Source organism: Babylonia areolata, chromosome 5 (genome assembly GCF_041734735.1).
Source record: "Babylonia areolata isolate BAREFJ2019XMU chromosome 5, ASM4173473v1, whole genome shotgun sequence".
NCBI classification, from domain to species: Eukaryota; Metazoa; Mollusca; class Gastropoda; order Neogastropoda; family Buccinidae; genus Babylonia; species Babylonia areolata.
The window spans coordinates 39813368-39885456 of NC_134880.1; the positions used below are offsets into that span (position 1 = coordinate 39813368).

General features: G+C 40.9%; 1 protein-coding gene across 2 annotated transcripts; it reads left to right on the plus strand.

Annotated features, from left to right (window-relative positions):
• The first annotated feature begins 11865 nt into the window (after positions 1-11865).
• Positions 11866-41881, plus strand: LOC143282465 (peptidyl-glycine alpha-amidating monooxygenase A-like). 2 transcript variants are annotated; one of them, XM_076588112.1, is made up of 24 exons: positions 11866-11992; positions 13913-14123; positions 14806-14860; positions 15494-15584; positions 19306-19388; positions 20062-20139; positions 21709-21760; positions 22381-22448; positions 23647-23730; positions 24673-24749; positions 25355-25405; positions 25945-25997; positions 26735-27003; positions 27615-28130; positions 32399-32546; positions 33684-33794; positions 34748-34820; positions 36327-36466; positions 37478-37557; positions 38034-38231; positions 38974-39095; positions 39654-39831; positions 40472-40723; positions 41643-41881. In XM_076588112.1, exons 2-24 carry the CDS (start codon positions 13986-13988, stop codon positions 41825-41827), a joined length of 3102 nt encoding a protein of 1033 aa, XP_076444227.1. In that variant the 5' UTR covers positions 11866-11992; positions 13913-13985; the 3' UTR covers positions 41828-41881. The 2 variants fall into 2 exon arrangements, with proteins under 2 accessions (XP_076444227.1, XP_076444228.1); XM_076588113.1 differs by lacking the exon at positions 27615-28130.
• Positions 41882-72089: the final 30208 nt, after the last annotated feature.

The following is a 72089-nucleotide window of genomic DNA, read 5'->3' on the forward strand; positions in this document are numbered from 1 at the left end:
CTGTCTGTCTGTCTCTCTCTCTCTCTCTCTCTCTCTCTCTCTCTCTCTCTCTCTCTCTCTCAGTGCCCCTACCATGTGTAGACTACAAAAACAAGGGTACGTTATGCTTATGAATTCGGGTGAAAGAGGTAACACATGCTGGGCTACTTTTGTTGGAAGTAATATGTTTAGATTTTAGTTCAGATGTGCTTTTAAATTCAGGAAGTGGGGTGCGAAACTACTTTTAATTCAGTATTGGCGTAACGATTGAAAAATAGTCATTTGCAAGAATAGGAAAGTTAGAATATCTACAAAGGCAAGTATACTTAGAATATCCACAAAGGCAAGTATACCATGAATATACGTTGGAAAGTGATTCATACTTTAGATTCCTAGACATAGTGTATCTCAGTGACTGGAGGTAGAACTTGGAACCCGGACATAGCCTAATGGTTCATCCGTCAGAACAACGTTTGTAAATATACCTAAACCAAGTTTTCATATTCTGTCTACATGATCATTGAAGACACACTCCATTTGTTTATATCTGTCCATTTTGAAATTGCAAACGTTTTACGATTTTACACGCGCCGTCTGTGTGTGTAGTTCTTCTTCGTTCGTGGGCTGCAACCTCCACGTTCACTCGTATGTACATGAGTGGGCTTTTACGTGTATGAACGTTTTTACCCCGCCATTTAGGCAGCCATACTCCGTATTCGGGGGTGTGCATGCTGGGTATGTTCCCGTTTCCATAACCCGCCGAACGCTGACATGGATTACAGGATCTTTAACGTGTGTATTAATTTTGATCTGCTTGAGTTTTCACACGAAGGGGGTTCAGGGACAAGCAGGTCTGCACATAAGTTTACTTAGGAGATCGGAAAAGTCTCACCCTTTGCCCACCGGGCCCCGTTACTGATATTCGATCCCGGGACCCACAGATTGAAAGTCCAACGCTCTAACCACTCGGGAGTTGCGCCCGTCATGTGTGTGAAGTTCGAGAGGGAACGGGGATGTGTGTCTGTGTGCGTACGTGCATGTGTGGCATTGCTTTTGAAATGTATCAGGGAGAGACATTACGGACTTTTCAGCATGTTTTATTGTATCTTTATAGGTGAATTCTTAGAATGCTGTGGAAGAACACTTCCAACACACACACACACACACACACACACACACACACACACACACACACACACACACACACATACAACAACAATAAATCTGATACCAAACCGAAGTAAAACTATTATCGGAGAAAACTGTTTCTTAGTTTAGTGTGTTAATCACATAATTAATATAAAACGGAACGAAACAGTCTCGTGACAATACGGTTATACTTTGGATAAGGTCAAAAGAAAACCTTACTAGGTGTCTGAAAGTTATAATTTATATTTGCTTATAGAGCAGTGCTATGAAAACGATGTGCTCTCTCTCAGTTACATATTCCTCCTTGTTGAATTAAACCCAAACCGCTACATAAATGAAGAAGGGTTTTATCTAAATTTCTTGGTGTTTGTTTAGAACTTGTTTAAGAGTCGGTGTTGACATGTTACCAAAAAGAAAATCTGAATTCCTTTTTCTTTCTCCGCCACGGTTCCTCCGCTCCCTGGCTCCCTCTCCCTCCCTCCCTCCCCCTCTCTCGCTTGCTCGCTCGCTCACAAAGGGTGCACGTGCATCTCATGTTTGACTGCAGTCTGTTTGTTAACACGCTGCAGCTGGAGTCGATAAAAAGCTGCGAAAACGTAAATAGAACAACGTTTGTTATTATTGTATACAATCAGACTTACCCGCGTGGCTCATCACTTTGTAGCAGACTACTTCTGGATCGAGATCGAGTCCGATACCGCCGCAGGTTTCGTCTTGACTGAGCACTGACATCGTCCAACACTGCCAGCAGCAGAACCAGCACCACCACTCCCCACCGCCACCACGACAACGACACAATCTGACCTTCCCTCATTGTCAATTGTCTGGATGTTTGTGACTGTCTTCAGTCACGATCCTTCTGTGCCTGGAGTTTGCTAACAACGCCAACCACCGAACCTCTGATGGCGTCAGTCTGAGCTTGTATTTAAGAGATTATTTCCTTCTTGGACGGACACTAACAAAAAATTTTGGTGGTTTTTTAATTTTTTTTATAAACATGGAATAAAGTTTTTGAATTGTGAGATCAAGTCGTCTTTCGACTGATGCGAAACCAGCCTTATGTAAGTTGTTCCATGAGTTCAGTGCTGCGTGTCTTACACAAGCCGCTCTTTTTTGGGTGTCATTGTATATCAGGGCATGTCTGATAAGAGTCCAACCTTGAGGAACAGAGGCAGCCACGCAGAAACTGTTTAAGAAAGCCAAACCATTGTGGTCACTTCTCACTGCATGCTTTCAACAGAGCGCAGAAGAACGAAAAAAGAAAAAAAAAAAATCTGGTAACAAATTTCAGCTGCAGTGAAACTTGCCCACCAAAATATGTTGTTGTTTTTTTTTTTAATCCACTGACAGACTCGCTCCAACAACTACCACAGGGTAGTATGGCGAGACACAGTCCAGTCGTTGGGTCGGCCACTTGATCCGGCCAACACCCGAGTCCGATACCCTGTCCACCCGTATTGTCTGCTGGGGACGGGCTCCTCGGGTTTTTATCGGCTACCAAGCCCTCCCTCCTCCGCCACCAACTGAGCTGAGCCAGGCCTGCATGCCCTCACACTGAGTCGTTAGCTACCTGGCGCTCTCCGCTTTCTGGGGTCTTCGGCGGGCGTTTTCCTCCCTCCTCCTTCCCCCCTCCCCCTTCCACTACCCTCTCTCCCTCTTTCTCTCTATCCCATTCTCTCCCCACCTCTCTCTCTCTCTCTCTCTCTCTCTCTCTCATAACGCTTATTCTTCATTCTGCTGTCCGTCACCTGTGTTGTGAACAAAAGAGGAAGCAGACTCCGAGTTACAAGGACAGGAAGAACCCAAGTATCTATTTCAGGGAAGGGGTCAGAAGTGCAAAAGACATCTTGTCTTAGTATTTAACTTATTTATTCAACACAGAAGACAACATTGAAGTTCGAGAATCGGCCAAACTCCTAAACAGCATGTTTTTTCTTCTCGCAAAATATAACATGTATAATGGTGATAACACATCTGACGTACTCCGGCCACAGAACAGGATTTGTGGTGCCTTGACAAGACGTGGGGATGTCGGCTGGTCTCCTATTAACCCGTTATGTGATGAATGACACAGAGTGTTTTTAGAATATGGATACGAAGATTACTGACATGTCCACCCACTCGGCTTTATACTGGATGGTCTTCATAATTATTATGCGAAGGAACGGACATGATGTGCCCTGGCATCTCCTTCCCCGTTAGTAAGTGAGTGAAATGTATTGGGTTGAAATTCAAGTAGCTGAAAGTATAGTCGGTGTCCTCGAAAATCTTATTTGTTTGGAATTTAATACCATTATCACCATGCACATGATGAAAGTGGTGAAAACAATTTATCGATAAAAGAAAGACGGCGAAAAGTCATAACTGTGTGTACAAACTACTGTACATTGAAGAAATAACATTCGTGCATGCATAACACAAACCATCGCTAGGGTCATTTAGCGCACGCACACAGGCCGCACGCGCGCTCGCGCATACACACACATACACAGACACTCGATAACACACATACACACGCACGCGCGCGCGCGCAACCACGCGTATTCACGTATGCACACACAGGCGCGTGCGCACGCTCAGGAAATTCATTTTTTTCAAAAGTGTTGTTAAAAGCCAGTGCAACGGCAAATGCCATTTCGGGACTAAACCCATGTCAGACACACAGCCACACACACACACACACACACACACACACACACACACACACACACACACACACACACACACACACTGCGGGGAACTTTGAAAATGAAAAGATTTAACATAATCAAAAATGATATCACTGAAGTTAACATGGCCGATTTGAAATCCATATTTAGCTCAATACACGTGACGCTGTGATCAACCACGTGACCTTTTGCCATTCGATCTGTCATACTGCCCGTGTGTGTTGTGGGGGGCGGGGGTCAGGGGGGCACTATTCAAACAGAAAACAGGAGGTAAAGTCTCATTGGACATGGCTGCAGACATGCCAGAATGTTTTATAATCTATCTGACAGGTCTGGTCACAAGAAGTATATGACCCTAGCAGTGCGAACTAAGTGCGATAAATGACATTCTTGTGGATAGGACTATGGATTCTTTAAACCTTCTGTATGATAAGACTGCAGTTCGACCTTCTTGGCACGATTTTGCACAGAGAGAAGGACTGTATGGAAGACGTTCACAATTGTCTGAAATGAAAACTGGAATACCGGTCTGAAAATATGTTGTTGTTTTTTCTTCTTTTTTTCCGATATTCATGACATTGATAAATAAAAAAATAACATATGCCGAACCCTGCCACCTACACACACACGCGCGCCCGCGCGCGCGCACACACACACGCACACACACACATACACACACACGCGCGCTCGCGCGCTTTTACATTTTACAGCTCCATGTAGGAACGCAATTTCACAAGTAAAGGGATCTGCCGTGGATCAATGGTCTCTTCTGTACCACAGTCCAAGAAGACAATTATGTTTTAAACATAAGGTAAACGTCAACAATTGGAACTAATTAACTTCACAGTGACTCTTAGCAATACATTTATGATCTACTGACCCTCAGTGACTTTCTGAAGTATAGTGACTTGGGACGGAGTGACCCCTAATGACCTGCTTAATGACCCCCCACCCCCACCCCCCACCATGACCCACTGGCCCTTAGTGACCTGACCCTCGATCTTCTTGTGACCTACTGACTTTTGCGTCGTTAACACGGCTTCGTTGTATACAAAAGTAACCCCATGCATGCGCGCTACGAAACCGGAAGCATTTAGTCAGATGAAATCATGACACCCACAGAGTGATCCGGCCCGGAAAGGGATGTGGGTGAAATCGTTCAGGTACTTCGAAAGTCGATACCAAGTTTCATGAACGACTAAACTCGTCTCCTTACTTTGTTGTATTTACTTGTTAATTTTTTGTCCTAGATAAAAGATGTGCCGACATCCAAATTAATCAAACTGTTATATCTGCTTGTTTAAGACTACGTATGAGGCCATCATGATTTCTACTTGCCCTTGTGATTTACTTTTTCCAGGAATGCTGTGCATTTTTTCAATCTTATCACTAGGATTATACTTTTATTTTTCTTTCTTTTTTTTTCTTCTTTTGGGTAGCAATTGAACAAATGTACACACCTAGAAAGCATCTTATGATAATTTTCAAAAGCAACCCCCGTCCATTCGTATCAGTTCGGAATCACGTCAGTTTGATTAATGGGTTCGCCATTTTCTTTGTTTTGATGTGAAACTGATTGAAAAACCATCGGTGAAAAATGCTTTTAGTTAGTTGGGGTTTGTTTTTGTTTGTTTGTTAGGATTTGTTTGTTTGTTTGTTTTTTGTTGTTGTCTTTTTTGTTGTTGTTGTTTTGTTGTTGTTTTGTTTTGTTGTTGTTGTTTTTGTTTTTATTTGGTTGTTCCAGTTTTTGTTTAGTTTATTGTTGTTGCTGTTGTTGTTTTTTTCGGGGGGGGGGGGGGTCTTAATCTGTCTTGTCCTTTAAAACGAAAGAAAATATTGCGTTTGCTTGCGTTTAAACAGTTATGTATTCCTTACTAACTGACGATTATACCGTGGCGCTCAACTGCCCATGGTTGAAAAGGGGCTGGGAATTGTTCAACAGCGAGTGCCTGTGGCACATTGCAAATGACTTTTGATTATATGGCTACAGACCAATTAGTCTGCACAAGACGTGATAATGTAAAGGCCTCCAAAACGACGCCAAGGTTAGTCCTGGGAGTTGATTCATTGCTATGGAGTGGCTTGTGCGTGGTGTCTGTACTAGCTCGTTCAGTCAACCCCGGTTACAACATTTGAGCTGTTACAGGGGCATATCCCCAACATCTCTTTCTGTGGTGGCGGTAGTAGTAGTAGTAATAGTAATAGTAGTAGTAGTTCTAAATTAATGTGACGAAGATGACGACGATGGTATCTGAATGTAGTGGAGGTCCACACATGCGAAGATGATGATGATGGTGGTAATGACAGTGATCAGGCGGGAAGATGATTGGCTGTGTTGTCTATCATGCTCCTGAGAATATGATATGCATAGAGAAAGGCTGAAATACAGCTTCCTTTAAGAGACATCAGATTTTATTTCTTTTAATGATTCTTTATTTATTTTGCTTATTTTTCGCTAGAATCAAGATGGCAGCACATATACAAAATGTACTGGCTATTCATTACCTTCAGAAATAATGCCACTTCAAGTTCGGTCAGTAAAATCAAAAGTGCAAGTAAAATTTTAAAAGCACTTGACAAGTCGAGCAACGTAAGAAGAGAGATTTCTCCTGAATATATATATATATATATATATATATATATATATATATATATATATATATATATATATATATAATGTGTGAGTGTGTGTGTGTGTGTGTGTGTACGAGTCAGAGGATAGAATTCAGGATACGGAGGAGAGTGGGTTTGGTGATGTGGTCAGCACGACAGGCAGAGTGTAGAAGTTGGAAGAGATTTTTGAAAGACTTGGGTACGTGATTATTGAGCTTCCTCAGGACAGGGTTAAAGGTTTTATTTGAATGAGCACATTTGATCCTTATGAAAAGTCATCATTTTAGATTTGGACTTGAACATGCATAATCTGCCCGTCTATCAAACAAGACAGCTGCTTAATTATGTCATCATTCCCTTGCTCTTTTGACCACCCTGCTTTCTTTTTTTCTTTTTTTCTTCTTCTTCTTTTTTTTTTCCATTGTTCAGGTGATGCTGGGGTATTGTGCGACTCAGGAACACACACACACACACACTCTCTCTCTCCCTCTCTCCCGCTTCAGTTTCCTCTGAAACGTAAGCATTTTGCAACACACACACACACACACACACACACACACACACACACACACACAAAAGACGTGCACTTCCCCCCGGCACCTTCCTGCGCTCTCATTCCCTTCATTCTTTGCTCATGAATCTCCCCCACCTACAAGTCCTGACGTGTGACATCGTCTGCTACACGCAAGGCTGTGGTGGCTGGAAGCCGAAGAATGTACCGTGACATGTGTTTCAGTTGGGGTGGCAGTGCGGACGTCGTTTTAAGTATCGCTTCCATCATGGAGCTGTGGCCCCGCTCGGCTCTTCAACTCAACAGGTGCGGCGGTGCGTGCTGCAATTAGGAACGGTTAAACCTGAGGAAGGGGTATGGGGGTATGGTTGTTGTTGTGATGGAAGAGACAGCTTCACCAGAAAGATATGAACCCGATCGTTTCAGTTTGACCGCAAAGTATAAATGGTCTGGACGTTCGATTTTGCCGGGTTTTATGTCAGAGATTTACTTACCATCTTTACATTATGTAACATTGGGTGGCATGAACAGGGAGGTATGCAATAACCGCAGGGCAAAACTTAAGCAATTGATCATCTCCAGATTTGCCTCGTCTGGCTTGATTAAGCAATTAATCCTCCTCAAATTTGCCCAATTCAGCTGTTATTATTTCATTTTAAGCAACCCTGAAGCCATTCCAAATTGGCCAAAAAACTGACGTGATCGGCTGTTCAAGTTACCCAAAACAGTTCAGTTGAACTTGACCCGGGGGCACCTCTTTGTGTTTTAGTGTGTGTGTTTTTGTGTGTGTGTGTGTGTGTGTGCGGGCGCGCGCGCGCGTGCGTGTGTGTGTTTAGTGTGTGTGTGTGTGTGTGTCAGTATATCTACTCTAACTATATCTGTATATCTGTATCTATCTATATATATATAAATTATATATTTATACACACTACATATGTGTGTGTGCCAGTATGTATCTATCTATATCTATCTCTCTCTCTCTCTCTCTCTCTCTATATATATATATATGTGTGTATATATATATATATATATATATATATATATATATACTGCATATGTGTGTGTGTGTGTTTGTGTGTGTGTGTCTTTCTGTGGACGGTAAATTCTAACAAATTTATTAGCTATATTTGGCTGAAAAATGAAATGGTCTTATTTCAAAATATTTTAACATTAATGACTTTGCACTTCTGGGAGGGGTAGAAACATTTCTAAACTTGACGAAGTCAGTAAAAAATGTTTCTAAATTCATTGGACTGTTTAGTTTTCAGTTATGCTTTAGCTCTGTTATATTACCTGTTGACATGTCGATCAAGAGCAGTCATTTAATAATGACTGGAATTGTTTACGATGTGTAAACTGCGGCTGTTTCATTGCATGATAATGTTACCCCTGACTGCCTGTCTGTTTCTCAGGCTCGGCGCGCGCCAATCACTGACCCCCACCAGTCCCTACCGGCCGTCCACACACACACACACACACACACACACACACACACACACACACATATATATATATATATATATATATATATATATATATATATATATATATATATATATATTCACACACATTGTTACAAACGTGCTGCACAGAAACGACCATGGCCAGAAACAAATCAAATTCAGCAGCTTAGATATGAGGCATTTGGACATCGCGCCGTCATTTCATTTGCACCATATTAACTGCCTTTCGTATGTGTTTCACTTAATTACCCCCACCCTCTCATCCTTTCCCTCAAACGCACACGTGTTGAAAGTGTAACAGACAAAATAAGAGTTCCTTCAGGTGGGAAGGAAGAAGGTGAGGTGGACTTACGGGAGGTAAATGTAGATTTGTTGCTCAACTATTAATCAGGGTTAGTTCCCATTTCTCTCTCTCTCTCTTTCTCTCTCACGGCACACACACACACACACACACACACACACACACGCACGCACGCACGCACACACACACGCACACACACACACACACACAGAGATAGAGAGACGGTAATATAATTGAGGTTAGGGTAATCACAGGTCAACAGGTTTTCCACAATGTGTTGCCGAGTGTGCACCGGCGAATTCATAATAATCAGTTTAGAAGTCCGTGTTGTTTTTTGTGATAGTCATGTGGTGCTTGTGTTGGTCATCCTATAAGGGAATTCATTGTGAACACCTGCATTCCATTCATTTTCCTCAGTCTCCATCCATCTCTCCTCCCACCTACCGCCCCACCCCCACAGCACCTCTCTCAGTCTCCCCGGGGCTCCTCGCAAATGGTGGTGGTTCGTCCGTCGGGATCGACGAGGACCATCTAGTCATCCTGGGGGTGGGTAGGTTGGGCTCTGTGGGTACGCAGATGACTGGTCAGGCCAATCCGCGCCCGAAAGGTTCTGACGCAGTGTGGACAGGGGATGGTGGCGTCTGTCGGGGACTCTCTGGCACTGCTTTTCCTCAGTGGCCTGTCTGCGTTGCTCTGCTGCAGCGATTCTGTTGGCCTCACAGGATTTGGCGCCTTTGTGGACAGCTGAACGCCACTTTGGTCTGTCCATTGCATTCAATCAGCTCCCACGTGTCGTGGCTGATGTTGAAGGCGTTCAGAGAAGCTTTCAGAGTGTCTTTGAAACTGGCGCTTCTTTTGGCCTCCATGGGAGCGCTTGCCATGTTGGAGTTCGCCGTACAGCAGTTTCTTGGGGAGCCGGTGGTCTAGCATGCGAACTACATGGCCTGCCCAGCGCAGCTGGGACTGAATCAAGATGGTGTAGATGCTGGGCAAGTTCGCACGAGTGAGCACCTCTGTGTCAGGGATCTTCTCTTGCCACTTTATGCCGAGAAGTTTTCTGAGGCTGGTGGTGTGGAAGTGGTTCAGCTTTTTGACGTGGCGTTTGTAGACCGTCCATGATTCACATCCATAGAGCAGTGTGGTGAGAACTGTGGCCTTGTATACTTTGAGCTTCCGGTTCCCAGGGTGATGCCTCTCCTGTTCCAAACGTTCTTATGGAGTCTGCCGAAGGCAGCGCTGGCTTTGGCGAGTCTGGCATTCACCTCGTCGTCGACTGATGACTGACAACTGTGCGAGAGAGTGTACTCAGTGCCCAGGTATGTGAACTTGTCCACCGCGTTCAGTCGTTGCCCGTTGAGTGAAGATGTTTGGTTCAACGTAAGGCTTTCCTGGAGCTGGCTGGTGCATCACCTCAGTCTTCTTTGTGCTGATTGTGAGGCCAAAGTTGTCGCAGGCAGCAGAGAACTTGTCGACGCTGTGTTGCATGTCAGCTTCGGAGGCAGCGTTGAGAGCGCAGTCATCAGCAAACAGGAAGTCGTTGACGGTGTCTGTCCTCACCTTGGTTTTTGCTTGAAGCTTCCTGAGGTTGAGGAGTGAGCCATCTGTGCGGTACCTTATGCCAATGCCACCTCAGTCTCTCAGTCTCCCCGGGGCTCCTCAGTCGCAAATACGGTACTGACGACTCTTGGTGCGGCCACTGAGGCGCGCGCTCCCGCGCCGGCACACACAGACTGGCATGCAGGCAAAACTGAATCAAGTGAGATGTGCCAGCATAACTCGACGGTAATACTCAATAGATTATACGTTTGGAAGACAGTGTTTGGCCCGGGTTGTCGAGACTCAGTGATTGCGGTTATGATAATATATGAATACATGTTTGAATGAAACAGCCCATTGCAGTAGAGTATGCTATTTTATTTGATACATATTTTCCTCTTCGGGCAGTTAATATTGGCTCGATATGTGTATAGTAGCCCTGAATTGGGTCTAAGTTTCCAGCCGGTCAACACACACACACACTGCACTCATACAGTACACACACACACACACACACACACACACACACACAACCGTGCACACACACACACACACACACACACACACACACACACACACACACGGTGCGCGCGCGGCACACACACACTTACACACACACACACACACACCGGCACGGGCACACACACACACATTGACACACCGGCAGAGGGAGGGACCGTCGGAGAGAGAGAGAGAGAGAGAGAGAGAGAGAGAGAAACAGCCCTCACTGAAAAGCACTTAGTTCTCGCTTAATGAGAATGGTCAAGATGTGTACCAAACAATGCCATGTAGAAAAATTAATTATAAACCCTGCTTTAATTTGATTTCCTCCGCTTTGACAAAGAAAAAAACCTGTATGTATGTTTGTTTGCCAGTGATTTTTTGTTTGTTTTTTGTTGTTGGTTTTTTTTTTCTTGTTCTTGATGTTGTTTCAGTGTTGTTGTTGTTGTTTTTCCTCAAAGAGCGAATAAATTAAGGCCGCTGCACTGAGCCGGTAATGAAATGGTACCTGACAAGACACTGAAATCAGTTCAGATGCTTCATCATTATAATCCGTAGCGCTGTCATCACCACTACATATATTACACAGTCGTTCTATCACACAAACGAGCATCACGAATGTTGCAGTCCAAGTGGCGCGGTAGCTTTAATTTTGTTATGCTATTCAGTTCTCAGTGGTAAAAAATGCCGGGGAAACCGAAGTCAATATCACAATTCCTGTCAGTACGCACAAACTTTTTCATACCACATATTCAATTAAATGTCACAAATTGAAACCTGTGTCAACGTGCTCGAATCGCATTACACGCATGTTTAGCCAGTGCAATTAAATTATATTTCGTGATTCATGTGGCGGGCCGGAATTCGTGGTCTGCCATGTAGCTGGTGTTGGTGATGCTCAAAATGACCTCAGGCATATCAAGTTTGGAGACATGATGGGAAGCAGACATCCTCAAAAACTTAAACTGACACAGCGATCGGTCTTCTCGTACCCCCTTCCCCACACCCCAAACCCTTTACTCTCTCTCTCTCTCTCTCCACTCCCAGGCTCTACCCCACGATCTCTCTCTCTCTCTCTCTCTGGATGAAAGCAACCGCAGAGTAGTTGCCCTTGCCTCCCGCAGCGCTGTGGTCGTGAAATGAGCGAAACTAGAGCAGAAGGAAAATCTCAACGCCTGTCAGCTAAAGTCGTTAGCACACATAGTGATCAGTGTCCACATAGTGCGCTCCTGGGGATAAAAACTTCACACCGGGGCATGCGGCTTGTCAGGTATTTCAGTTTTTCGATGAGAATGTGGTATGTGGCACGTTCTTACATTCCATCTGTTTTTGTTTGTGATCCTCTCTCCTTCCTGAAGTCCAAGAGTTGTCTGCTCTGGCAGTTCGTGGCATCGCTCTGGCATCGGGGTTTCTCTGCGTATCTTTTAATTTTCCTTTGATTCGTATGTGTTTGCTTGTAACTGCACTGTTATGATAGTAAGTGTGAACCAACCGCCCGTTTATAAACTTTGGGGAATGTGTTGGAAGGAGCCCAATACTATGGGCTGATATCGCACGTGATATATTATACAGAAACAGCTCAGTCTCTCCTGACATTATTGATTGATTTCACAGGAGCAAGAATAAGATTAGACCAGGATTGCTTGAAGAAACATTAATCTAGAGAATGAATCTGAACCAGCTGATTAGATGCAAATTGATGCAGCTGCTATCATTATCTGACAAGATTGTAGGTACCTGTGCATGGTTATATGTAAGTGAAACTATAGTTGCCATGGTCACTGTAATTTTCATCCTCATTCACTCCTCAGAATCTGTAGATGCAGGTTTGTTGTTGTTTTTTGGTGTTTTTTGTTGTTGTTGTTTCAGATAACATAACACGTAATTTAAAGATGCCTCCAGTTTTATCTGTAAGAATAACCTAAAAAGTAAAATATAGTGCTTTTCAGCAACACATGAAACTTATGTGCAGTTGTTATTTTTTTAATCTGTAGACATTGCAAAGTTGCAGTGTAAATGTAAAGAAGACCCCAAATGCAGTTCATCTTTTTTTTGTCATAATTCCAACATAGAGTTCTATAAAATAGATAAATAAATAAATAAAATTTAAAAGACACCAGTCTTCATTACTGTTTGGCCCTGATGGTTTTTCTGACAAGATTCTAATGGCCTCTGATAGAACAGACAGTGAGAAGAGAATGTCAGTTTTATGTTGTGAGATTATCCCCCACAGCATACACCTGCTTTAATTTATATGTTTAGACTGGCTCTAGAGATGTTTTGTTTGTAATACAAACAGGCTCGCTCTCGCTCTCTCTCTCTCTCTCTCTCTTCTCTCTCTCTCTCTCTCTCTCTCTCTCTCTCTCTCTCTCTCTCTCTCTCTCTCTCTTCTGAGGATTTGTAGGCCATGGTTCTGCTATACAAATTTATTTATTTCCTTTCTTTATCTCAAACACACACACACACACACACACACACACACACACACACACACACACACACACACACACAATGAATAATGAAAAATGTGCAAAGTCATTTATACGTCCACTTTCCCCACTTCTTTAGCTGACATTGAGAAAACGGTACATGTGTTAAAGTTGTATCGGAAAAAAGGGGGTGGGGGGAGGGGAATTTGCATGCTTCATTCACAATATCCTTGTAATGGAATAATTAATTCCATCATCAGATTATATGATAGAGAGAAAGTAATTAGCCTGTGAGGGGAATGGATGATGAAGTTGGATGTCACTGCCTCTAATGTACTGTGTGTAATCTGGTCATCAAGGTAACAAAGTGAGAAAGGCAGAATGTAGTGTGGAGCTTGGAGGGCATGTTTTTCATATAGTTTTTTACTTTCTTTCTTTGCTTCTTTCTTTTATTATCAGCCATGACTATTTAGTATTTGATTGTTATTCTAAAGTCTTTTTTTTTTGTCTTTTTTTTTTTAGATCATCTCAGTATCTCCAGGTGTTAAAAAACTGTTTAACTTTAGCATTCATTCAATCAGTGTCTCCAGATATTTGATACAATTCTTTGTTTGCACCATATCACATTCATATGACACCATACTGACAACACACACACACACACACACACACACACACACACACGTGGTATAGTTACTGCATTAATTTGTCAAGTCCTGTAGACCAGTAAAATTTGACTGCTGCAGTGTTACTGGTTGCAGACTGACATAATCGAAGCCAATTCAGCAGCTTTGTGTGCACACCCAAAGAAGACTGGCACAGGGCATAATCACAATGAGAGCAGACTGCATTCTCCTGGCTGTGCTGATCTGTTGTGTCTCCTGTGTGCTGACTGCCTCTGTCAAAAACAATGTGGACGGTGTCACTTTACACAATTTAGACATCCTTATGAGAGGGGCAAAGCCTTCAGAGGTGAGTAACATTTGTAATTTATCATTGTAAATTATAATTTGCTCGGTGAAACGAGCATGAATTGTGTTTTGGTCTTGAACTTTCAGTGTTAAAACTCGTGTTGATTTTGTAGAATTACCTGGTTTGAAATAATTTCAATTCGTAGGTCAGTCTCGAAAGAGAAATAGTAAGCTTGTCTTTTTCTGTTGTTTGAAGGTACTTAATATTTGCATCATTAAATGGCATGATGAATTCCCAATGCTTCTTGAGAAAACAGAAGCTTTATAAATTATAGTCAGCATCAGAAGTAACATTGTTATTGGTGGTTGCAGTTGGTCTCAGTATCTGTTACTTTACATTGAAAGTATATTTTTATTTTGCAAATATATTCTGTTTCTATAGCTCTTTATCTGGTATCAATTTCCAGCATTTATTGTGTCAGACAGTTTTAAAGATAAACATAGCTTTCTAGTTTCATCCGCGGAATCACGTCCATAAAATGTGTGTGCATATGTTTGCTTTGTCATGCCGTATATGTGGACTATAGAATATAATACAATATTCATTTGAGACCATCATTATCAGATTATGTTGACAGAGAACACTCCCTGTTAGAGTGCAACATCTGGTGACGGCTATATCTGTCCATGTAAATTGTCTGAACAGCTGTCAGTTACTGGTGTGTAATTTGTTTCTCTTTCAGCCTGACGCCTACCTATGTTCCAGTTATAAAGTCAATGAAGATGAAGCATACATTGGTAAGTCATAATTTATAATCTGTGATTTTTAAAAAAAATTTAAGAAAAACAAAAAGTGTTCTTTTCTTCAACATTTATCCACAGACACACATTTTCCAGCACTTTATTTGGTATGTGCTTATCCCTCTTATTCTTACCAATTTTTGTCTGGGATCATTATTATAGAAAATAGAAATGAGAAGAATATATTAAGTAGCTTAGTCTTAGAAAAGTTTACAGATTGTATAAATAACATATATATATATATGTGTGTGTGTGTGTGTGTGTGTCAGACAGTGTTTGAATCAAACTTATTTCTTTGTTTTTTGTAAGCAGCATCTTGTCTGTCAGAAAATCATCTAGAGAATACAAAACGAAGTAGACAAGTCTTTTAAATTGGTGTGTTCTTGTTGACAGATTCTGTGTTGTTGTTGTTGTTGTTTTTTATTTGTTTGGTTTTTGTTGTTGTTGTTTTTGTGTGTGTTTGTAGAAAGAGAAATAGAGTGCAGTTCCTGTATTATCGATAACACATAATGCAGTAATATGTGCGTGGGTGCATACTTACATGTGAGTGGTACATGTTAACAGAAGATACTATACATGTGCAGATATGTGTTAGTTACAAAAAGTAAGATTCTGTTGGAATGTTTGCAGTGAAATTTGAAGCCCTGGCTGATGCTGATACTGCACATCACATCCTGCTGTATGGATGTGAGGATGAGGGATTCGGTGTTGGTGATGTATGGTCAGTATTTCTGAGTAGTGCACTCTGTCTTGTTATGTTTTATGTATTTCCTGGTTCATTTGTGCTTATTAGTTGTTGTTGTTGTCATGTTTTATGTATTTCTGGACATATTTTATTGATGTCTTGACATGTATATGTTTTATATATTTCTTGACGGGCGCAATAACCAAGTGGTTTAAGCAGTGGACTTTCAATTTGAGGGTCCCAGGTTTGAATCTCGGTAATCTTGGTTACTCTGGTGAGTAAAGGATGGAGATTTTTCCGATCTCCTAAGTCAACATATGTGCAGACCTGCTAGTGTCTGAACCCCCTTTGTGTGCATACGCATGCAGAAGATCACATTTAAGACACTGAAATCCATGTCAATGTTTGGTGGGTAATGGAAACAAGAACATACCCAGCATGCACACCCCTGAAAACAGAGTATTGTTGACTACATGGCGGAATAGATAAGCAAAATCGGCATGCACATAAAAGGTTAATGACTGTATGAGTGAGTATGTGTGCACTGGCAATCAACCTGTTGTGCAGATGTACTACGTGTTTGTAAAGGGCTCAGAGCTTGGTCTCCAATCAAGGGTTAGCGCTATCTAAGTATCTGTATCATCAACATCATTTTCTGGTTCTTGTGTGGTAATAAGTGTGTTACAATTCCGTTTTTCTTCTTTGTTTGTTCTTTGGTTTATTGCTTGTCTGGTTCTGTGTTGATTTAGTTTTGTATTGTTTCAATATCATATAATTAGGTTTGTATTTTTGTTTCAAATTTTACATGCATTATTTGCGTAAGTGGTGGTGGTGGTGTGTCCATCGAGATCGATGATGACCATCGTTGTCATCCAGATGGGGGATGGGGGATGGGGGGAGGGTGGTGGTGGGGTGGGGGGAAGGATGCTCATGAATCTATCTCAACCAGTATGAAATCATTTAACAGGCAAACAGAGAAAACATATAGAGCACCAAGAGAGATGTCTAAATTAGTACATATACTGGAGAAAAGAACAGCCAAAAGCCATGCGTAAGTAACGACAACAACAAGAACTTCCTTCTTTGTTTCATGTTGGTGATGTGGAAATCATTCAGACTACAATTTATGTTGTCACTGGAAAGTATAAAAGGATGTTTTGTCACATCTTTTTGTTTTTGTATTCCATTTTCCAGTGCATTTGGTTAAAGTTTGCCACATTGTTTGATTGTTGATTTTTTGTTTTTGATAGATTGTTATGATATGGCTTTTGGCTATTCTTTTCTCCAGTATATATACTAATTTAGACATCTCTCTTGGTGCTCTATATGTTTTCTCTGTTTGCCTGTTAAATGATTTCATACTTGTTACATGGTATTCACCGCTTGTATTGATTAATCCTTGACTGCTGCTGAAGAGGATACTAATCAGTGAAGGACTGTTATATCATTGTGATGAGATAACACACCATTCAGGTTGTCAGGTGCCATTCTTTGTCACAACTTCTTCCATGTAATATGTAAGATTGCATAACTGTTCAGTTACATCAGTTACTACACTCTTAAAGAACAAAATTTATTACTTACAGTATTTCAGACCCATGTCACCCTGATTGTACAACTCCAAGGCTTAGCAATGAAGGGGCTAAAATGATTAAAATAGTTTTTAGTGTGCTGGAGAGCTCTTCTTCCTTTTATGTGAATGGTTTTACATAGCTTATTATTATGGGAAACCACCAGTCACTGAGTTGTGTTTTGGATATGCTTGAATCTGACTGTTTTAAAGGCCAGGTGACAAACAGGAAAGCGACTGTTAAGAGACATCAGGGTGTGGAGAGTCAACAATGTGGGTCAAGTTGACAGGTTGACTCAAACCTCCACCTCTGTTCACTTTAGAGAGACAGGAAAGCAGGATCATTCAATTTCAAACCTCCACTTAGATAAGTGGTAACTGTCGATCACTGACAGAGCAACATGACTTAGTATTGTCTATTTCCTCTAGACCTCATGTTCTTTCCTTTTTCCTGTGTCCTGTTGGTCTTTCTTGAAGACTTTCATGTGATATTGACAGTAAAAGGAAGCACAACAGATACTGGAAAGAACATGCACACACCTCCACGCCCCTTCTGCCAATACAAAAAGAAAGATTTAAAGCTAGTTATCTGATAGAGACTGAGAGAAAGTTGTAGCTGTAGCTTCTGTTTCAAAAGTATGGAAATAATTAAAAGGACTGATATGAAATCAATATGCAGAACTGCCAAAAGGATTTTCAGAATTAATCTTGTTCAAAACTAGCTATTTATTGGGAGAATGGCTTGATCGAAACTGTTTTTTTTTTTCTTATATGTAAGAAAGAATATAGTTCTAGGATATATTAGAATAAGAAGATATAGAAAAAGTATCAGGAATGTGGCATCAGGAATGTGGCATCTAAACCTGCTTCTTCATGTAGTGGTACTATGTATATATGTATGTGTTCATGCATGAAGACACTATGTATGATAGACTCACTGTACTATCAAAATTCGACAACTTTGATACATAGTTTTTTTGACAAGAGGGATGGAGCATCTGGCTTAAATCACCCTGATTGACTTTTTTTTTCTTTCTTTTTTTAACCTGACTCATGAATGTGGAATCTTTTTATTCACTGATAGCAGTTGCGAATGAATCACTCATGTACACAGATGTGAGTGTTGTGTAGAATCAGTTTACCACTGCAGGATCAAAACAATGACTGAAGCAAGCATTTAGTATATTTTGTGTGTGAAACAGTTAATTCATCAAGGAAGAAAAGAACAATGCTTGGAGCTGTGAGCAAAGTACAGTTTTGTCATACACTTGTTTCATTACTTCCCTGCAAAAATACAACAATGGGGTGACAAGTAATGGATTTATCTGAGAACGTAATGTCTAATTTCCTTCATTCCTAATCATTCTCCTGAATAAAGAAGAAAAGGTGGCTTTTAGTTCTAGGTGGGATGATACAGATGGAATAGAATAAAGTCTATTATATATGCATGTGCTTGTAAAAATAAAATAAAAGACATGTTTTCTTAAGGTTTGATTGCTGGATCAAAACCAGTGTAGTTTGCAGTGTGTGGCCTTTTTGTATGGTTTAAAGGTCCCATTACAATGTTAAAAAAGATGTAAATGAATATTTTGTTCAGTATTGTAGTGTACATCAATAAATGAAGAATCTGATCAGTCTGTCAGCATGTCTTGCTGCAGTGGCATCAGAACACCAAAGGTGTTTTTAAAGATAAAATGAAAAGTGATTGGAATGTTTGAAGTTGCTGAAGGAAGTACCAATAAATAGCTTGGCTTTTGTGTAATGCACTTTCCTTTTTAAGACGGTGGATTACTTTGGGTTTGTTTGTTTGTCTGTTTTTGTTTTGTTTGTTCATTGTTGTTTTTTGGGGGAGGTGGGAGAGAAATGGGATGATGTGAGGGAGGGGAAGGGAAGTTTACAGACAGGTAGGTTGAGAGTAATTCTTGGATCTCCATGTTATAAAACATATGGTAGATTGCTGACCGTAACTTTTAACACTGGTAGAGATTTAGCGGAGTTATGCAGTAATGAAGTTATGGAAAGTGTTCTTATTAAAGCAGTGATTATAAAGGTCTTGAGGTTAGTTGTATTTGGGAATGGTACGTGTGTTTTAAGTGGATGGATGTGGTATAGTTGTCACTATTGCAGCTGATTTTTACTCTGTGATGCTGATGTGTCTGTGTGTGTGTGTGTGTGTGTGTTTATCAGGGGATGCCCGCCAGTCTGTCGTGGCCGACCACAGATAATGTTTGCCTGGGCCAAGAATGCACCGCCCACACAACTTCCTGATGGTATGTCATTCGGGCATCAGTGTTTCTTTATCTCACTTGTGTCCTGACAAGAATTTTGACATTGACCACACATACATGTTCAGTTTATAGTTTTTTTGTGTTTTTTTAATGTGCATTTTAATGCCTTGAAGCTCATATCCAAAGCGAGCATGTCCATGTTCGGTAGCCTGTATATGTTCTCGCTCCCCTCACTGTCTCCTCACCGATTCATGTTTATCTAAGTGTGGATTTAATGGGCTTGAGTCTTACAGAGAGTAAATACATATATATTAAACAACAACAGCAATGGACAGCACCAACAAAATTCAGGTGTGGAATTTTGTCAGACGAAAAAGAAAAAGTGTGGATGTGCTTGATATGGAAATACGCAGATTCTTTGTAAAAGTTATAAAACAAACATAAAAACATTATCAAATAAATATACGGATATAGCACCCTGTAGGCTCTTATGGCCTGACCAATGTGTAGGTCAGTCATCTGTCTAATCTCATGACCTGGCAGATGCGGTGTATATGGACCCATGCAGGTGCATATTGACCCATCTCTGTGTGCTTTGGTGTGTATGTTTGTGCATGTGTGTGTTTGTGCAATTTTGTGTGCGTTAAAAAAAAAAAGAACGTAATGAAAAGATAACGACAAGAAATGGTTGGTATGGGTGTTTGTGTGTTTCAAGGTGTTGGAGTGAGGATTGGGAGGAAAACATCGATACGGACAATTGTTCTGCAAATTCACTATGCAAAGTCATTTCAAGGTAAGTGAAAGCCTGCATTTTGTTTGTTTGTCCTCCAAACCCCCACTTTTTTCTTAATTTTTAAACTCAGTTTACTGATTATGTGCTCTCATGTGTTTGCATGTGTGAGAGATGATACTGCGTTGATTGTGTTACTGTTTGTTTTTGTCCTCACCTACATCTACCTTAAGACACATTATACATGATACATGCGCATTAATAGTTTATAATAATAATAATAATGGTATTTATATAGCGCTGAATCTTGTGCAGAGACAAATCAAAGCGCGTTCGCACCAGTCATCCACATGCATGCATAACTCTAAAACTGTAGAAACTAAAGACAAGGAAGAGGCAGGCAAAGGAGGCTATTTTGGGAAGAGGTGGGTTTTAAAGCCAGACACAGTTTTAATGGTGTATGAAAAGAGTATGTGAAGACAAAGAGTGCACGGTTCTGAATCCAGACTGGTTAGATTGCATATGAAGTTGAACTTATTTAGAGCAGAAAGAAGGTATTTACAAATGTGCTGCCATATTACTTTTAAAAACACTCACAATATAGATATAGATTGGTAGGAAGGATCGAGAGAGTGAGCACACAAAAATGAAAGAAAGAAAAGTTAGGACATCGTTACACTATTCCCAAGATTAAACTAAGCAGAGGTTCAACAGTGAACTGTTTCACTTGACAACCTTCAGATTTATCTTGAGGGCATTTTTTCTCAGTGTGTAGTGTGGAGTGCTGTCATGATACCAACCACAAGCAATAGCGATTGGAGGGGAAAATATTTTTCACCTTCCACTTCCAGCACTTTGGGCTATGATAGGGCTTCCCTTCCTAGCTTGCACACTTGGCAGGTGATGATGGATGACAGTTTGATGTTGGAAGTTTTGATTACTGCTTTGGGGTAAACTTAGCTATGAGGCTTGGTCATTAATTCTAACGATAACACCTTTTGAAATTAGATTCTCCATGACTCAAGAGTTCACATTCATGTTAGCTGCAGGGCAGAACTAATACTGAAACCCGGGACCCTCAGATTGAAAGTCCAACACTTTAACTATTTGGCTGTTGAAATAATGATTAAAGAATTGTTAATGGTTTAAAATAAACTTTGTTATGAAAGTGCAAGCATGCATGAACACCGCACATGCACACACATGCACGCACTCACAGATGAATTCATTTGGCAATGATAAATGTTGCATTACTCTTTCATTGCAAGTTTATGATGGCAACACTAAGAAACTGCAATGTAAAAACTGGTAAGTTTTTCTTCTTGAGCTCACAGACACTGTGCACACAAGTACACACACACATACACGCACACACATGAAAAGCATACAGAAGTGAACCAGTAGTAAGCTCTCCCTGTAACTTAGTCATCTTCAAAATTGCACTGAGACCTTGGCTGTTTTTTTTTTTGGATAGGACTTTATTTTGCACAGCGTTCTGATTTCAAAGTTAGTTTCACGCACACACACATGCACACACACATGCACACATGCACATACATGTGTGTGCTTAGATACACATAATGATACTTTATACTAATTCTTTTTTTTTTTCCTTCTCTTTTTTTTTGGCAGCCATCGAAGAGCCAGACAAATCAGGGATTCGTCTTCACATATCGAAGGAAAAGTATGTATTTGTAACAGACATAAAACTTTTTGCTTTGTGGATGATTATATTCAATTACGCACTTTCCAGAAGTGTTACTCAGTATTTCAACCTTCAAGAGAAGCAGATCTGTTTTCTGTTCAGGAATTTTGTTTGCCTTTTTTTTTTTTTAATGCATATTATACTTTTCTCATTATGGAAGGAGAAAATAGAAACAAAAGAAGATCGGGAGCTCCTGTTTTGTTTTGATGAATTATATTCATTCACTTTGGCATCAAAGGATGAATCAATAAAAAAAAATTAAAAAATAAAAAAGGTTCATAATAAGCACACAAGTTGTTTTGATTAACTAGTCATCATAAACTCAGAGGTACACCTCTGAATATCCACTATCCATCATTACCGGTATATGTTTTTCATCTTTCTTTTTTTTTTTTATCTATCTGTTTATATATATATATCTATCTGTCTTTTTTTCTGTTTATCTATCTGTCTATCTTTCTGTGTGTGTGTTGTGATTTTTTTTTTTGATTTTTTTTTTTAGTCCTTTTCAATACATTCAATCCTTGTGTGTCAAATGTTTATGGGCAATTGTTTACATATCGTTCCTCATTAATCAGCTAGTTCCATGTTTGTTGCAGGCAGCCATACGTTGCAGGCATATTTCTGATGCTGTCAACCAACTTCAGAATTCCAGAAAATCAGCCAAGTATGTGTCAGCTTTGTCTTGTATGCCATGTACCATATGTGAATTTGATAAAGTGTGGGCAGTGTCATAGCCTTTGTTGACGGAAATGTGCTGTGAAAATTCAGAAATGTGTGCATGCTCAGCAACATATAGCCAGTTGTTTGGAGCTGAATGCAGTAAGATTATACACATCATGCTGACTTTGAAATGGAAATTAGGTTTGGATAATGTTTAAAGAACATGTAAAATTACACCCTCCCATCACCTTCCACCCCCAGCCCCAACCTCCAAACACCCCCCCCCCCACCCCCAGTCACTCCCCCCCCCCCCCAAAAAAAAAAATCAAAGAAATGTTATCTGTCTACTTTTTTAGCCAACCCATGTAGACTGAATAAATGAATTTTGTGAATGTCCTGCAACTTTTAAGTATACACAGCGCAGTAAAAATTGAAATTGATATTTCTTGTTTCCACATTATGAGCAGAAAAGGGAGCACTTTTGTCACATGGTTTTTTTTGTGGTCCTCCAATGAACTGCAGGTGTTAAACAAAGAATTTGAGGCCAACTGCTGCAAATATATAGTAGCTGTACAAACAAGAATGATGCATGACATGACAATCACACACACCAGTCTTCTTCCTCTTTTTTTTTTTTTTTTTTTTTTTCTAAATTAACACATAAATTGTAAAGGTTCCGTAACTGAATGTTACATGGATGCTGTTTTCAGTGCTAAGAATTAAGCAGATATTGTGAAAAAATTGCTCTTAACGTAAATTTGGTTTGTTTCATGTGGAATTCTTTGCAGGAAGATAGACAGTAAGATAAATCAGCTGCTTGTGTCTGCCTCAGTGATATAATAAATGATCCATGTGTAATAGAAGCTGTTACAACACACATACATACACGCACATGCACACGCACGTACATGCACAAATGACAACACACAAACAAGGAAAAATGTGTCTTTTATGAGAAACACCACAGTATCTGTGTTTACTTATGTTTGATACAAATTCAGGTGATGACAAGACTGTTTGGTGAATAACAAACAAAAAAAAAAGAAAAGATAATTGAGAGAAAAAGGGACAAGATGTGCAGTGTCACATTTGTTTGCGTGTATGTACGTGAATGATCTGCATGTATTGTGGTTAAGTTTGTTTTCGTTAAAACAAAATTAAGCTTTTGTTAGATAACTTGATAGAATATGATGTGTGTGCAGAATACCATGTGGATGTTAGCTGCCAGTACAGAAGGCCCAGCAGCATGTTTCCCATTGCCTACAGAACCCATGCTCATGGCTTAGGTAAAGGGCTCTGTTGGCTGTCAGCAGCCTTGCAGTGTGTGTGTGTGTGTGTGTGTGTGTGTGTGTGTGTGTGTGTGTGCATGAACTGTTTGCAGTGAGATCTCTGGACACATGTATAGACATTTGTTGACTGGTTCTTGGAACTGGAATTGGATGCTGTTATGTGTTTGTTATGTATGTCAGTGTGATTTGTTTTTATTTTTAGTTGATTCTTTTTTCTTTTCTTTTTTTTCCCCCTTAACTTAAGTTTACATATTGACTGGGTAGATGCATGGAGATTTATGGTAAATGGACAGTTTGCAGATGTTGGTTGTAATCAAAAGTTATATATTGATTTGTTTAAGTGTGTATTTGATGAATGCTAAGTTGCAGTTTAGAGAGATGTTAAGGCTGCTGACATGGCTTATGAATCGCCAGATTGCACCACATAGACTTTGTGCTTTATTCATTCCCATAGATAGAATGAACTGTTTAACCATGGAATTAGACTGGACATTTGCTTTGTCCAGCCAGTCTGTGCTAAGATAATTATAACAGGACTTTTCAAAGTGCTTAAACCTTTGGATTACAAAGAATGAATAGTTTACAATATTACAGACTGCACGTACAGATGAGAAAAATTGTAAATTGTAGTTCAAGTCCATTGCAAGTATGGGTTTCCCAAGGCCTGATCACTGCATTGGGTTATGCAGAAGTCAGACCTCTGCACTTTTTTTTCAGCAGATGTGGTGTGTGGTTTGGTGTATATGGAACTGTCCATATCCTCTGACACCTCCTTGAAACTTAAACTAATTTCATCATTGTTCTTTTGATATAATTTGTTGATATGGTTTTAAGGGACACAGAATTACGAAAATAATCTTAAAAATCATTTTTGTTCATGTTCATCTCAGGACTTTCATATGGGATAATGGTAACTTTGTTTTCTTGATCTGCTTACAGGAAGAGTCATTACTGGCTATCAGCACAACATGTCTGGCTATCATCTGATTGGCAAGGGAAATCCACAATGGCCTCAGGTGTGTGTGTGTAGTTTGTATCTGAATTTATCTGAGTTTGTGTGTGTGTTTAAATTTGAGATTTGTTTCAATGTGTGTACATGTAAGTACATAAGCATTTTAATCTCCATGTGTGCTTGTATTTTGGGGATTCTTGGAGGAAAAGACATGCTCATAATGTTGCCATGATCTCAGGCATGAACGAAAGCATCTAACATGCTATGTAACATGCATACCCATGCAAGCTGATAAACGTGTGTTGCAAATAATTATGTAGAGACTCAAAGGAGGGCAGTAGATACACACATCCCTTTCCAGATGATGTACATACATATATGCACACATACACGCCTGTACAGATGCAAGCACTTGCACAGTTACCAAAACCAAACTGATACTCAAAATTCACATCAGGGAACAGTAGAAAGGTACAGCTGCTGACAAAGAAAAGCTGTTAAGAGCATGTGTGATGAATGTGTGCATGTTTGTGCCAGTCATGGAGAGTGTGCAATGAATGTGTGTTGGAGGGGAGGGGGCAGGATGCAAGTGTGTGTGTGTTTGTGCATTCGTTATTTGTGTGCTTGTTTGTTCATGCATACATATAGAAATTGCCTGATCTGTTTCAGGCTTTTTACCCTTCTAATGCCAGCATAGAAATCAAACCAGGAGACCAGTTGGTAAGTGTCAGTTGTGGAGGGGAGATAGCAGGGGCAACAGGGTAGTCAGGAGGCAAAGAAAACTGTATGGAGAAGATCAGGGATAAAAGAAATAAAGAGAGAAAAGAAAAACCTTGATGCATTACTATAACTGAGTTTTCAGTGTGTTCACTGTTTGTCAACATTTAAATGATGGATTGGAATGAACTAAAATAAACATGTTCAGTGTTCAAATAAGCAGCGCAGTTTGTTTTTCTTCATCAGTTGTATTGCCTCCAAGTTGATTAAGTGTGATCTTTTGTTACAAAGTGTTCAAGCCAGCCAGGAAAGTATGGTAAACATTACATCATGTATCAGGACAGGTGGCAATAGGTTGAAACTTCAATTAATCTGACCAAAAAAAAAGTTTGAATATTAAACAGTGAAAAGTTGATTGATTTGAGATGTTTGTTATAATTCCATGCATGGCATCTCAAACTGATTTTTTTTAATGTGTCAGGCGTGAAAGAGACTTGTATAAAATGATAATTGTAACTGACTGTAGCTTTGTTTCTTGACAGGTGGCGCGCTGTACCTATGACTCTACAGGAACGGATCATACAGTATTTGTGGGGTAAGGAGTCCATTCTTTATTCAGAATATACCCTCATGTTTTTGTCATACATTGACCATTTATCTGTTGGACCTGATGAAGGTAACTGTAAAAGGTCAATGTGTAGAATGTATTTCTGTAGAATAGTCAAGGTGTGACAAAAGCACACTTTTGTCAGCATGTATACCTTGTCACAACTTCCCTGTCCGAGACAGTCCTACAGTACTTGGGAGAGTGCTAATGTCTACATCCACTCAGGGGTTCATGGTGGTGATGATAGAGCACCACCTTCACCATCACTCTCTCATTACTCTGCTCATTTCTTCAGGGATCTGCATCTCCTGATCTAGGAAAAAAGGAAATCAGGTCGGCTGGTCTGTTTGGCAAATCCCTCCCCTGATATAATGATAAATTTTGCTTGCCAATGTGCAGCTATACTGTATCTTCTGTAGTAAGTGTTCAGTATTAACACCTTTGATTGCAATGTTGTTGTTTTTTTATCACTCATTTATTTTGTTGGCTCACATATGTGTTTGTTAGCCATGAAGGTTGTGCTTCTTGTTTGAATTGTATCGGGGGCAGGAACATCAATGAGATGTGTAACTTCTACATCAATGTCTACATGTGCAGCAGGAGTCACACATGAGCCTTGAAGGCTTTGCTTGTTGTTTGTATTTTAAATCAGGGGCATGAAAAACATGAGATGTGCAACTTCTGCATCATGTTCATGGCTTTGCTTCTTGTTTGTATTATGTCAGGGGCACGAACAACGATGAGATGTGCAACTTCTACATCATGTTCTACACGGACGCATCGGTGCAGAACCCTTACGGGGAGTGCTCCGGGGTGGAGCTGAGCCAGCTGGTGGATAACCTGCCTGAAGATTCAGACGTCACCCTGCCCCCCAACCCCCTGCTGGATGCAGCTGCCCATGGCCACCACCATCACCACCATCATCCCCCTCCTCCTGTCGATGCTGATCAGCCATTCCCCTCCTCTGCCGTTGTCTCCCACCATGATCACACAGGTAGATAACGCCTGCCTCTGATTGTCTGCTTGCTCTACTTCATGATCACACTGGTAGATAATATCTGTCTCTGATTGTCTGCTTGCTCTACTTCATGATCACACAGGTAGATAATACCTGTCTTTGATTGTCTGCCTGCTCTACTTTATGATCGCACAGGTAGATAATACCTGCCTTTGTCTGTTTGCTCTACTGCATGATCACACAGGTAGATAATACCTGCCTTTGTTTGCTCTACTTCATGATCACACAGGTAGTTAATACCTGTCTCTTATTGTCCACTTCCTCTACTATAAATCTGATGTGAGACACTAGTTTTCAATGAGGAAATCATTGTGAAGGCCTACTGTTGGTGGGTGTTCGTTGACAGAGCACATGTGTATGTATTCATTTCCCCTTTTCTTTCAAACAGTTATTTAGATCTTCAGGACTGGATGTATGGAAGTTAGTTGTACTGAAATGTTTGTTGGTTAATTTAAGTGTATAAAATCAAACATGCTAGTAAATCATTCTAAATTACCCACAATGCATATGTGTAAATTTTGTTGAAATGATTAAAAAACAAAAAAAAAGAATTGTGAAATCTAAATGATCAAAAAAATTATCCACAGGAAATTTGCAAAGTCAAGACAGATATCAGGATATCAGTCATCAACAGAAGTGGTCTCACTTGCCACACACTGGCAGCTCCCCACAGAGAGATGCTCTACTGCATTACCTGACTCATATACTTCATAACAATGAAATACCACCAGAAGATGACATGAACCGGTTGTCAGTGTCAGAGGAAGAACTGCCAGCATTCCTGGACAAACAGCAAGAGGAATTGGACTCTTTGAATGTACAGAAGCGAATGGGAGGAGAGTACTACGATGATTATGCCGCCAACGATGAGCGAGAGCAAGGCACTTTCCAAGACGCCAACCCTGGCTTGAGCCGGAACCGCAACAAAGCGTTTGAAGCCATGAACCAGGAGCTGAAGGGGTTCCAGCACATCAAGCCGCATGGAGAGGGGGTTGCAGGGGATGCTGGGTACTGGTCACAGCAGCGCTACCCCCAGACCATGTCCAGGAAGAAAGTAGGCAACATACCCCGGGTACCCAGTGACCAGGGATTGGGCGGCCGCCGTGAGTTGTCTGTTGTGGCATCTTGCGTAGTAGAGCTTTGTTAGTGGCTCCGTGACCCACCACTACTGTGTGGATGCTGTTTGTGTTGTGGCCATGCGCTTTGCCCGGTCTCCTTGTGCTGTAGTACCAGCTCTTTCTTTTTTTTTCTTCTTTTTTTTTCTTACCTTGCATAATGTTTGTGTGTATTATTGATAAGCCCATTTGTATTAGATGACTTCTTGTTTTGATTGCAGCCCAACTTGTGATGGATACTCTTTTTTTCTTTTTCTTTTTATTATCTTAGTTATTCCTTTCTTGTTGTGGTGAAGTTTGTGTTTATCAGTGTTTTCTGAGTGCATTTTGAGTTTCATTATCACATGAATAGGCTAGACTAGGAAAGTCTTTGTTTATCAAAGATATTTACCTAAGTAATGAAAATTATGCACCTACATATTCATTTTTGTTTAACCTCTAGAAGTGCTTTCTGATCAGACTTGTATTGACACTAATGTGAAAGACTGCAGTGGCTTCAATGTGCAATGTTTTGATACCGCCCTCATGCCCTTTCTCTCTCTCTCTCTCGAACATCTGCCACAGGCTCTTTTCTTTCTCTCTCTCTCCTTCCTAATAAAACAGTATTGCTTCATGGAAAATGGGTTTGAAATTGAGGGCCCAGAGTGTCCGCAAATCGATTGCGATCACACCTTAATTTTAGCCCGATCTCCCAATCGAACCATATAATTATGTGACTGGTTGAAGACCTGGTTGACAAAAAACAAGAACGCCAGAGAATCGACAGACAGACAGAAAATATGAAAAAACTTAGCTGTAGGAAGAGCACAGGAACAGGAGTCATAATGGCTGCCGGAAAAAGAGGGCGCTAGCCAGCGGGACAAAGGGGAGGTTACCTACTTCCGGGAGGTTATCGGCCGTAGTTTCGTTTTCTCCGCATAGGACAGGAATGTCAGACCCCTGCCGGAGTCTGCACTAGTTGGGTCACGGTAAGTATGTTATTTAAACGTAATTTTAGATAGAAAATTTCCTTTGATAATGTTTGGTTGTTGCAATTCTTTGTTTTTCACATGCACATAGTGAAAAAAATTGTTTTGAAGAATAAATCCTTTGAACACAAGAAACATAACCTAACCTTTTGTCTGTCTCCTTTTATCTTCAGTTTTAACTGTGATGTTTTAAAGTAAGATAATGTTAGATTACTTTAAATCATCTGAATTTCTTCAGGATAGAACTGTTGTAGCAAAAGGAATGACCCTGCATCAAATATGCCTTACACAGGTTAAATGAAAAATAATTAGATAAATAAAAAGAATACTGTTTGAATAAATAAATGGGACTGTCTCATCCCTCACATATACATGTTTAACTGCACACACTTAACTATGACCCACTAGTGCAGACTCCGGCAGGGGTCTGATTCCTGTCCTGTGCAAACTACTACCTGTCTATACATGGAAAACTACATATGATATGTACGGGATATTGGGATTTAAGCCTGATTGACGACTTAAGAACAAACTGGAGGGGAAGATCCAGGATGTAAAATTCCCATGGAGGAGGTTCAAAGTAGACTTTTACCAATGATGGAGTAAAAAGAATAGAGACATTTCTCATTTTGCAGTGTAAAAAAAATTAAACAACATTAAAACTAAACACACAGTTAGTTGCTTTGACCCAGCAATGGTTATGAGCAAATTCCACACATTGGAAAGAATATAGTTTAGAACATGAGCTACCAGTTTATAAGTTATACACATATAGAAGATCTGACATAACTGCAAATTTGATCATATTATAGAAATGTTATTAGGAACTTATCTGTACATTGTGTAATGCTGTGGTTGTTCCACTAACTATTGCATTGTCTGATTTACATGTTTTTCTGCATGCTATAAATCAGGTACAGTGCAGTGTTATTGTTGCAGCTTACACTGCTTTGAGAACAACTGCCACTTCTGATCAGCTACTGCCTCCAGTGCAGCTTCTTTTTTTCCTCAGTTTTTCCTATCATGTGTGGGGGTTTTTTTGGGTTTTTTTTTGTTTGTTTTTTTTTCTCCAAGTTTTTGTGTGCTTTTTGGCGATCTAGTAAGAAATCAGTATGGAGGAAGCATCAGTGTGTAGGGACTGATCAGTGTATGCCACATTATATTTGCTTTTGAAAGAAAAGAACAAGAGCAGATGTGTAAACCAGGCGCTGTTTTTTTGGGGTTTTTTTTTTTTTTTTTTGCATAGATTTTTTTTGTTTTTAGATGCTGAAACCAAGCGCTGTTCAGCGAAATACATAACCAGTTAGGAAGCCGCCATCTGTATTATTTCAGTTTATGCTTTCCCTGTATTTACAGTTGTGTTGTGTGTTTTTTTCTTAAATTTTATTTTCACAGTGTGTGATATTGTTTCTTGAGTTTCCTTTCACAGTCCTGTTTCAGTATGCAAAGTGTTGATGTTGTAACACCCTACTCTTTGGCAAATAATTTCATGTTTTTGGGTATCGCTTCCAGGTGTGATACCTGGCAAGTGCTTCCAGGTGCTACAAGTATGTGCTTCCAGTTGTAACACCTAAAGTGTGCTTCCAGGTGTTACACCAAAATTGTGCTTCCCCATGTTATACCAAGAGTGCATCCAGGTGTTATACCTGAAGTGCACTAGATGTTACACCAAGCGTTTCATAGTGTTACACCAAAGTGTGCTTCCCAGTGTTACACCTAGACTCCTAGAGTGTGCTTCAAGGTGTTACACCTGAAATATGCTTCATGGTGTTACACCAAAAGTGTGATCCCAGTGTCACACCTAGATTGTACTTCTAGGTGTTTACCCAGAGTGTGCTTCATGACATTACATTGAAAGTGCGCTTTCCAGTGTTACAACTGGAGTGTGCTTTTAGGTGTTATACCTAAAGTGTACTTCTAGGTGTTTATCCAGAGTGTGCTTCATGGCATTACACTGAAAGTGTGCTTCCTAGTGTTACACCTAGAGTGTGCTTCTAGGTGTTATACCTAAAGTGTACTTCTAGATGTCACACCAAGCGTGTGTGTCCAGGTGTTACAGCATAAGTCTGCTTCCCAGTGTTACACCTAGAGTGTGCATCTGGATGTTATACCTGAAGTGTGCTTCCCAGTGTTTCACCTAAAGTGTGTTTCTCGGTGTTATACCAAGAGTGTGCTTCTAGGTGTTATATGTAGAGTGTGCTTCTGTGTGTTACCTAAAGTGTGTTTCTGGGCCTTATACCTAAAGTGTTCTTCAAGGTGTTGTACATAGAGCATTCTTCCCATTTTTGCTTGGCATGTGCTTCCAGGTGTTACCAGAAGTATGCTTCCAAGTGTTGCCTTGAGTGTGCTTCCAGGCATTACATGTAGTGTGTGCTGCTAGGTGTTATACCTGATGTTTTCTTTCAGGTGTTATATGTAGTGTGTGCTTCCAAAAGGAATCTTCAGTGTGTTGATGTGGCCTCTACTTTTATTATACTTGTTCAGTTTGGGTTTTATCACAGCCCACTTAGTGGTTTTCTGCTTAAATGTATCTTTGGTGTTGAAATATCAGTATGGAAATCTTGATTCATAGCTAACAAGTTATTTGTAGCAGAAAGCAGGTCAAGCCTTTGAGTTTGAGGGTTTCTGGTTTGGGTATTTAAGTTAATAAAAGAGCATCATTGGTCAAACTGAATGGAAGAATAAACCAAACAATACACAGAATATATTGTTTTACTTTGATTTTGCCTTGATGAAGAGCTTTAGAAGTGAAATAGAAAAGAAACCCTGATTTTAAAAAAAACAAAAACCCAACTGTTTTACACAACAGATGGTTTTTGGTACCATTCTTTTGATGTGGGTTTTATTCACTGTATTAATAGTTAAAGAGATTGCTGAAGGATACATGTTGAGGGAAAGGGATTTCTTTAAAATTAATTCTGATTTTTCCTCCTTAACTGACTTTTTCTTGCCCTTCAGCCAGCCTCCTTTTCAGTTTTTATTATCAAAAAAGTGTAATTTTGTATAAAATAGTATGGAAAGGACTGTCATCTCTGTGTGTGATTTAATTAATAGATAATAATGATAACAATAATAATGATAATGATAATAACAATGATAATAATGGATACTTAAATATAGCACTTTATACAGAAAATTGTTCAAGGTGCTTTACAAAACACATGATACCATACATGACACATTACATTATGTGTTACAAATACACACCAAAAGTGTGGGTATATATTCAGACTGGGTTGGTTGGGGTTTTTATTTTTTTTCACTTTGAAAGTTGTGTGCCTGTTCCAGAGCCTGTGGAACCCATCCCAGGGAAGCTTGTGTTCCAAAGTGACTGGCCCAGTCAGCAGATGGAGTTGGGGCAGGTGGGGGGAGTGGCCACAGACAGCAAGGGCAACGTCTACATCTTCCATCGGGGCAGCCGGGTTTGGGACAGAGAGTAGGTGGAACTGAACCCACAGTTTGGGGAGTAGTTTTCTTTGTCAATGAAGCCTTGCAGTCAACTGACGAACACTATGGTTGTTGCAAAAGGGTGATTGTGTGTGGTCACTTTCTTTTCTTTCTTTCTTTTTTGTGTTGCTTAAAGTTGAAAACTGTTGTCAGAACATAGATTATGGTACTGGTGACAGGAAGTTCTTAGGTCAGAACATGGATTATTACAGTAGTGACAGAAAAACACACACAAAAACTCAACATTGCCAGAACATGGATTGCAATGCTGGTGGGAGAAATTTGTTATGTCAGAACATGGATTACTGCAGTGGTGACAGGAAGTTAAAAACAATGTTAGAACATGGATTACAGTTGTGACAGAATGATTTTTTTTTCTTTAATAGAACATGGATTGGAGTTGTGGTAACAGAAAGTTTAACACTTTGTACCCCCTTAGTGCAGCTGTATTGCAGTTTCAGTGGACCAACTGACTGCACTTTTGAAGCCGTACTTCTTACACAAAACACACACAACATCATCAAAAACATGCCAAATCCTCTTGAAAACACTGGTGAACAATGTGGAGGCAAAAGCTAACAAGCTAAAAACATTGAGTGAAAATACAGCTGATTGAGAGAGCAAAACTGCAGTTCAGAAATAACTGTACTCTGTCCAGGGGAAGCAACCAGGTGTTACAGATAATCAGTTCTTGGGGTTCAAAGTGTTAAAAGTGATGTCAGAACTTAGATTACAGTACTGAGTCATGATGACATAGTTTTGGGGAAGGAGGGGAAGAGGATCAGATCAAAGCTGCAGCACTAAGATGAAGAGCCACTGCAATCTTGCCTTCCAGTTTCAAAGTCCTGAACAAAAAGACAAAGCTGTCAATTAATTGCCATTTCAGAGGAGGAACCATTGATCACTTTGTTGTTAGTCCAACAGTATGTAAGCTTACGCCAATCTCCAATACAAGCTTGAGATTTGAGTCTAGAATCCTGATACCAGAAAAGCACAGAGTAGAGTTACAAGTCACTGACAGTTGTGATGCTTGGTTGTGCACAGAGTAGAGTTGTAGTCTGTCCTTTTTTTCCAGACAGGTAACTTGAAGTCTCTGACAGTTGTGATGCTGTGGTTGTGTGTGCAGCTCCTTTGACTTCGATGACAACTTCCAGCACCAGGATACACCCATCATGGAGGATGTTGTGGTGATCCTGTCCCGTGAAGGAAAGCTGATCAGAAAGTTCGGCAGTGGGCAGTAAGGGAATGAATGAATGCATGAACTTGATTTCTATAGAGTGTGTACAAATGTCCACATTTACGTTGTGTGTTCACAGCAGCAATCATTCACAAACACACATGCAAAAAAACAAGGAGCAATCACATGCCCCTACAGCACACACACACACACACACACACACACACACACACAGAGCTGATTTAGAAAGTGGAGTGGATTGCATGACAGTGAATTGGCGGTATGTTCCCATATAATTTTATTGGACTTTGTGGATTTTTTTTTATGAATTGATTTTTAGAATTTTTTTAGGAAGAGGAGGAATTTTGCTTTGTGTCTATTTTGTTTAAAGTTTTGGTCAGTTGTGTTAACAACCAAGAGGGGTATGGATGCTTTGGTGTATTTTAATTTTTTTTAAAAGAGACTAGTGCCAGAAAAATATAAGATTGAAGAATACTTTATTATCTGTAAAAGGGAGGGGGAAAAAAAGAAATTATTGACAAGTTTACTGATAAATGGCAACATATATTTAAAAACAAAAATTTTCATCTACAGTACAATATGAATGTCTACTTTTGGGTTTGTAATATTGTTTTGTTTGCCCAGTCCCACACTCCAAAACAGGGGTTTGCTTTGTGCATAGCAGAGAATGTCGTTATGTTGCACCTGTCTGAGCATTTTTTTTTTTTTTACCCTATTAAAAAATTAATTTATTTCATTTTTTTTTTTAATTTTTTCTATTGATCTTTTGCCTGTGTATACATACCCAGGGGGTACAGGCATAAGCAGGTCTGCATATATGTTGACCTGGGACCTTGACCCTTCGCCCACCAGGTGCGCCCAAACTAGGGATCGAACTCAGGAAACTGGTGAGAATCTAGCATTCTAACCATTCAGCCACCACATCTGTCATACAACAGTACTGCTCTGGCTCTTGTCCATTGCATGGATCATGATGTTTTTTATCCTCCCAGGTATTACATGCCTCATGGCATAACGGTGGATGACCATGGCAACATCTGGCTGACTGATGTGGCTCTCCATCAGGTAGTGGGAAGTTTTCTTCTTGTTGTTGGTTTTTTTTTGGTTTTTTTGTTTGTTTGTTTTTTGTGCTTAATTGTTGCTTTTGTAGCTACTTTTGTCATGTTGAAAGTTTGGAGGATGACAGTTCTTTTGTCACTGCTTATGTTGAAAGATGGATTATTTTATCATTACTTTTGTCATGTTGAAAGTTTGAAGGATGACAGTTCTTTTGTCACTGCTTATGTTGAAAGATGGATTATTTTATCATTACTTTTGTTATGTTGAAAGTTTGAAGGATGACAATTCCATTGTCACTACTTTTGTTATTTTTGTTATGTTGGGATACATTTTTTTGTCACTATTTTTGTTAGATTGAAAGTTGATAGGCTGATGGTTACATGTACAGTATTAATCCAAAAAATATCTGTCAGGCTAAAAGTTAGCAATTTTCTCATTAACTGACCAGGGTTTGTGTAGACAGTTCAACACTTGCATGTTCAAACAAAACCTGTTTACCTTGTGCACTGAGTGCCGCATTTGCTTTCTTCCACAATTAATTGCATGTTAATACTGATCAAGCTCCACTACAAAGTCTTTTTGGTTCACAACACATTTTGATACTTGAACATTTGAAGGAGACATGGGGGCACAATGAAATCATGTCCGTATTGTATCTTTCCTTTCTCCTGTCATATCACAGAAATATGTAAACTGGAAGCAAATTTAACGACTTGACATTTTGTGTGTTGGAAGGCATAGAACACTTGCAACTCTGATGTAAGGAGGAAGTTTGAATGAGACTGGAGGATGGGGCAGAGTGATTGCCTTGGTCACACATTGTGTATTGTTGTATGATGATGTCACTGACAATGATGATGCGGCAGTACCAGAAGTGATCACTTTCCATGTGGTGGTGACATATTCTGACAGCCACCTCCTGACCCCTTATACCACAGCCATGCCCCCCTCTTTTCATTGATTGCAGGTATTTTCTCCCCCTCCACTGGACCTTGAGTGGTGGTCTGGACGCTAGTCATTCGGATAAGATGATAAACTGAGGTCCAGTGTGCAGCATGCATTTAGCGCACGTAAAAGAACCCACAGCAACAATAGGGGTTGTCCCTGGCAAAAATTCTGTAGAAAAATCCACTTCGATAGGAAAAAAACAAATAAATCTGCACACAGGAAAAAATACAAAAAAAAATGGGTGGCACTCTCAGTGTAGTGACACGCTTTCCTTTGGGAGAGCAGCCCGAATTTCACACAGAGAAATCTGTTGTAACAAAAAAAGAGAAATACAATACAATACAATACAATATGCACACACTCTCTCTCTCTCTCTCTCTCTCTCTCTCTCTCTCTCTCTCTCTCTCTCACATACATTGAATTTCCTACAGCTTTTATATTCAGTGAGTTATGAGAATGTAGAAATCATCTACATTCACTGGTCTGGAATAAATATTAGATCCAAGTTTGTCCAAACATACAAAAATCTCTGCACATAAGACCAGAAGAAACCTGCATTTTCAGGTGTTCAAAATCTTACCTGGAGAGAGCACACCCAACATGACACTTGGGATGCGGTTTGCCCATGGTGACGATGCTGCTCATTTCTGTAAACCTACTGATGTGGCTGTCCTGAGTTCTGGGGACTTCTATGTGTCTGATGGGTATGGCCTTGTGATGCTGTTGTCTTTTCTGTGTTCTTGTCAGTTTTTGTTTCAGTGTGATTTTATTATTGTTGTTTTATTTTTGTTTTTTTTTTTTTTGTTGTTGGGTTTTTTTGGATAATTTTTGATGCTTTGTTTTTAAACATATTTTTGTGATTACTTTTGAGGAAAAAGAATAAGAGGTCTCATGTTTTTTCTTCTTCAGCATTTAATGTCAGTAACATTGGTGTGTTAAAATTTTACAGTCAAATTATATGTGTCCTTTTTTATCTGACATAGGGAGATGAGATGATAAGAATTTCTCCTTGTGTATTTGTCACTTAGAGCTCTAAACAGTTGTAATTCTTTGCCAGTCAAGCTCGGACTGGTCGTTTTTTATGTGAGACAGATTTGAAGGTGTAGTGTTGCTTAAATCACCCCAGAAGCAGATTTAATGCTGATACGTTGCTTAAGTCACCCCAGCAATGACAACTGTTTTGAACAGCATCCTGCAGGTGACGGTCTGTTTTTACTGACAGCAGAGCAATTAGATGCCTTCTGGCTTGCCTACAACTTTGACATACTAACATAGTGCTGACAGAGGCAGGAGAATCCTGCATGATAAAATGATGACGCTTCTATCTGGCAAACACCTCATCCTCTCCACCTCTTTCCACCTTAGAATGTATGGTATATAAACACAATGTTGTCACTCTTCTATATTGTTGCAGTCATGTGATATCAGTGCCAAAAAGATGGAGGTACAGCTGATAAAATGTTAAAGCATTAATAGTTCAGTGTGTGTTTCATAGTTTAATGGAGGAAAACAAGTGCAGGAAACAACACTCAGTTCTCTCATTTTGAAAAGGGCTTTGCAAAGATGCTTGAAGAAATTACATACATTTACGAGAGGTGGAGTTTTTTGTTGTTGTTTTTCCATTGTAAGTAAGCATTTATTTTCCTTTTGATACAGATTTTGGTTATTTTCATCACACATTTTTACTGATTTTCTTGTGTGTGTTTTTTTTTCAGGTACTGTAATACTCGGGTGATGAAATTTTCCAAGAGTGGTGTTCTTACAAAAACATGGGGCCAGCCTAATTCATACAGTGGTATGTGTATTTCATTTATGCATTTGAAAACTACAGTGTTTGCATTCTTTCTTTATGGAGAGACATGTTATTTAGGTGTTGCCTTATCCCTTAGAAATATTGACAATAAACAGAGGAAAGATATGTTCCTCATTGCTTTGAAGTTATTGTTTTATAGGCATTTTGTATCAGTTGCAGAAACTTTTAATGTGAAAGACCTGATGATTTCAGAAATGTTTGGGGGAAAATCAAAATATTCTTTTGATACTAACTTAACAAAGAAATAAAAAAAGATTATGAATACAGTCTGATTTCATTTTATCCTGAATTATGCATTCATGAGGATAAAGTATCATACATTTTTGGGGAAAGTCAATATTCTGGACGCTTATGGAAGACAGTAATTGGAGTCTAGTTCTCTGTCAGTTTTTGCATGTCCATTTCTAAGAAACTCACTGACAGTTTTACAGCTTGGTATGATTTCATGTTGGTTGCAGATCGCATTGAACCGCGACCCAACATGTTCTTCGTACCGCACAGTATCACAGTGGCCGAAGAGATGGGTCTAGTGTGTGTGGCTGACCGAGAGAATGGACGTATTCAGTGCTTTGATCTGGAGGGCAATTTCAGATTTATCGTCCAGAAACCAGAGTTTGGGCCACGTCTGTTTGCAGTGGAGTACTGCCCAAAACATGGTTAGTCATGGCTGGAATTTTCATGGACATGAATGTCAGTGTAACAAGGCAATCTAGAGTTAGATTCATATCTCCGTTCCAACCTTCTCCAGAAACATGAGTTTGGTCTGGTGATTATCTCCATGTCTTTAACTTTTTCATGAACTCCAGGAAAGGGAACAGTGCGTGTGTGTGTATAGTCATGTATGAATGCACTGTGTTTTGTTTTGCTGTGGAGGGAAGGGGGTGGGTATATTTCATGATTGTAATATTGGGCACAGTTTTCAACCTTTTACCTGTGATGTCATGTCATAAGCAGTTTCATTTGTCTTAACTGAATACTTTCCTTTCACATGATTATTGATGTCTGCATAGTAGTTAGAGGAAGGGTGTTTGAGTTATTCAATTATTTTTTATTCCATTTACATCTTAAAATGTTATAATTTACTTACTGAATATTTTCCTTTTACTTGATAACTGATATGGACACAGCAATCAGGGAAGGATGTGCAGGGTTATTTTTGTTGTTGTTTTACTTGTACCCTAAAATGTTAAATTTTCTTTCCTGGTTGTATTCCTTTTACATGATGATTGATGTGTGCATGATGATCAGGGAAGGGTGTGTCAGTTACTCATTCGTTTGTTTTCCCTTCATTATTAGTTGACCAGCATTTGAACGAGGCACATTTTCTTTCTGTTGCTTGAAGCAGACAATAAAGTTTCTAGAACTGAATGAAGTTTGAATTGTTGTGCTCTGTTCCAGGAGGACTGCTGTACGCTGTCAATGGCCCATCATTTGATGGCAACCCAGTGACAGTGAAGGGCTTCACCATCAGTTTACCTACCAACACTCTGGTGGAAACATGGAACGTACCATCTGGGCAGGTAGTCGTCTAGTTCCAATGCCTGTCTGTATAGATGATTTTTAGGGATGGAGAACATACGATTGCATTAGAGTGGGAGAGGAACATATAGGGACACAGAAATTGTCTTGTGCCAGAGAATGTGTGTGTAGGGGATAAAATTGCCAAATACAAAATAGTGTGTGTGGCTTTGTGCGGCAGTGTATATGCATTAGATAACAGAAGGGCAGAAATGTCATGTACAAGATGTCATGGCTTTTGGTATGTGATATATCAGAGTGCATTCATGTGTAATAGATATGAGCCCTAAAATGGCATCCACTTTGTGTGGAATACCATAATAGGCAATAAGGTTTTGTGTGAAAAATTGCCAGTGTTTGTCTCTGTTATGAGAATCACTGTTGATGTGTGCAGTGCAAGAAGCATAAGAACGGGATTGAAGAATCTGTGCATTTATAGAATCTGTAAATCAGAGCAAACAGACTGTATGTACTGGTAGCCTCCTTGCATGCATGATGCGCAGACTGGCTGAAGAAACAGCAGTATGATGATGCCAAACTGTTCATGTCCTCTGTCCCAGGGTCTTCAAAATCCTCATGATGTGGCTGTGGATATCAACGGCCATGCTGTGTACGTGGGAGAACTGAACCCAACAACTGTGTGGAAGTTTCAGCGCCAGGTTCCCTCCTCATCCACTGTTCCTGCAAGCACCCAGAAAACAGCACCAGCCACTCCTCATCCCACTGCTCACAGTGCCGGTATGTGACAGAGTATGGTTTAGTATTGTGTTGTATTGTATCGTGTTCTGAATAGTATGCATTGTCGTGTCAGTAAAAAAGATATGGGGTATCTGACAGAATTAAACTGTGTGCGTTGTTGTGTCATATAAAGAGATAAATGACTGGGTATCCAAAAGAATTAAATTATGTGTGTTGTTATGTCAGACAAAGAGGTTAACTATTGGGCTTCAGAAAGGATTGAACTGTGTGCATTGAGATGTGAGACAAAGAGAATAGTTATTGAGCATCAAAAAGAATTGAATTGTGTGCATTGTCGTCTCAGACAAAGAAATTGATTATCAGGTATCCAAAAGATTTTAATTGTGCGTGTTGTTATGTCAGACAAAGAGACTGGATATCAGAAAGAATTGAATTGTGTGCATTGTCATGTCAGACAAAGAGAATGGGTGTCAGAAAGAATTGAATAGTGTGCATTGTCATGTCAGACAAAGAGACTGGGTTTCAGAAGAGAAAGAATGAAACTGTGCGTTGTCATGTCAAACAAAGAGATTGATTATCAGGTATCCAAAAGAATTAAACATTGTTCATTGTCTTGCCAGACAAAGAGATCAATGACTAGGTAACAGAAAGAATTGAACTGTGTACGTTGTCATGTCAGACAAAGAGAACACAACGGCGGCACCCAGTGCAAAAGCAGACAGTGAAGAGAAGCTGCCAGCAGCCCGACAAGACAAGGGCGCCAACAAAGTGGTCACCGGGGGTCTGGTGAAGGAGAGCAAGATGGAGAAAGAGAGCGAGTTGTCATCGTCATCTTCAGACTTCACCCCCTCCATCATCATCGGTGTTCTGCTGATCGTCCCTGTCGTCCTGCTCCTCGTCATCACCCTCATCATGCGATGGCACCACAGAGGTCAGTGGGAGTGGGGAAGGGGGAGGGGAAAGGGGGGTTGTTCAGAGAGAGAGGGGACAGCCAAAAGTGTTTGATTCTGTGAGGCACAAATTGGCTGGAAAATTATTTTGTGTGTGTGTGTGTGTTGTCATTCCACCACCTTAGTCTTCTGTAACACTTGCCAAATGCTTGACACAAATTATGGAGGGGCAGGGGGGGGAAATTGATAAACCATGGAATTACAGTGTTAGTAACAGGTTTATGAAAATATAATGTGTGAGGGACTGGGTAGGAAAGGGAGTGCCTGTTTAATAAAATATAAAAAAGAATAATTTTTTTTTTTTTTTTTTAAATAGGGAAGAGGGTTATCCAGCCATTGTTTCTGGCTGTTCTGAGCTCTCCTTATTCTTCAGTCAGAGCCATATGCAGGCCTAATGTCTTTTTTTCACAGATGTATGTGGTGGCATGCACAGTAATGAATGACTAGGTATGCTCTGACCAGAACTTTAGAAAACCAATAAAAGAAATAATGGGGTTTTATGTACTATTTATCTGATTTTAATTCTGTTTTCCTACTTAAAGTCTGCTGCATCTCCACTTTTTGTGATGGAGAAGGAAATAGATTTATGACAACGAATTTAGAAAAATAAAAAAAAAAACGTTTTTTTTTTTTATTTTTAAACCTCCCAAATTTGAACTTAGGTTTTCTTTGATTGTCTGAGTCTTCAGACAAAACTGTAATTTATGTAGTATTTCACTCGTCGTGTTTATTTGATGTCTGTACATGTTTTTGTGTGTGCGTGTGTACATGTTTATTTAGTATCTGTATATGTTTTTGTGCGTGCATGTGTACCTTGTGTGTATGTGTCTCTGTGTGTGTGCATGTGTGTGTGTGTATATGTGTGCCTGCATGTATTCACATGTGTGTTCTATGGTACAGGTTGGGCCAGCTGTTTCTCAGGCATGGGGAGGTCCTCGTCCAGAGTGTTCAACTTCAAGCACCTGCTGGGCAACTCTCACCGCGGCTTTGACAAACTGAGCCAGGAGGACAGTGACCATGACGCCGACGTCCTCAGTGACTCTGACAACGAGGAGTTCAGACAGCCCATGAAGAGCAAGGCCTAAACTCACTGGTGACTTGCAGTGTGGGTGGCTTTGGAGACAAGGGGATTGCACGGAGGGGTGCTGGTGGTTTTTTGGGGGGTGGGGGGTGGGGGGGGGGGTGATGCAAGTGGATTTGGGATGAGGGGAGGGGATAGAGGGGGGGTGGTCATTGGTGGGGGTTGGGGGTGGGGATAGTTTTGGGGAGGGTGGTGGGATGAGGACAGGTATGGACAGTGGGGCATCATTGTTTAGGACAGACAAAAGTGCATGAGGTCAGTGCATAAAGGTTCTGTAATGTAGAGGGTTTTTGCAGGGTGTTGGTTAAAATGCTTCAAACGAAATTTGTGTTTTCATTAAAAAAAATAAATTTTTTTTTTTTTCCATTTTTGTCTTAAGAAAAACTAAGCAAAGCAGCAGGATATTGTCTACTACACCATAACATTCCAAGAAATGCATCAGTTCATATTCTGCGTTTAATGATGTGTACTGTACCATGACCCACTTGTGCAGTCAGTGATAGTGACCTGATTCCTGTCCTGCACAGAATACTGGTCTGCCCGCATGTTATCTGTGTTTATCTTGTGTCACTCAAGTGTGAGCTGAAGGCAGACATCCTAAACTTGTACAAAAAGTCATCTGAAACAAACAGCAGTGTGTTCATTTTCTGATTTACGGATTCAATTAAAACTGCTTTAGACAATGAAAAATATGTATTATCAAATTTTTTTTCTGTGATCTGTATATGTGTCTGGGGTAGGTATACTTGTGATGCACCCTAGTCCCAAATATTGTTTTTAGCAATGTGGAGAATATACTTGTGTTTGCCTTTATGTTGACTGTCTCTATTAAACTGTAAAAAAAAGATCTGACATTTACATGAAAATAAGTAATAAGGATTACATTGAAAATAAGTACTGTTGAAGAAGCTTCATTATATTGAAAATGGCAGTACTGTAAAAAAAAAAAAAATTAAACAGATCATTAGTGATAAACAGCTTCTACAGAATGTCATAAGTTTGCCGGAGTTATTGTTCCACACTGCTTTGAAACGGAGATCGAACATCAATGACCTGCTTAATTATTGTGGGCATTACTTTTCCATGTGTACAGCAAGTGAAATGTGTGCACAGTGTGTGTTCATGATCCCAGGTCCAGGAAAAACACATTTATCATCAGTTTGTTAAGTACTGTGGTAGTCTGTGTCCATGCAAAATGCAAATAAAAAAGGGCAGACTTCATAAAGATAATGTCATTCATCTCTGAAAAAGATCTGTAAACCAAAAATTGATATATGTTTTTCATCTTTGCAGTTTTTTTAGTTTCTTGTTTGTCTACTTTATTAAGTGTCCAAGTATTCTTCAAGACAAGTGATATGAATTCAGTATCAAAGTGGGGTATAGTAAATGTGCAAATTCTTGAGAAGAGGGAGCAAGTACAATGGACTTTGATGTATATGTATCTCTTATATGTGGTTGATTCTTGAGTTTCACTTCCTTGTTAGAGTTTCGCTTCCTTGTTAACATGCAGAAAATTGATTAATGATAAAGGTTGAGTCAGTTGTGGTTTGTATTACATCACAGTCTTTATCACATATACTGTTGTAGCAGATGATGAATGAATGCTGGTTGCAGATTTATATTTTTCAGTTATTTGAACTTATCATTTCTCATTTATATGAATTTATCATTGTTCATTTATATGAACTGCCAACATATGACTTGTCCCCTTGCTATTTCGTTTGTTATTAAGATCAGTCTTTTCAGGTTGTAGCATACTGTGTCACATATCATCAGTTTTATATCTGACTTATCAGCCACCTCATTCAAGAATGTATTTTTTATCAGTTTGTTTTGCTTCTTGGTTTTTAAGTAGGTAGTATAAAATTTACAGATTAACAACAGGCAGGGAACATAATCTTGTATGCATCCATGCATGTGTGTATGCATAAGCTTGCATAATTGTTTGATTAAGTATTTCAGTGTGTGTACATGCATTCCCGCTTTGACTGCACATGCTTTTTTATTTTGATAATAGGCATAGTAATGTGTAAGGGAAATAGGGTGTTCTAGTTGTGACCTGACTTTCTGTTTTTAATGCTGTGGCTTCTTCTTCCAATTTTCTCACCTTTTGTTTAATTCTTGATAATGGTGTCATGCATAACTGCATTTCTCTCTCTCTCTCTCTCTCTCTCTCTCTCTCTCTCTCTCTCTCTCTCTCTCTCTCTCTCAGAATTCATCAAATGAAACAATACTGAAAAAAACACAAAAATAACTTAACTTATTATCTGACATGGTATGTTTGATTTTGTTAACCCAAAATCATTTGTGATTTGTTTTCTGAATAATTCAGCTGTAAAAATATTTATTATGTCAAAAATGTTATTTTGTGAAAAACAGATTTCCGTTGTGTTACTGTGTTATGTATATATCTTGTAAATGAGATTTATATATATTATTACTTACAAGTCATCTTACTTTGTGTGTTAACAAAAAAAAGTGTACATATTAGAGATAGTCAAAACTTAGGAACTCTCATTGCAACAGGAACTAGTACCTCCATTTCTGACCATTCTGAATTCTGCACAAATGTAAAGTACACAGACACATTTTCATAAAATGAAGTGGACTAGAACAACATGCTTTTTATCAAGTGAATTGGTTTGCTGTGAGAGAGAATAGTGAACGTGTTTTCAAGCTATTCAATTTCATGTAGGGATTGTTTTTCTGACATGTCAGGAACATTTCAGTGTTATTCTTTCCAAAAGATTTGTTGTTGTTATTGTGATCCTTTATATCATTAACATAGCTAGCAGACGTGGCACATAATGTTATTATGTTTGCTGTTGGTGTTTTCTGTCATTGCTGATGTTGTTTGTACCTTCCATCTTTTTGTGTTGAACTGTGTTCTGGTCTCAATACTTGTTTTTCCCCGTCTCATACTATAAGCTTTGCATGGACAAACTGGAAACATTAATTCACGCTAAAGTCTTAAACCCTGAGAGAGTAAACTTCTAAGGTCGTGAAGTCAGCACAGCTGTTTGCATGAAACCAATAGTGGAAAGAAAAAACAACAATAAAAACTTGCTGTTGTGCCTTCCATTTTTTGACTACTTATCTGTATTTCTGTTACTGTAATTTGTAAGGATTCAACAAAGTTTTTCTATAATTGTTTGTAAGGTTTTATGCATGAAACATGCAATTAATTTAATCAAAAATCATATGCGAATATCAGAATGGTTTTTATACCTCTACAAACACAAAAGTTTTAGTTTTTGTCCTTCATCACTTTCCAATTGCTACAAAGATAAAAGGAATAGTCCTTGGCTAAAATCATCAGTGGTGACTCAACTGGTCTATATCGCATCCAATCAGTCCAGCAACCTTTGAGAACCAGCTATCAAAGATGTGATCATCTTTGCATCAAGACAAGGCTGAAGCAATGATTTGTTTTCTTTTTTCTTTTTTTTTTTTTCTGAATCAGTATTCACCTGAGGCTTTTGCTTTGTTTTGTTCTTAAGATATAATCACTTTTTTAAAACTATTTTATGGCTTTCAATCAAACTCAAAGAAGTTATGCTTCCATACATTGAAGCATTGATAAAAACAAATCAAAAGTCATTGTCCACCGATGACCAACTGACCCACAAAAATGTACATACATTTGACATTTCTTCTTCTTCTTCTTCTACGTTCGTGGGCTGCAACTCCCACGTTCTCTTGTATATACATGAGTGGTCTTTTATGTGTATGACTGTTTTTACCCCGCCATGTAGGCAGCCATATTCCGCTTTCGGGGGTGTGCATGCTGGGTATGTACTTGTTTCCATAACCCACCAAACACTGACATGGATTACAGGATCTTTAACGTGCATATTTGATCTTTTGCTTGCGTATACACATGAAGGGGGTTCAGGCACTAGCAGGTCTGCACATATGTTGACCTGGGAGATCAGAAAAATCCCCACCCTTTACCCACCAGGCGCCGTCACCAAGATTCGAACCCGGGACCCCCAGATTGAAAGTCCAATGCTTTAACCATTCAGCTATTGTGCCCATCTACATTTGACATTTGAAAGGTCTGCAAATGAAATGAAGAAAAAGGAGTATTAATATAATTTTCATACTTCACCTCTTAACACAGAAAGTTACACATATACAAATACAAAGGGCAGGCAACTTAAAGTCATTTCTGTATGTACACTTTTATGTTAGCAGTATATTGAACATTTTGGCTCACTGTTACAAGCCTTCATGCATGCCCATAATGGGTGAATTTCTTGACCATGTTTTGATTACATGCTTCTTGTGTGATGAGAAATTATCTGTGTTACCGCTGCAGATTTAAAGACACATTATATTTGTTTTACCTTCTTCATATCAATCAAATGTTGATTACAATGTTTCATATGAAAAAGATTACCTTTCTTGGTTTTGTTGTCATCGTTTTTTGTTGTTTTTTTTCAGGCCAAAATTTTCCGTGGATTTACAGGGTTCATCAATAATTTTTTAATGCTTTTATCTTCTTTAATGGCATTTTGTTACTTTTTTAAAAATCATTAGTATTTTGTTGGTGGTGTTACTTTTCTAATCAATAATACTTTTGTGGATTATTATGTCAAAAAATGAATGTTTGTTGCTCATTGAGAGATTACTCTCTATTGGATACAATCTATATATTACCAGTCAGATGTTTTACACTGATACACTCTTATTGAAGAGGACCTAATATTTCCGTAATTTTTGGCCTACAAGGCTCAACCTTTTTACTCAAATCAGACCCCTGCGTCCGATAGGCTGTATGTGCCCTGTTTATGTCCAAAAACTAAAATCTGACCACCACTTCATGTTACCTTTCACAACAAACTCAGTTATGACACATGAAAAAGATCACAATAAATGCTCAGGATCACACTGAACAGCAACACTCAGTCTTACCAGTGTTCATTTTGACACGATTCATGTTCACCATTGTATCAAATTGAAACTAAATCGCAAATTACACCAAATTTCAACTGAACGTTATTGCAGTTTACCCTTAGACTATGAACAAAGAGCTGTGTCTAAGTTGGGGATAAATTTATGATGTGAAATTAGAGAAATCAGAAGTGAACTGATGGCCATTCGAAAGCAGAATACAAAGCAAAATGGCAGACAGGACTGAAAGCATGGATAGCAGACTCTGGATTCTGATTGAACAAGGTAGTGAACTGCATATGGGGACTTAAAACAGCGTATATTTGACTGATTGCTCTAAAATTGTCTTTAAAAAGTAATGAAAAAAGCAGATAACAGAGCAAGTGAATGGAGTAACAGGGCTGAGTAAAAAGCACATGAAAACAAGTTGGAGTTTGATCCAATTTTCGGAAGATGACATCACTACTCAGAAAACAACATCCACTGTTAGCAGAGCCAGAATGGAGGACTTTTGCTTTATGGCAGATGCAGTTTATCGGATGTGTGTACCTTATACATGTTCCAAATGAATTTTTTCTACAATTCAGGGGATGCGCTTTATGCACTGCAGTGCCTTGTAGGCCAAAAATTGTGGTACATATTTTGTTGGAGTTGATCAATATGTCAACCAGTGCTCCAGTTTTCACAAAAAAGCCATTTTGTTTTTGTCTGCTGAATTGACTTGTACACTGTATGTGAGGTGTTTTCTTCGGTTTTGTTAAGTACGTTGATTGAAAGGAAAAAATCTGACAGCCGGTGACTTCTTTTATCAGTTTCAGCAATATGATAACACACACTGGATTGGTCAGCTAAACAAATGGCCATCCATGTTCTGAACCTCAGGTCGTTATCAGTGAATCCTTTCCTTTAACATTGCACCTTTATCAATTTATGAGTTCTTTCCTCTTGATTATGAACAATACTGGTTTTGGATCAGTGTTTATGCTAGGCTATGAAATGAACTTCATCCTGAGGCTTTCAGTGGAAATTAATTCCTGTTTAATTTCTGTTCACATGGTTGTGTGTTTGCAAAAGAATTGAAAAAAAGAACAGTTATAGAATTGTTGAAGTGTGTTTCTAAATATGGGATCTTTATTTGTTACTGTGTGTGTTTTTGTGAATGAGAGAGAGAAATTAAAGGAAATTGCTAGTCATAGTGGCCGAAGCTGCTTTTTGTGTGGAGAAACACTTCTCTTGTATAGTATTCTTTTTCTTTTATTTATCTGAAACCAGGTGTTTTTTGACATAAGCTTTTATTTTGCACACAGAGTCTTGTTTGTGTACTCAGTTTCATTCTATACAAAGAATGTACACATTTAGAATGTGTTTCTGAGATGAGGTGTTTTATGCAGCCTGTTTTTTTCTGTAGATATTTTCCCCTGTGCCAGAACTGATTTAAATTTCATGATGTGCAACATGGATTGCAGTTGGTTTGTACAGTATTTCTTTGTGATCTGAGAGGGAGTTGTCTTTTCTGGTCAGCATTTGGTACCTGTTGTGTGTCTCCTTCAAAACTTGTTTGATGTGTTCAAATGTGTCGTTTATAAAATATATACATCGTTTAAACTCGGTACTTATGGCAAAGTAGGTTTGCAACAGTGTTGAAGCTATTGTGCATAACAGAAAAGTCTTTTGTGATTTAAAGTTTATTTTGTTGGTATCTACAAGTGTCTTTTGTGGTTTAAAGTTTATTTTGTTGGTATTTTCATTTCATTTTTTCCATCAGATGGGGGAGGGATGTGAGAGGATGGTCATGAATTGACTGGTACAATATACAAAACAAAAACAAAGCATGTTAGTCGTCACATTGTGTTTGGTTCTTGAGTTTTGGTCATTTATTTTCTTCAGCAAAGGCTGAGATTTTATGATGAATATTGGCAGTAACATCAAAAACAAATCAGAATATAAATTTTTCAAAGAGAGATAATTACCTTTTTTGTCTCACCATCAAAACCAACAATGTAATTAGGGCACAACACAGAAGAACTATTCACCAGATTCCTCCAGGTCTTTCAGTTGTATGTCAAAGCCTGAGTCGCTGCAGAGATTGTATATGGACAGTATACTTATCCCAACCCTGATGCAGTTGTGATGTGACCACCTTCTTGGTGTTTACAGCTAGCTACACCATCAGTCCAGTTCTGGCGATGAATGATGTCTTACCCCAGCTCTTCATGGTTTGCATACAGTTTCATTGTGAGCGGAGTGTGAACAGGGTACACATCTGCTCTTGCCTGTTTTCACAGGGGGAAGTTTTTGAGATTGTTCTCTGTTTTCTGGTCTTCGTGTTCATGGGGGCAGGCAGGAGATGGCACCAGCTTCAGTTTTTGTCACATATAATTGTTCAGTCTGTTGTGACCGGTGCAAAGTGTCACCGGGAGACTAATGCTTCTCTCTGGGTAATATGTGGTAGTTGTACCTGATTGCTGGAGGTGCTGTGAATGCCCTGATGATGGACTTCATCTCACTGGAGCTGATGGATGTGATGTTCTGGACCAGCAGTGCTAAGCAACCAGATGGTCCACAGAGAGACGATGATGGTCGTTGGACAGATGGCAGCAGAGTGCAGACGTTGCCTGATTGGATGGAATCACCTACCACAGCAAACACAAGATCCCTTATTGTTAAATTTTGCTGTTGCTGCTGCTCTTTGTCCATGTAAAATTTTTGACAACACGCTTGGTTGTGTAGTAGTCATGAATTTATTTGAACTCCACTCCAGGATCAAACTTGCTGGTATATTACCCCCGAAAACGGAGTATGGCTGCAAACATGGCAGGGTAAAAATGGTCATACACGTTGCAGCCCATGAATGAAGAAGAAGAAGAAGAAACCTGCCAGTGTACAACTCTTTGACTCAGCTAATTTGTCTCCCTTGGACTGTTTCCAACACTTCCGCTGACAATGCAGTGATGACTTGCAGGATAACATTCCAGATATGCCTGTACCTGCGTTATAAAATCTGGCACAGAGTGATGTAAATGAAAATGTGATCATCCCTGGTTGTTGTCACCTCAACGGTATGTCTGTGAATAACTAGGATATGAAAACTGTGATAAAATATTGTATGTGTACCATGATAGAACACAACAGGAGAACTAAGATTAATACAGAGTATCTTTACTCTTGGTGTTGTTATGTATGCAGACTTGCCTTCTAGAACAGTGTCAACACAGTTTGAAGGACATCTTGGAGAAAGGTTAATATGTGACGTTTAATATGCGACAGCATGAAATATTATTTCTGAGTTGCATGTGTGCATTTTCTAGTCTCAAACGCTTTGGTAATGTGTATTTATAGTATTTGTGCTCATACACAGAAGAGGGCTGAAAAGAGGAAAGTAAATGAAGTCTCAGAACAGCAATTTTAATTCCAGCAGGATTAAGTTAAATCCTCAGGAATAACCCTGTAATTGTAATTTAAAAAAAAGAACATTTAAAAGGAGTGTTAGATCGTTGAAGATTATGTTGTACACAATTTGATATTAAATTTCTGTTGTTTGTTTTCTTTTATAGGACAATGTCATTGGCACACAATGTAGGACACAGGTTGTGTAGCAGCCAAAGAGAAAGAGGAAAGGCACTGATAATCACTGCTGCACAAAAATGTGGAGATGCCATTTTGAAGAGGAAAAAAAAAGGAAGGGCATTGATAATCACTGCGGCAGAAAAAAAAAATCATTTTGAAAAAAAAAAAAAGGAAAGGCATTGTCAATTACTGCTACACAAAAATGCAGATATCATTTTGAAAAAAGAAAAGAGAAAAGAAAAAAAAAGCCGTTGACAATCACCGCTGCACAAAAATGAAAAGATATTTTGAAAAAAGGAAAGTCATTGATGATAATCACTGCTGCACAAAAATGTGCAGATATCATTTTGATATTTAAAAAAAATAACTTCTCATTGCACAAAAGATGCTGTTTGTCTCAGAACAAATAATACACAGACTGCTAAGCAGCACAAAAAGCTACTTACAGAAATGATATGTCTGTATAACCAAGTGTAACAGGGTCACAAGAAATATTGAGGGAGCATAGCACATCAAGGGTTCAAACATCAATCAGAATCTGAGCTGGATACTGACACAGGTTTTGTTGCTGTTATTGATTATTGCTGTTGTGTCTTTATCATGAAATGCTGCAGCTAACATTGAACCTTTTGGATGTTGTTCACTTCTGGACATTTTTCCCCCCTTTTTTTTTATCATGTGAGTATTTCCTCTGTTGATCTTTGTTGAAAAATGTCTGGGGCACAAAGTGTGTATTAATTAGATTTTTGAATGGGTCAATGCAATTTAATTTATTAATCTGTTTTTTTTAAACCTTCATGTTGTTTATCTTCTTTGCACTAGAAGTTTCAGTCTACAGTTAAGTGCATAAACCCACTCAAACATGCTGAGCCACAGACTGTGAAATGCTGGTTTTAGATTGGTAGGCAGTTGTTTGATCACTGTTTGACTATTCAGTGTTGTTTAATCATTCTTTGAATAACAGCTGTGTTGGGGACATAAATTCACCCTCCCCCCAACAAAAAGAAAAGAAAAGGCCTGTGCACTGTTGTTTCTTTTGCTCTCATTCTCATCATTTTGCTATCTTTCCTTTTTTTCTTTTTTTTTCTTTTTTTTTTTTAAATAGATGTGGTGTAACATATATGGATCAATCTGTACAATCTGACACCTTGAAACTGAAAAAAATGTCACCACACACTTCTAAGCATATCTAGGTCACATGCTTCACTCTTTGTGAATCTTTCTTCTTCTTCTTCTTCTGCTTCAAACTTCTAAACATATCCACATCATATGCTTCACTCTTTGTGAATCTTTCTTCTGCCTCTTTCTGCTTCCATGGTGTTGACAAACTTGATGATGTCCACATCATCTGTTTCTCGCTTTCTGGATCTTCCCATTGTTATCATCACACACTTCTGGGTCTGTTCCAATACATGCTTCACTTTTACTGTCTGTGTCATTTGTTTTGTGGATTGGATAGCTGTAACTATGGAAACTACTCCCTCTTGCTGGAGGAGGATGATATTTTTTAGTCAGAACCAGTCATCTGACTGTTGACCACATTTTTACAATGGCCATATTGTTGCAATTCTTTGAGTTTTTGTTCTTCTTGTTAAGTTGAAACCAGTATGTTGAATGTTTGGTTTAAAGCACAAAAAAGCCTTTTAATGTTTTGTTTTTGTTTTTCTGGTATATATATTTCCCTAGTCATATAGTCAGCTGCATATGAAATACAGAGTATCTCCACCATCTTAAGATCTTAGTGCAAAATTAAACAGGGTGGAAGAAACAACCCTTGTTCATGGTAGCATGATGCATATACTTAATACCACCCCCTGAAAGCTCCAGTTACAAAGCAGCCATGGTATACCAGTGACAGGTTTGTGGTCACAGGTAACATGTTGGAACTGTGTTGTGAACTTGATCAGTTGTAGGTGCAACAGTTGGAAAGAAGTCACCTTGGATGGGGAGAAAGAAAAAAAAAAGTAAGCATATGAAGTCACTATAAGCATTGCAACAAAACAGGTTTGGTGTGCTCAAAGTATTTCAGATTACTGTGGTTCAGATTTATTGTGATCACCATTGCAGTTAATTGGGTTTTGGATACAGATAATGACTTCTGTTATATTGTTGTTGGCATTGGTTTGTTTTATGCTCGTTATATCGATCAACAGATTGTACAGATTGTAAATATCTTAACTAAACAATCAAAGCAGTATATTTTTTGTTTTGTGTTTTCTGTCTTGTGAAGGTACATAATAAATGTTCATCTCATGAACAAATACCTGACTTACACTTTTGTGAGAGAGTCTGTGTGATTTGTTTGGAGTGGCTGTCATCTGTTAACCATTGACTGGTGCTGATGAATATGCTTGTCATTGAAGGGTTCTCACATCGCTGAAATGAAACAGCTTTCTCTCTCTCTCTCTCTCTCTCTCTCTCTCTCTCTCTGTCTGTCTCACACACACATGCACGCACACACACTCTCACACACACACAGAGGTCTGACAGCTCTTACGAGCACGACAGACTGACTGCAGGATATGACATCAACTCCAAACCCCAAACCATTTGGAAAGAAGATGCATGACAGAACCAGGGTGGATATCACGATCATTACTGTCTCTGACCAGGAACACGCTCTTGTTGTTGCCCTTGGTTTCCTTCCCCCTCTTATTCCCCCCGTCCTCCCACTCCCCCTGCTCTCTCTCTCTCTCTTAATACTTAATTAAACAGTGTGGAAAATTATTAAAAGGATTTTAGTTCGTTAACACTGTGTTCAAAGTAGTGTTATTACATAGCTTGTAAATGAACAACTCCTTCTTCCCCTATCCCATGCCTCCTTCCCCTCACGTGTCTGTATGCCTATGGCCGGAACATTAAATCATCTGAATCAGAATCTGAATCTCTCTGTCTTGCTGTGGTTGCACTCACTCACACACACACACAGTGGAGACAGAAGGATTCATGACGCCAGGACCGCTCATGTCCCTGGATCACCTCGGTGTGTCCGTGCAGGGTGACGGAAGACCTGGGGGTGGAAGAGGGGGAAGGGGGCTATGCTGTACTGTATCCACGCTCTCAGTACTCTGCGCGTGCAGAATGCATGTGGACAGGGTCCGTCTGACCTGGATGGGTGGGGAGTGAAGAGCGCAGAGCAGACGTCTTTGACATTGACACATGGCAGCCACAGTACGTGTTGTTTAGGGACAATGAGGGCAGCAACACAATGTCATGCCAGGCACGTGGGGCGGTCAGGAACCCACGGAGTCAAGGAACTAATACATTGTTTCCTGCGTGTCCTGCAGAGCTGGTGATGGGAGACTGGCCACAGTACTCGGCTAAAGAACCCACCTGACTGAAGAGATGTCACTTAGGGGGGAAACAAAGCATTGCCTGTGCTTGTTTCTGTCAGTGAATCTGATTGGTTGGTCGTTTAGTGTAATGGCCTTGGCTGCTAACTCTTCTGCGTCTTCTCTGTTCTTACTGGCGGCACGCTAAGTTCTGTATCTGCCAGCAAGGAGTCCATCCGGTGCATCCATCATCCTTCTCTGTCATCACCCTCTTCTCAGGCACAGAGCGCATCACGTTCTGTTCCTACTTCCTGTCACTTTGGGTCACTGTGACCAGTGCTGAGACACTTGTCAGCTGACTTGGTTATTGTATTACTGCCTGTAGATAGTGAATGAGGACATAATTAAAACAACAACAACGGCATTAACAATTCGTACAGTTAATCCATTTCTTTATTTCATTATCATTTATGACATTTAAATCATCCTCAACGTCGAATCTTACCGCGGCGAAAGAATGTAAATTCGCGCGCATGCGTGCATGTGTGTGTGTGTGTGTGTGTGCGCGCGCGCGCGCACAGACACACATAAAAAGAGCAGTGAAGGGGGATAAGGGGGGGGGCGGGGGGGGGGGGGGAGGAAACAGAGATTGAAACTAGAGAGAAAGAATCAGAGAGAGAGAGAGAGAAAGAGAGAATCAGAGAGAGAGAGAGAAAGAATCAGAGAGAGAGAGAGAATCAGAGAGAGTGAAAAAGAGAATGAGAGAGAGTCAGAAAGACAGACAGACAGAGAGATCTGGACGAAGATATTTCCCTTTCCCTCGTAAAAGAACACCGAGTCGAGGTAAATCCGAGTGACAAAGCCAGCGAACAGCAAACACAGCGACTCTGAAGGCGGACCGGGCTGGTCAGAGGAGACTGCATGAACACATTCATCATTCCGCTACACATTTTTGATCAAGGTTAAATAAAGAAAACAGAAAGCATTATCTGTCAGTATATGACACAAAGTTCGTTTGTCAAAACAAAAATAAGTGCCAATACAGCTGCATTTCACTGCTTTTGGATCTTTCTGACATGGACTTAATTACGAGCCGGGGGACTATCGACATGGGGGACTATCGAGCTGACCCCCTTTCGAATTGTTCTGTTTGAGCCTACTGCATTGTCTGGGAAATAGAATGTTAAATTTGGGTAAAGTCCTATTTTTGTATCTAAATTTAGGGATTTAATTCAATGGCTATTTTCGTGCAAAGATGACGAAATTTTTCGTTTAAATAGGTCCAAGAATATCGGGTACTGAAATAGGACATCCCTTAAATGTTTGTTCACTGGCACTCCACAACAAACAAACAAACAAAAAAAAAGCAGTCTGGCGGGAAACGAAAGTGTCACTTTCGTTAAACACGAAAGGATTTATCACGTCTTTGTTCTTTACTCTTTGGATTCGGCGCCTTTTCCAAGTCTCAAAAAAGAAAAAAAAAAGAGAAAAAAAAGAAAAAAGGAAAAAAGGGAAAAAAGGAGAAGAAAAAGAAAAGTATAAAAAAAAAGAAGAAGAAGAAGAAGAAAAGAAAAGAAGGGGGTAGGGGCGACCGGGGAGGTTTGGGGTGAGTGGGGAGAGGGGGCGGGGGGGGGTGGGAAGAAAACCTCTCAGAGATTCGATCGACCAGCTTTGGCTTACAAATGACGTCAGGCGGCATCATGACGTCGGGGCGAGGCGATAACGCAAACATGATTCTGTTTTCCGTGTTCTCCCAGACACGTCGTTCATCAGACGCCTCCTTATCTCCATCAGCCGCGGGCATTCCAGCGTGTAGCAGACTGCGGGACGGCGTCACAGACACTATGTTTCAGAGAAATGGCGCAGCTGTGAAGATCCGGCGCCGCAAAAGTGCATCAGTGCACACTTTTCACCAGTACCAGTCATCATGCGCGCGCGCACGTGCGCGGGTACCTTCCGCTAACGCTGCGTGTCAACAGTGCTATGTGTCGTTTGACTGCGTCCAATTATTGCACTGGGTTTTCTGTTTTGTCGTCTCAGTAGCGCCTCGTGTCAACAGCGTTACGTGACAATAGCACTACTATATATATAAAAAAAAATAATAATAATAATTTAAAAAAAACCTGCTAAAAAAAACAACAACAAAATGAATAAATACACAAACAAAAAACCAACTATTAATGTTGAGGTAAAAGACCTCCCTTTAGTCAACGCCACAACCGCACCTTTCCAGCAGCAGAAATCAGTCGGTGAAAACACATTGCATTTCCGGCCATCAAGAAATCATGAAGTAATGATATTTATATGCCCGCGTTCCCCACCGTAGATTAAACGAGGGTTATCAATAGCCATTCATAATTCAATCAATATGCCTCCACTTCCCCCTCCTCCGGGGGGCACATGAAATAAACTTTTTGCCTTGCCTTGCCTTCTCTGCCTTGCCTAGCCTAGCCTTGCCTTGCCTTGTCTTGCCTTGCATTCTTTGAGAAGGAGAATATGCAGTCGCTTGACTCGATCTCTGTTCTTCGTGAGGGTCTATTCATTGCGCTGATGGAGCCCCTGCAGTTTATCGCCCAGCGACAGAGACAGACAGGGAGAACTTCCATAGCGCACAGCCTGTTGAGGGACCCGCTGTGATGAAGTGATGGTTTGATGTTGGGAGGCAGTGTGGCGCCACCATTGATCTCTCAGCTGGGCGCGGATCACTTGGTTATTTGTCTTCTGAGTGGTTGATGATCCACACAGTTTTGACTGGATGTTCTGCTGCTCACACAAACAGGCCAGCATGCTGGCATGAGCGTGTTCACACATGTTCACACACACACACACACACACACACACACACACAGGTATTCACACACACACACACGCACAGCCATACACACGTATAAATGTCCCTTACCTTTAACGGTCAACGGGACATAGAAATCATATCCATAGTGTCTAGGGCTCGGCACTGTATGGAAGGCAGGGCCTAATCCTCTCCTTCCCCCAACCGAATTCATGTTTCTGTTCACACCTGGCTGCAGTGAGGAAAATCGGAGTAAAGAGCTTTTTCCATGGACACACTCCAACACCAAACCAAAATTGGGCCTCGAACCCTGATCACTGGTGAACACTGAATCATAAGTCCAACGCCTCACCGATTCTGCCACCACGCCTAGAAGTATAATAATTTATTATGGGAAAACAAACTTTTTAAAGCCTTTCTTTTAGTCCCATCCACAAATGATTTGATTTATCAAATGAATATTGTTACATATATGATTGTGAAAGTTCTAGCGTTTTGACCTTCGCTGGTCTTCCCATTGACCAAATATGGTAAAGACGTAAAATGTTTGTGCGATGAACATTTGCAAACTGAACGTATTTTGCTATGTCGTCAACACCTTACAACACATTAAGCCCTTCCGCTGCCTGGAGTAGTTGAAATTGTCTTCGTCTTCAAGCTGAGATTTTGTTTTAAAAACGAATTGCCCCATTTATATCTTTTACACATACATATATACGGGCGCAATAGCCGAGTGGTTAAAGCGTTGGACTTTCAATCTGATAGTCCCGGGTTCGAGTCTCGGTGGCGCCTGGTGGGTAAAGGGTGGAGATTTTTCCGATCTCCAAGGTCAACATATGTGCAGACCTGCCAGTGCCTGAACCCCCTTCGTGTGTATACGCACGCAGAAGATCAAATACGCACGTTAAAGAACCTGTAATCCATGTCAGCGTTCGGTGGGTTATGGAAACAAGAACATACCCAGCATGCACACCCCCGAAAACGGACTATGACTGCCTATATGGCGGGGTAAATAAAGAAAACGGTCATACACGTAAAATGTTAAATGTTACATGTCTGAGTGTGTAGATGTGCGTGCCTGAAATCTGAATGAATGGCACAGGAAACGAATGATGAGCGCCCAATGACAGCTGTCAGTCGGCTCTACCTCGGTAGGCAGCCTGTTGTGTAAATGACTCCGTGTTTGTAAAGCGCTTAGAGCTTGGTCTCCGACCGAGGATAGGCGCTATATAAGTATCCATATCAATCAATCAATCAATATATCTCACGCTTCCTTTTTGAGTCACTTGTGTAAACAAAGTGAGTATGTTTTAACCTGTGTTCGGTTGTGTGTGTGTGTGGGGGGGGGGGGGGGGGGGGGGGTAAACTTTAACATCGCCATTTTCTCTGGAGATACTTTGTCTGGCAATACCAAAATTGGCTTCAACATAGTATGAAACAAAAATCTTCACAGTTATACCAATAACAGGTTGCAAGTCTCCCGAATTAAGCCGCATTTCCGAATCATTAACGGTGTATTTCGTTGAGATGTGTTCCGAAATCCGAAAATTCTAAAAACCGCTTTCCACTGAGTTTGGCCGAGAAGAAGGAAGGTTGTGTTCGAAGACCACATGACCTCGTGTTTCTTGTTCACAATCAAAAGGAAAGAAACACAAATTCTGGACAGAATACTTACAGTGATAATAACTACACCATCGACGTGTTTACTGCATATAAATATACTAAAGTGGACACTGAACTGACTGGAAAGAACATAAAAGAAAAAAGGAATCATCGTTTCTTTCAACCCCTTGTAGACTGGTTTGTGCAGATCCAGAGATCTACAATGTGTTGCGATGTGCTCGAAGAAGATGGCAACGTCGTCTTTACCGCCGAAATAAAAGAATAATCGAGGTATTATAACACACACACACACACACACAGACACACACTTTTGAAAATATTTCATTTGGCCATCACCAATCACTGCACCAAGTTTGATGAAAATTGAACGAAAAACTTCATCATAATCACTTCTACATTTCTGTCAGTTATGTCACGGTATGACATTGACTTTGACTCCTGGTCCTGACGCTGTTTTGGCTTTTCAATCTGACCGTGACCGATGGTTGTACCGGGTTTGAAGCTTATTATGTAAGAGACTTAAATCTTTCACACACACAAACTTTTCTTATTGATATCATAATCTAAGCCAAGTTGTGACCTGGATCTTTAACATCTGACCTTGAATTTCTACAGGGGTCATGTCACACCGTGACCAGTCACCGGGCTTGATCAAAACTGGATATACGGCACGAGCTCTTGCAAGCTTTCTCTTCTTCCCCAAATAATGGCTTTATTGCCAAACAACGGGCTTAATAGTGGCTTTATTGGCAAACAACGGCCTTATGGGGTTTTTTGCCCCTTACCCTACACACTTAATTAGAAAGAGAATGAGAGGAAAGATTGCATTCATACCAAACATCTTACCAGGATTGGTTCTTAATTAATTAAAACACGTGCACTTGCTGAGAAAATCTTAACGTTTAAGTTTACCTCGCTCACAGACGCACATACGTACGCACGCGCGCGCGCGCGCGCACACACACACACACACACAACACACATGCACACACACACACACACGCACACACACTCACACTCACACACAAACACAGAGACAACCACGTCCACGTGTGATTACACAGACTCACGTTGTTTGTACACGCGAGTAAAAAATCCGAACCTGATAAAATTTTGATCTCACTTTTTGATAAAAGTCACCAGGACGAAGATAAAATGTGTGTGACCTTTAGTTTGTCATGAAGACGCATCCGGACAGTATCGAGATGTTAAAGGTACACCACCAAGGAACAAGGCTTGACCTTTTAGCACAGGACTAAAAGACAATCAGGACTGGACTTAATCAAGCTGTTTGCTGTACTTTGTTGTTGTTTTTCAGACTAAGGGGGAAAAAAAGGTGAAACCAAGAACGTAGAGCTTTCAGAAGTAGTCCAAGGACTGAGTTACTGGAAGATTTCCGTCCGTGGTTTTCAGAAATCTTCAACAAATCCTTTTGAAACTGAACGTAGTACTTAAACAGTAACATCTAACAACCATTTAAAAAAATTCCTCTCCATATACTTTGAGGTTGGGCCCTCCACCTTCGGAGTCATGAGTCACGTTAATTCATGTGGTGATCACACACACACGCACACACACACACACACACACATACACACACACATACACAAACACGCGCGCGCGAGCGCCTTTGTCTTTGTGTCCGCGCGCACGCATAACACGAAGTCAATAACAAATGGAGAAAAAAATCAGAGGGAATGCATACTGAAGTGCACATGCACATGTTCGTGACAGTGCATGTGTTCGTTTGCGTGTGCGCGCACACGTGTGTGCATGCGTGCGTGTGTGTGTATGTGTGTGTCTATGTGTCTGCTTGCAGTCATGCGCTGATATATAAATACAGCTGGAAATGAAAATGTTTTGTTGACATGGATATAACCACTCTTCGCAGAGATGTTAAAAACACCTGGACAAGAACAGTCTGAAATACAGAGACTGAAACCATGAATGCTTTAATATTTTGAAACACTGAAGCTAACGACGACATTCATTTCCCCCCAGTGATAAGCAGATTAGTCAGATAGTTAAAGATACAGTTATTTGTTAATCTGACACACGCACGTAGATAAAAACATAAAGAACAAATGAGGGGACTGGTCTGTACTTTTTTTTTTTTTTTTTTTTTTTTTTTTTAGCGCCATCTGCAGCCCGAGTCGTCCTCAGAAAGAAAAGATCTGGACACACCAGTCCTATTTTGCGACATCTCCATTGACTCCCTGTCTCACACAGAATAAGGTATAAGATCAGCACTCTATGTTATAAATGTATTCACAAATCTGCCCCTTCCTATCTTTGTGGCTGCCTTCACCTCTACACTCCATCTCGCTCTCTACGATCGGCTTCGGATCCACTCTGATTACGCATATCCAAACACTCCACTGTTGGACGCCGTTCTTTCTCTGTCTCTGGACCTTGTATTTGGAACTTCCTCTTTCACTTCGTCAAGTCTCCGCACTCAGCTCTTTCAAATCTGGCCTTAAAACCCACCTCTTCACAAGATAGCCTCCCTCCCCTACCTCTTCCTTGTCTTCAGTTTCTTCAGTTTTAGAGTTATGCATGCGTGTGAATGACTGGTGTGAAAGCGCTTAGATTTGTCTCTGCACAAGATTCAGCGCTATATAAATATCATCATCATCATCATCATTATTATTATTATTACTATTATGTAGGTCTTCTGGTAAAACACAGCTTTTTACGGGCATCGGGGCAGTAAATTCATATCTGCTGAGTCTAGTGATGGGCAGATGGCGGGGTTCGATCCTCTCCTAACGTTTTAACCTTTCCCAACCAGTCAGGTACCCATTCGCACCTGTGTGGAGTGAGGAAAAGTGGAGTACAGTGTCTTTCCCAATGACGACAAAATCATGCCGAAACCCGACCTCGAATCCTGATTACTTGTGAACACTGGATCAGAAATCCACTTGACTCCTAACCGATTCTGCCACGGGACTTCCCGATTTTAAACCATACCTGGTAAAATTTAGCGCGAGATTCTTATTCATATTCATTCATTCAGAGCTAGAAAGCAAGAGGATTTCTTATCACTGTGGACATGCAAATGGTGCTGAGGTCATGCGCTTAAATCTTTCCAGAACAGGGCCCTACGGAAGAGGTATTCGAAGCAGACGGTCCTCCGGGACATTTGCTGTGGGGAAGTAATGCCTTCATGTCCAGGGATGGCCAGTTGGGTTGACCCCGTACTTTACCTTCTCGCTGCCAGGCGTTTGCTGTGGACAGTCCTTAGCTTCCTGTTGCTGCTGTATCCTCTGAGGAGGAAGGAGGCAGAATTGTTCTGACGCTTATCTGCTAATACAGTGCCCTTGAGGGTATGAGTTCAGATCCCCATCTCGCCCTTTCTCCCAAGTTTGATTGGAAAATCACACTGCGCGTCTAGTCAATCGGATGAGATGATAAACCGAGGTCCCGTCTGCACCACGCACTTGGCGCACTGAAAAGATAAGAACCCATGGCAAAATAAGTTTTGTCCTCTTGCAAATTCATGTTGAAAAACTCCACTCTGATAGGAACACAAATCTGTCTGCATGCACTCAAAGGCCTGGCGGTGAGCGCTGGGTTATGCTGCTGGTCAGACATCTGTCTTGTAGATGTGGTGTAGCGTAGATTTGTCCGAAAGCAGAGACGCCTCATTCTGAAACTGAAAACTGAAACTACCCTCTCCACATTCCGCACACGATGGAGAGAAAAAAGAAGAAGGGAGCCTCTACTTGTTGTGGCCATCTGTAAAGAAGATCACGAGTACCTGAGTATACACTAAGATAAATTGCTCACGCATCGCAAACAACAATATGGTCAAGATGGGAAAATACCTTCTCTTTATTTTTTACTGGTCATGTAACGTTGTACACACCATTCACTAAGGAAAGGAAAAAAACAACAACATTGAAACAAATGATCTTGTTATGCTCATCAAACTTTTAAATAAAGTTCTTTATATAACCCATGTTTAACTCTCTCCATACGAACGGCGAAAGAGACGACGTTAACAGCGTTTCACCCCAATTACCATCATCAAAATATTGCAAGCGGAAGGCTCTTATACTGAAGACGTGAATGTTGACAAAGAATACCACAATTCTGACGACGGAAGCTAAAGGTTGGGTCATTCAGACACCCACTGGACATCCGAGGGGTCTGTGGAGAGGAGAAGAGAGGACTGGCCGTACCGAGTGAGTTAAAAAGGTAATGAATGTAATCAAACTGCCATATGAGCGTTTGCTGCACAGTATGGTTTAATTTTCTATAACCAATCAAATGTATAAAACAAAATCAGGCATACAAATCAACATGTACAATTACGAAAAAATGTGCATACACACTACTTCTATGCGGACAATTTTTCACTGGAAATCGTGAAACAAGACAGTGCACAGCATTCAGTAGTGAATAGACAATGAATTAATAAGAAGAAAAAGACTTCTAGTGAGCAGACGCATGCACGTACGCTCGCACGCACTCACGCGCACTCACATTCATGGAATACCACATGTCACGTGTAAAACGACGGGCACAATAACCGGGTGGTTAAAGTGTTGGACTTTCAGTCTGAGGGTCCCGGGTTCGAATCTCGGTAACAGCGCCTAGTGGGTAAAGGGTGGAGATTTTTCCGACCTCCCAGGTCAGCTCATGTGCAGACCTACTTGTGCCTGAACCCCCTTCGTGTGTATACGCAAGCAGAAGATCAAATACACACGTTAAAGATCCTGTAATCCATATCAGCGTGCACATCCCCGAACACGAAGTATGGTTGCTTACATGGCAGGGTAAAAACGGTTATACACGTAAAAGCCCACTGTGTACATACGAGTGAACGTGGGAGCTGCAGCCCACGAACGAAGAAGAAGAAATTGTAAAACATTTCTCCAAGTACTACTGGGTCTGATAAGCTAGTGCCCTTTCTGTTCAGGCATGTGTGTGTGTGTGTGTTTGTGTGTGTGTGCGTGTGTCTGTGTCTGTGTGTGTAGGCTTCTTTGCAAGATAATCAAGATGTCTGGACCTGTCCCTTGACAAAACAGATCATACCCACTAGAATTCAAATAAGCTGTGGGAGAGACAGTGCTTCTGTTTTGCTTCCCTGGCGCACAGCGGTAATGCCACATTCCGCTCAAAAGAGACCTGACAGAATCGACGAGCCGTTGGACTTCTGATCCAGTGTTCACCAGTGATCAGGGTTCGAGGCCACGTTTCGGCATGGCGTTGTGTCCTTGGGATAGGCACTTTACTCCGATTTTCCTCACTCCACCAAGGTGTGAACTGGTTCCTGACTTCGGTCGGAGAAGGTTAATACGGCGGAAGAAGAGGATTTGGGCCCCGCCTTCCTGTGTCGAACCCTGGACACAGTGGGTTAGAATTTGCTGTCCCGATGGCCCTGAAAGGCCTTAGGACCTGTAACCATTTTTAGCTCAAAAGCTGGGCAACAACGGTGCGGCCTCGGTCCCCATTCGGACATTGTGAAGTCATGATATCTATATTATGCCCCTTAACGATTGTGAATCAGTGATATTTATATCATGCCCCTTAACACAGATATACATATATTCAATTATGCATTCATCAATCGAGGGCTAAAGCCATTATTCCAAAACGAGAGAGAATTTGCTGGACCTATAACGGGGACATTTTCGTTGATCGTGTCCCGTTAGTTTATCGCTCACTCACAGAGCCAGATGTACAGGAGTGTGGGAGCTTGTATGTGTGTATGGGAGTGGGGTGCGGGGGTAGGGGGGTCGATTCCCAACGCCAAACCCATCTGCAGGGAATCCATTGTGATGAAGCGATGTCTATATGCTGGGAGACAGTGCGGGGCGAATGTATTGGTTATTTCCCTTCTGAGTGGTTGACGGTCTGTTTCTGCTCACTCCTTCGCCTGTCCCCTCCACACACAAACATGCGTCCACGCCACCCTGGTGAGAGTCAGTGTGGCTTTAGAGCCAACAGAGGCACCACTGACATGGTCTTCGTTCTCAGACAGCTACAAGAAAAATGTCGGGAACAGAACAAAGGACTGTATGCGACATTCGTCGATCTCACGAAAGCTTTCGACACCGTGAGCAGAAAAGGTCTGTGGGAGATCATGAAACGTCTAGGATGCCCCCCAAAATTCCTCAGCATGGTCATCCAACTACATGAGGAACAGCGTGGACAGGTCAGACACAGCAACGACCTTTCGGAGCCCTTCCCAATTGGAAATGGAGTGAAACAAGGTTGTGTCCTCGCGCCGACCCTCTTCACGATCTTCTTCAGCATGATGCTCCAACAGGCCACTGAAGATCTTGGCGACGACGACGGTATCTTCATCAGATACCGCACTGATGGCAGCCTATTCAACCTGAGGCGGCTACAGGCCCACACCAAGACACTGGAGCAACTCATCAGAGAGCTTCTGTTTGCCGACGATGCTGCCCTCGTCGCCCATACAGAAGCGGCCCTGCAGCGTATAACGTCCTGCTTCGCAGAGGCTGCGCAGCTCTTCGGCCTAGAAGTCAGTCTGAAAAAGACGGAAGTTCTCCACCAGCCTGCCCCACAGGAAGAATTCCACGCTCCTCACATCAACATCGGTGAGACAGAGCTGAAGTCGGTCCACCAGTTCAGCTACCTAGGCTGCACCATCTCGTCTGACGCCAAGATCGACAAGGAGATCGACAACAGACTTGCAAAGGCAAACAGCGCATTCGGCAGGCTGTACAAGAGAGTGTGGAACAACAAACACCTGAAGAAAGACACAAAGATCAGCGTGTACAGAGCTGTTGTACTGCCCACCCTGTTGTATGGCTCCGAAACCTGGGTCACCTACCGGCACCACATACGACTGCTTGATCGCTTCCACCAGCGCTGCCTTCGCACCATCCTCAGCATCCACTGGAGTGACTACATCACAAATGTCGAGGTCCTGGAGCAGGCAAAGACTATCAGCATCGAGGCAGTGCTGCTAAAGACCCAGCTACGTTGGGCAGGGCACGTGTCCAGGATGGAGGACCACCGCCTGCCCAAGATCGCGCTGTATGGCGAACTGTCCACTGGCCACCGTGACAGAGGAGCACCCAAGAAGAGATACAAAGACTCCTTGAAGAAAGCTCTCGGTGCCTGTCACATTGACCATCGCCAGTGGTCCGCAGTAGCCGCTGATCGAGAGACCTGGCGACGCACCATCCACCAAGCTGTCTCCTCCTTCGAAAACAACCGCAGGGCCAGCCTTGAGGACAAACGCAGAGGAGGAAGAACCACGACGCTGCAGCCGCGAACCCAGACCAGACTTTCCCTTGCAACCGCTGCGGCCGACTCTGCTTTTCCCGCATTGGCCTTGTCAGCCATGAGCGTGCCTGCATCAGACGTGGACAACGCCCTTCCTAGATCTTCGTTAGCGAAGCCAGGCCATGATGATGGTTGACGGTCTGTTTCTGCTCACTCCTTCGCCTGTCCCCTCCACACACAAACATGCGCGGGCAGACACACGCACACGCCACCCTGGTGAACATGCTAACATCAGCATGAGCGCATTAGAGCGGATGCTGTACGTGGGCTATACATGGGCCAAGGTAAGAGAGAAACGCTTGACGCTTTGATATATTATTGTCAATACCTGCACAGGTCAATAAGAGAGAGAGATAGAATTTCAAACTTAAGCCCAGGTAAGTCGTCAGTTTGAAGCTCATTCTTGGACCACTTGAATTTTTAATTCTTCGAATTAAAAACATGATAAATAATTCTGATTTTGATAACAAACTTACATGTTATGAGGATGCTGTTTTAGTCCTTCTGAAAGAGTGATTAGTAATGAAAGAATGGACTGGTTATTTAAAAAAAATAATATTGTGATACAGTTTTAACAAATCTTTATTCACAGACAGACAGACAGACAGACAGACACACACACACACACACACACACACACACACACACACACACACACACACACACACACACACACACACACACACACACACACACACACACACACACACACATATCATGCATGCGCACATAAACAGCAAAGCAACAACATGCTAACAGATTTTTAAAAAAAACAAGAAAAACTTTGATACCTCTGCCAACGCAGCAAAACCAGAAGTATAGCATGTTTGGAATGGAATCAAAGATGCCCAGGAGCTCGTGTCAATGCAAAACAACCCCCACCTGGATCAACCAGGTGTGCGGAACGGAAACGCATGACTGACGTGATGTGAGACAACTATAACACCTTCAGTTTCAGTTTCAGTAGCTCAAGGAGGCGTCACTGCGTTCGGACAAATCAATATACGCTATACCACATCTGCCAAGCAGATGCCTGACCAGCAGCGTAACCCAACGCGCTTAGGCCTTGAGAAAAAAGAAAAAGAACTACTACTACTATAACATCTTTAGTCAATGATGATATAGGTACTTATATAGCCCCTATCTTCGGTTGGAGACCAAGCGCTTAGCGCTTCACAAACACAGAGTCATTTTGCATAACAGGCTGCATACCTGGGTAGAGTCGACTTGACAGCTGCCTTTAGGGTGCTCATCATTTGTTTCCTGTTTCTTTCAAATCAGGTTTCAGTCACGCACACATACACACTCATACAGAAAAGGTAACATTTTACGTGTATGGCCGTTTTGTTTATTTACCCCGCCATGTAGGCAGCCATACTCCGTTTTCGGTGGTGTACAAGCTGGGTATGTTCTTGTATCCGTAATCCACCGAACGCTGACATGGATTACAAGATCTTCAACGTGCGTATTTTGATCTTCTGCGTGCGTATATACACGAATGGGGGATTCAGGCACTAGCAGGTCTGTTTACATGGTGACCCGGGAAATCGGGGGGAAAATTCCACTTTTTACCCACCATGTGCCGTTACCGGGGTTCGAACCAGTGACCCTCAGATCGAAAGTCAACGCTTTGATTAACCACTCGGCTATTGCACCCGTCGTTCCTTTACGAATACTGATGACACCAGCACCAGAAACTGTCCAAGAGACCCACGTGTCAACTCACACTGCACGTGGCCAACCGCGGACTGGCAAATTGAACACGCACGTGCTGAAGGCACGCGCTAACAGCCAAGTGCGTCACATGATGTCACCGAATGTGAGGCTGATTGAAACCAAAACAACATCCATACTGATTACCACAACTGTGCAGCTAAATGACGTCACGCATAAGTCTTCTATGGATACATGACCACTTGAGTCAATGTACTAAGAGATGCAGATAATTATGGATAATTTATTTATTTAAGGATAGGCCATTGCCCCTCATGAAGGGGTGCAAACACATGATCTTATAACAAAAATAAGAAATAAATTATGCGGTCATCAAGAAGCAAACTTAGTTCAGTGTGTGTGTGGTTTTTTTAAGACACCAAAGTTGATCGATCGCACATTGAATGCATTAAACGCAAACCACATAATGGTGTGTTCATGCCATGCTTAACGCTAATCTAAAGCTGACTGGGAAATTTACAGAATTCAAGTGACGTATACTTTGTTGTTTTATATCATGCAGGGTATGACAGACAGACAGACAGACAGAGACAGGCAGAGACTGAAACAAACACAGAGAAAGAGATAAAAACAGAAATTCCCTGGACAAAAAAATAATTCAGATATAACACGATTGATCCACCAGATGCAGTAAGTCTAAAAAAAACAACAACAAAAAACAAAAAAAAACAAAAAAACACTATATTCTCTAGGGAAAAAAGCCAGATATCTTTACGATGTTTCTAATTCAACTGACATTAAACCAAAATGATATCTCGCTTTAAATGGAGCAAAATATATAACGACAGTATTTCTTGAAAACTGTCTTCTTGAAAGTGCACAAAACAGTGAACATGTTGGGTTGTAAACGATTCAAATTCGACATACACACTGGACGCTCGCAGCAAAGCACAGAAATGAAATGAGTGGGCATTGTCAGTAATGATGGACATAACTTCGATGATCTGAAAAGTGGCCCAGGGAACAGTTCTTATGGACATGAGAATAGATCAGGCATATTTAATCAGATCCTGAAAATAGAATTAAAGATAATAACATTGTCTTTTAGCGTGAAATTAGGCCAAGTTGTTTTGTTTTTTTTAAATTTCTATGCAGCACAGATTATAGGATCATATTGGACACAGTCACTGATTTCATTTTGAAAAAAAAAAAAAAAATCAGTATCTATTTGGATGACCAATAGGCACCCACACATTTCTAAGATCGGAAAAGAACTTGAATACAGTATTAAGTTGAAGAACACAATGATAAAATTAGCGGCGCAGGTGTTGCTAAAAAAATAAGTTAACAGAGTGGTCATTTTACAGCAAATACTCATGTGGTGAAACTTTGCAATCTTGAACGCATGAATTTGTTCACCTTTTTTTTTCTTTTTTTCTTTTTTTTCTTTCTCGCATTGAGGGGTAGATGGATGTGTTCTGTGAGGTCACCACACTGAATGATATGTACATTATCATGATTGAGAATTCCCAAAAGTAAGATTCAAAACAAAACAAAAAGATAGGGCCTCAAGTTTTCATCTTATTTTTCATCCTTTGTCACTCATTGCGATTTCACAACACATGTCACGGCACCATCCCTCTTCACAAACACGTACGCACGCACGCACGCATGAACACACACACACACACACACACACACACACACACACACACACACACACACACACACACACACACACACACTCGCTCATTCACCAATTCGTCATGTGTTTCATTTTTTTCATTCGTGGTACAAAGATTGTTTTTTGTTCGATCGCTTCTCATGGAGGAATTGTGGAATATATGGAGAAGGATCGGTGTGCAAAAAAAAGGCTCAATGAATATTCACAATGCTACAGAAATTCGGATTCTATTTGCATAACAATAAACCGAAATTGGGGCCTGACCCTGTCAGAGAAAATGCTAACTACATTTCAGGCAAAACTGATCGCATGTTTTCTTCTAAAACAAAATGACATCGTTGTAACAGAATGTCAACCAGAGATGATTGGATGCTATAAAAACAAAACTTACTTCTAAAGTGACTTGCATTTGTAGTAATGTAGTTACACCCCCCACCCCTACCCCACCATGCATATCATCTGTGAACAGGAACAGCTGAAAGCATTTTTCCCAAACTCATTTACAAAATCTGCAGTTCCATCTACTTTCTTTGGACACATTTTTATGACAGTCAGCTCATGTTTGAAATAGTTCAGGTTTTAATTAGGAATTCTGGTGGCTCTAAGTTGTAAATTTACGAGCTGAGTAGTTAGTTTGTTGCTTTATTTTATTCATATTTTGGGGGGATGTAAATTCAGAAGAGAGGAATAGGAAAAGTAGTGATGACATGAGGCATGGGTCGGGTGGAGAAGGGGTGGATTTTCTTCTTACATCATAATTGTGACTAGACGTTAACCAAGAGAACGAACACACACACACACACACACACACACACACACACACACACACACACACACACACACACACACACACACACACACTTACACACACGCACTCTCTTTCACTCACTCACACACTCGCTCAGTCGTAGACTCATTTACTGAAACTAGACATCTCCGAAATTTCAGATTCACAGACTGAAACTTAGTCATCGGCACACACAGTGATTCACAATGGACACACTCAGCGTCTCAGCGATGGTATTCCAGTATCATCGATACTTATAGCGTCTGTCTTCGATCACAGGCCAAACGCTAAAAGCTTCATATTTCACAAGAGTCATTTGCACAACAGTCTACCTACTTCGGTAGAGCCTATTGCGAGCTGTTTTTCAGCAATCGCCATTCGTTCCCTGATCTTATTCAGTCATGCTTTCAGTCACTCACGCGCACACATACTCATGTATAATTAAGAAAGTGGGTTTTTCCTCAGACTTTTGCCATGGACAACCCTTTTGTTGCCGTGGGTTCTTCAACGTGAGCTCAAGCTAGAAATAAGCAACCAACCAGACCAAGGAACCCTGTCCTCTCTTCTCCCATCACCCTTCTGCTCTGCCCTCACAACCCCACCACCCTCCGCACCCCCATCATCCCCACAACCCTGCCCGCTAAGGTTACCTGTGACTATAAAAAACAACAACACAACAACACCAATTCCCGTTGGTTCGCAGCAGAGAGAAACATACCAGGCGAAAGGAATAAGCAAGAACAACTGGACCTTTCTTCTTGTGTGTGATTTGCGATTTATGTTCATGTCTTGTTATGTACTACCCCCCCCCCCCCCCCCCCGGCCCCCCCCCCCCCCCCCCCACCCAATATTCCTCGTGACCCCGGTACACTTGGTAATTAAGCCATATTCGATTCTTACGGCGGACACGTCAACCTTGTTGTGTTAAAGGCTTTAAAGTCTCATAGCCTTTCACGGCCATAGGGGGTAGTGAATTCACGTCCACTGTGTCTCAAGGCTCGGGACAGGAAGGCGGGGCCCAATCCTCTCCTTCCGCCGTTTTAACCGTCTTCAGCCGAAGTCAGATACCCATTCACACCTGGGTGAAGTGAGGAAAATCAGAAGAAAGTGCTTTTCCCACGTACACAACACCATGCCGAAAAAGAGCCTCGAACCCTCGATCACTGGTGACCACTGGACCAACGCCTTGGCGCCTACTTGTTTGCTGAGCAGATAGCAGTGCCATGGTGGAGGGCACTCCATCACAGAATACATATATATGGAGAAATGAATCTGTTACGCTCAAGAAAATAGCGTGGTGGGTGGGTGGAGAGAGAGGGGGAACAGGGAAAGGGGGGAGGGTCAGGGGAGGGGGAAGGGGTGGAGGGTGGAGGGGCGACGAGGTTGGCTGGATTCCATTATTTCCTTGTCAATGCTGGACGTGACTTACTTGTGTAGGCATTCATTCTGCCCTTCCCAGCCTCTCTGTCTGTCTGTCTTTTTCTGTCTGTCTCTTTCTGTTTGTCTCTCTGTCTCTGCCTCTCTTTATAATCTCCCTATGTCTGTCTGTGTGTCTAGATGCCTCTGTCTCTCTTTTTTTTTTTTTGTTTTTTGTCTCTCTGTTTAGTTGTCTCTGTCTGTGCCTCTCTTTGTCTCTCTTCGTCTGTCTCTACCTCTCTTCGTCTCCTTCACTCTCTCTGTCTCTGTCCTTGTCACTCTTTCTTTCTGTCTGTCTCTCTGTCCCTGTCTGTATTTCTCTCTTCCTCTCTAACTCTATCTGTCTGTCTCTCTTTCTCTCTGTGTCTGTGCCTCTCTCTCTCTCTTTCTCTCTGTGTCTGTGTCTCTCTGTCTCTGTCTGTCTCTGTGTCTGTCTCTCTCTCTCTCCGGGGGTGGGGGTGGGGGCTGTAAACTGTTTTGCAACGAGCAGACTATACGAGCTCCGCAAACAATCGTTGATTGTTGTGGATAGAGACCTGGCTGGTTAAGGCTTTGCAAGAAGATACCCCAAGAACCATGACTGTCTGCTGAAGAAATGAGGAGTGTCTGTGGCCGCTTCGTGCCGACTTACATCAGGTTTCATGTTGAAGCTGGCCACGAAGAAAAAAAGCCTTCGCAAGTGGCCATTGTGAAATTCGCACGGCGTGTAGACGGTGTAACCCTTGGGTTGCTCCTATCCTGTTTATTCTGAGTCAGTTTCTTGCTACGGTTGTGGCGACATTGAGAGCAACCCAGGCCAGGACCCAACCCAGCCACAAGCAAAGACTTCATGCGGCAAACGCAACTGACCAGCGCAGGACCAGCCCTTAGGGTCAGTGTGGACAAGACGAGTGACCCACACACCTCTTCGACCCCGCCACCAGTCAAGGAGCCGACACTGAGTGATGTCATGAACATCCTGGGCGCCAAGATCGGCGGCTTCAAGCAGGAAGTGCAGCACCTATGTGACGATTACGCCGAACTGAAAAGTCTGAGAGAGTAGGTGTCGGAGCTGAAGAAAGAGAACCAGGACCTGAAGAAAATCAACAACGACCCGAAAGAAAAGATGGGAGACTGCGAGAGAAGGATCGACGACCTGGAGGGCCGCTCCAAGAGGAACAACTTGTATTTTCTACAGTCTACCAAGGCGACGGAACGGGAATCCAGCTGACTGCGAGGGCATGCTGGAGGACCTGTTCACGGACACCCTGGACATGACGGACGACGTGGAGCTGGACAGGGTTCGCC

Bases quoted from the DNA above. Each gene is read 5' to 3' on its own strand.
- LOC143282465 (XM_076588112.1), top strand. From the start codon at position 13,986: ATGAGAGCAGACTGCATTCTCCTGGCTGTGCTGATCTGTTGTGTCTCC. The intron at 23,731-24,672 runs GTAAAGGGCTCT...ATCTGCTTACAG, and splicing joins AACCCATGCTCATGGCTTAG to GAAGAGTCATTACTGGCTAT. The intron at 27,004-27,614 runs GTAGATAACGCC...AATTATCCACAG, and splicing joins CTCCCACCATGATCACACAG to GAAATTTGCAAAGTCAAGAC.